This window comes from Arachis hypogaea, chromosome 8 (genome assembly GCF_003086295.3).
Source record: "Arachis hypogaea cultivar Tifrunner chromosome 8, arahy.Tifrunner.gnm2.J5K5, whole genome shotgun sequence".
Lineage (NCBI taxonomy): Eukaryota > Viridiplantae > Streptophyta > Magnoliopsida > Fabales > Fabaceae > Arachis > Arachis hypogaea.
In genome coordinates this window covers 44,353,092-44,422,430 of record NC_092043.1, presented here as the reverse complement: position 1 = coordinate 44,422,430, position 69,339 = coordinate 44,353,092, and the positions used below count along the sequence as shown (strand labels likewise).

At 32.5% G+C, this 69,339-nt stretch overlaps 6 protein-coding genes across 21 annotated transcripts in view; 5 read left to right on the top strand and 1 right to left on the bottom strand.

Annotated features, from left to right (window-relative positions):
• The first annotated feature begins 11,828 nt into the window (after positions 1 to 11,828).
• LOC140174865 (uncharacterized) lies at positions 11,829 to 19,920 on the top strand. Of its 9 annotated transcripts, XR_011864888.1 has the most exons (5): positions 11,829 to 13,112; positions 13,272 to 13,373; positions 14,381 to 14,454; positions 15,842 to 19,458; positions 19,541 to 19,821. XR_011864888.1 is itself a non-coding variant. In XM_072201450.1 (3 exons), the coding sequence occupies exons 1-2, from the start codon at positions 12,011 to 12,013 to the stop codon at positions 13,352 to 13,354; spliced, it is 1,185 nt and encodes a 394-aa protein (XP_072057551.1). In that variant the 5' UTR covers positions 11,829 to 12,010; the 3' UTR covers positions 13,355 to 13,373; positions 14,381 to 14,553. The 9 variants fall into 9 exon arrangements, 2 of the variants coding, with proteins under 2 accessions (XP_072057551.1, XP_072057550.1); XR_011864892.1 differs by having other exon boundaries at positions 18,881 to 19,920; XR_011864890.1 differs by having other exon boundaries at positions 15,845 to 19,821.
• On the top strand, positions 16,006 to 19,821 carry LOC140174866 (uncharacterized mitochondrial protein AtMg00310-like). Its single transcript, XM_072201451.1, has 2 exons — positions 16,006 to 16,191; positions 16,628 to 19,821. The coding sequence occupies exon 2, from the start codon at positions 17,029 to 17,031 to the stop codon at positions 17,692 to 17,694; it is 666 nt and encodes a 221-aa protein (XP_072057552.1). The 5' UTR covers positions 16,006 to 16,191; positions 16,628 to 17,028; the 3' UTR covers positions 17,695 to 19,821.
• A 5,380-nt stretch (positions 19,921 to 25,300) lies between the features above and the next one.
• On the top strand, positions 25,301 to 34,080 carry LOC112707680 (uncharacterized). 2 transcript variants are annotated; one of them, XM_025759558.3, is made up of 12 exons: positions 25,301 to 25,710; positions 26,422 to 26,531; positions 27,048 to 27,117; positions 28,542 to 28,689; positions 28,789 to 28,926; positions 29,728 to 29,867; positions 31,649 to 31,696; positions 32,468 to 32,578; positions 32,660 to 32,841; positions 32,952 to 33,073; positions 33,466 to 33,542; positions 33,624 to 34,080. In XM_025759558.3, exons 1-12 carry the CDS (start codon positions 25,456 to 25,458, stop codon positions 33,744 to 33,746), a joined length of 1,524 nt encoding a protein of 507 aa, XP_025615343.1. In that variant the 5' UTR covers positions 25,301 to 25,455; the 3' UTR covers positions 33,747 to 34,080. The 2 variants fall into 2 exon arrangements, 1 of the variants encoding a protein (XP_025615343.1); XR_003156118.3 differs by having other exon boundaries at positions 25,302 to 25,710; positions 32,938 to 33,073.
• A 4,367-nt stretch (positions 34,081 to 38,447) lies between these two features.
• Positions 38,448 to 46,286, bottom strand: LOC112707679 (uncharacterized). Of its 3 annotated transcripts, none has more exons than XM_025759555.3 (19): positions 46,106 to 46,286; positions 45,537 to 45,687; positions 45,395 to 45,455; positions 45,085 to 45,121; positions 44,520 to 44,650; positions 44,288 to 44,383; positions 44,076 to 44,184; positions 43,731 to 43,864; positions 42,878 to 43,017; positions 42,064 to 42,114; positions 41,897 to 41,979; positions 41,748 to 41,802; positions 41,564 to 41,669; positions 40,709 to 41,216; positions 40,416 to 40,623; positions 40,256 to 40,326; positions 39,597 to 39,765; positions 39,377 to 39,509; positions 38,448 to 39,297 (listed from the first exon to the last, which is right to left on the bottom strand). In XM_025759555.3, the coding sequence occupies exons 2-19, from the start codon at positions 45,633 to 45,635 to the stop codon at positions 38,618 to 38,620; spliced, it is 2,871 nt and encodes a 956-aa protein (XP_025615340.1). In that variant the 5' UTR covers positions 45,636 to 45,687; positions 46,106 to 46,286; the 3' UTR covers positions 38,448 to 38,617. The 3 variants fall into 3 exon arrangements, with proteins under 3 accessions (XP_025615340.1, XP_025615342.1, XP_072057549.1); XM_025759557.3 differs by having other exon boundaries at positions 45,537 to 45,645; positions 46,106 to 46,281; XM_072201448.1 differs by having other exon boundaries at positions 45,537 to 45,645; positions 46,084 to 46,233.
• Positions 46,287 to 57,643: 11,357 nt separating this feature from the next.
• On the top strand, positions 57,644 to 58,277 carry LOC112705408 (nudix hydrolase 15, mitochondrial-like). Its single transcript, XM_025756240.1, has 3 exons — positions 57,644 to 57,664; positions 57,791 to 58,043; positions 58,144 to 58,277. The coding sequence occupies exons 1-3, from the start codon at positions 57,644 to 57,646 to the stop codon at positions 58,275 to 58,277; spliced, it is 408 nt and encodes a 135-aa protein (XP_025612025.1).
• A 5,572-nt stretch (positions 58,278 to 63,849) lies between these two features.
• The window catches only part of LOC112707678 (protein CHROMATIN REMODELING 35), a 7,802-nt gene continuing 2,312 nt past the window's right edge, over positions 63,850 to 69,339 (top strand). For 3 of the 5 annotated variants that reach the window (XM_025759553.2, XM_072201446.1, XM_072201445.1), the window contains exons 1-5: positions 63,850 to 64,045; positions 64,168 to 64,234; positions 66,057 to 66,526; positions 67,040 to 67,234; positions 68,505 to 68,654. In XM_025759553.2, coding sequence (XP_025615338.1) covers positions 64,186 to 64,234; positions 66,057 to 66,526; positions 67,040 to 67,234; positions 68,505 to 68,654 — 864 coding nt within the window. In that variant the 5' untranslated portion in view covers positions 63,850 to 64,045; positions 64,168 to 64,185. Of the gene's footprint in view, positions 64,048 to 64,167; positions 64,235 to 66,056; positions 66,527 to 67,039; positions 67,235 to 68,504; positions 68,655 to 69,339 lie in introns of all 5 variants that reach the window. The other 2 variants (XM_072201447.1, XR_003156117.2) reach the window with 2 other exon arrangements.

Below are 69,339 nucleotides of genomic sequence, written 5' to 3'. Positions count from 1 at the left end.
ATCACCCGACCATGGCAGACAACGGGGCCCGTCAACTCACACAAGCCGAGCTTATGACCCAAATGGCTGAGCTCCAAGCAGAGGTCAAAAGGCTAGCCGAACTGACGCAACAAAATCAAGCCAACAAACGGGACGAAAGCAACCCCAAAAGCTCGCCCGTGGCCGGGACTGACCTATTGATCACCAACCCCCCGAAAGAAAGACTAACCTTGGACAACCCATTTTCCGAGGAGATTACCAACTACCAAATGCCAAAACATTTTACACTACCTTCCTCGCTCGAGCCATATAAGGGGATTGGTGACCCCCGGGCTCACATTAAGAAATTCCAGTCTATGATGTTCTTTAACGGACCTAAAAACGAACCTATTCTTTTCAGGGCTTTTCCAACGTACCTTGACGGCGCGGCACTCCTCTGGTTCTCAAAGCTGCCTGAAGGATCGATCTCCTCTTTTGAAGAATTGGCGAGATCCTTCATAGATTATTTTGCTGCCGCCCGCATCTACGTGCACGGATCAGATTACCTCGGCACCATCCGCCAAGGCCCACAAGAAAGCCTGAAGGACTACCTAACCAGATTCGCGGACGCGACGATGGAAATACCTGACCTGGATCCTGCTGTCCATCTCCACGCCATAAAGGCCGGCCTCAAACCAGGGAAGTTCAGAGAAACAATCGCTGTTACGAAGCCGAAAACCTTGGAGGAATTCCGAGAAAGAGCCGCGGGGCAGATGGAAATTGAAGAACTCCGAGAGGCCGAGAACAAAGACAGAAGGCAGCCCCGAAAAGAAGAAAGCCGACCAATTAGATCGGGGGACGATAGAGGCGTCAGAAAAACGTTTAAACTTACACCGAAGTTTGACAACTACACCAGATTCAACACTAAAAGAGAAAGGATCATAAAGGAGATACTCAACGCCAAAATCATCAAACCCCCTGTCAGAGCCGGAAGTTACCAAGACCAACGGTTCGTGGACAGAACCAAACATTGCGCCTTCCACCAGAAATACGGCCATACCACCGATGAGTGCATTATAGCCAAGGACTTGCTGGAAAGACTAGCCCGACAAGGACTCCTGGACAAATACATTGAGGGTACAAGACATAAGGGAGCGAAAACGAACTCGGACGAGCAACAACCTCCGAGAAACAAGGAAAGCGACAAATGGCCAAATAACAACCCCCCAAAAGGAATCATCAACTGCATCTCAGGAGGATTCGCATGTGGCGGAGAAACAGCGTCGGCACGGAAAAGAAGCTACCGCACCATGCTGGCAATCGAACAAACAACCCCACAGAGCCATACAGAAGTCGACAACCTCGAAATCACCTTCAATCAATCAGACGTGAACTCGGCCGCACCAAATGCAGACGACCCCGTGGTAATTTCCATCCAAACAGGAGATCTATTGGTAAGAAAAGTCCTTCTAGACCCGGGGAGTAGCGCAGACGTCCTCTTCTATTCTACCTTTTTAAAAATGAGCTTGTCTGAAAAACTAATATAACCTTCATCCGGGGAACTCGTGGGATTCTCCGGAGAAAGGGTACCAATTAAAGGATACATATGGTTAAAAACGACGATGGGTCAGCACCCACTATCTAGAACATTCGATATACAGTATCTGATAATGGACTGCAGCAGCCCTTACAATATTATTCTCGGGAGACCAGCTCTGAACATGTTCAGAGCGGTAATATCAACCTTTCATCTGTGTGTTAAGTTTCAGGCACAGGACGGCAGAATAGCAACGATTCATTCAGATCGCCAACAAGCTCGGCAATGTTACAACTCCAGCCTAAAAAGGTCGGACACGAAACAAAAGCAGCACGAAGTCAAAACAGTACAAACTCGGAAGGAGGCCCTGTCCCACGCCGAACTCGACCCCCGAGAACACACACAAGAAAGACCTCAACCGACGGATGAGCTTCAGAAAATCCAACTGACATCAAAGTCAGAACAGGTAACATACATTGGTCAAGCGCTACAGGAACAAGAAAGGTCAGACCTCATAAAACTGCTACGAAACAACTCTGACCTATTCGCCTGGACCCCAGCAGACATGCCAGGAATAAGTCCCGATGTCATTTGCCATAAACTCGCCACTAACCCAACGAGCCGACCTATAGCCCAGAAGAAAAGAAAGCTAGGAGCAGAGAAATCCAAGGCAGCCCTGGAAGAAACAGATAAGCTCCTTCAGGCCAATTTCATCAGAGAAATCCGCTTCACCACGTGGCTCTCAAACGTGGTAATGGTAAGAAAAAGCTCAGGTAAATGGCGCATGTGCGTCGACTTTACAGATTTAAACAAAGCATGTCCTAAAGACGCCTACCCCCTACCTAGCATTGACAAGCTCGTAGACAACGCCTCAGGCTTCAAAAGCCTGAGCTTTATGGATGCCTACTCTGGGTATAATCAAATACTCATGCATCCTGGAGACCAAAGCAAAACAACATTCATCACAGAACATGGAAACTTTTGTTATCGAGTAATGCCTTTTGGCTTGAAGAATGCAGGTGCAACCTATCAGCGCTTAATGGACAAGGTCTTCCACCATCAAATAGGGCACAACATGGAAATCTATGTGGACGACATGGTCGCCAAAACCACAGAGGGAATGTCACACTGTGAAGACCTCAACGAGATATTCAGACAAATCCGGGCATATAATATGAGACTGAACCCGGAAAAGTGCGCTTTTGGAGTAAGAGGAGGAAAATTCCTCGGATTCATGCTTACCTCGCGAGGTATCGAGGCAAATCCCGAGAAGTGCTCGGCGGTACTCAATATGTCAAGCCCTACAACAATAAAACAAGCGCAGCAATTAGCAGGAAGAATAGCAGCATTATCTCGGTTCATACCCGCAGCATCAAACAAAGCATATCACCTTTTTCAAACAATATCGAAGAACAAAAAATTCCATTGGACAGAAGAAGGCGAGAAAGCTTTTTCCGAGCTTAAGACAATCCTATCATCACCTCCAGTGCTACAAAAGCCAGAGATCGGTAAACCTTTATATTTATATTTATCTGTTTCAAGTTTTTCTATAAGTTCGGCTCTTGTGATCGAAGCAGGAAAGATACAACGACCAGTATACTTCGTGAGTAGAGTCATGCAACCAACGGAGCAACGATACCCGAAGATAGAACAACTCGCCCTGGCATTGATAACCACGGCAAGAAGATTAAGACACTATTTCCAGAGCCATACAATCATAGTAAGGACAAACCAACCATTAAGGCAGATATTGACAAAGCCAGAACTGGCCGGACGCCTCACCAGATGGTCCATCGAACTTTCAGAATTCGACGTCCAGTTCCAACCCAGGTCGGCACTAAAATCACAAGTGTTGGCCGATTTTATCTCGGGAATGACAACCGAAAAACGAGACAAGTCTTGGGAACTACATGTTGACGGAGCGTCAAGCCGAGAAGGGAGTGGGGCAGGAATAATCCTCAAAGAGGGAGATGAGGTGATAGCCGAGCAAGCACTCCAATTCCACTTCCCAGCGAGCAACAATCAGGCCGAATATGAAGCCCTCATCGCAGGACTCAAGCTCGCCCTCAACTCCCAAGTACAGAGCCTGACCACATATTGCGACTCCCTCCTCGTAGTCCAACAAATCCGAGGAGAATTCCAGGTAAAAGATCCGCTGCTCGAGCAATACTGGCTCTTAGCAAAGGATCTCATTTCAAAATTTAATTCATTTAACATACTGCATGTTAAAAGAGAACAAAATGTAAGAGCAGATATACTATCCAAACTCGCAGCCACTAGAGCAAACACACAAACATCTGCATTAACACAGCTCTCACTCGAAAAACCAAGCACCGAGCTATTACATGTGATAAATGTTAACCACCTCCATGATTGGAGAACCCCTTTTCTTGAATATATTAGTACAGGTGCCATACCAAGACATGAGCTCAAGCCACAACACTTCAGGCGAAAGGCCAGTCTTTACACGAACATAGGAGGAAAACTCTATAGACGAGGATTCTCACAACCGCTGCTGAGATGTCTAAACGACGATGAAGCAAAAGAAGTAATGGACGAGGTCCACGAGGGAGTCTGCGGAAACCACATCGGAGGACGAGCACTGGCAGCTAAGATCATCCGAACAGGGTATTACTGGCCGACCCTAAAGAGGGACTGTATCACAAAGGTCAAAACGTGTGAGAACTGTCAGAAACATGCAGCTATATCTACCAGGCCAGCCGAGCTATTACACACCATGGAGGTAAGCTGGCCATTCCATAGATGGGGGCTCGACATACTCGGCCCATTTCCAACAGCACCAGGACAGGTAAAATTTCTTTTAGTAGCAGTAGACTATTTCTCAAAATGGATAGAGGCACAACCATTAGCCAGGATAACCGCCGAAAAGGTACGATCATTCATATGGAAAAGCATTATTTGCCGATTTGGAATTCCTAGGGAAATCATATCTGACAATGGTAGACAATTCACAGACAATAAGCTCCGCTCATTTTTAAAAAATTTTAATATAAAACATCACTTTAGCTCGGTCGAACACCCACAGACTAATGGGCAGGCCGAGGCCGCTAACAGGGTTATATTGCAGGCATTAAAGAAAAAGCTAAACGATGCTAAGGGAGAATGGGCGGAACTGATCCCGGAAGTGTTATGGGGCTACAACACAACAATTCAAACCACAACGGGAGAAACACCTTTCAAGCTCGTCTATGGGTCCGAGGCATTGATTCCCATTGAGATCGGCATCCCCACCTCAAGAGCCGACCTATACGACGAGCAACACAACCTGCAGGCACGCAACGTCGAGCTTGACCTAGCCGAGGAATCCCGGGAGCTAGCAGCCATAAGGCAAAGAGCAGCGAAGCAAATAGCAGAAAAGAAACATAACAAAGGAGTATCGCCTAGAACATTCACAATAGGAGACTTGGTGCTCAGAAAAACGGAAGAGGCCAGACGGCCCCCAACGCATGGGAAGCTCGCCGCCAACTGGGAAGGTCCGTTCCGAGTAATAAAGGTACTCGGCATGGGGGCTTATCAATTGCAAACACTACAAGGCAACCCAATTGCCGGGACCTGGAACATCTCCTCCTTGAAAATGTACCAATCTTGATCTGTACAAATAGCGGATGAAGGTACTCTTTTTCCCCCTTAGAGCTTTTTTCCCAAGAAGGGGTTTTTGCCTAAGGAGGGTTTTAACGAGGCCTGACGCACAATATATTCCAACGGTGTTCAAAGTATATCCAAATATTCTCGATTCTACAATACACAACTATGAATTATAAAATATATCCGTTAAAATAACCATGCAAGTTCCAAAACAAAAGCCGACCTAAAACACGGTCGGAACCAACAAGTACAGTTCAAACTAACTAAACATTCCATTTACAAAACACGTTCATTCGCTTACAAATATAACTACGGAGGGGGAGGAACAGTCTCACCATGCTCCTCCGCCGACCCATCCACAACCAATTTCCCATTTATAACCACCTTCGTCATATCTAATAAATCGATATCAAATTCAGGAGCCAGCAAAGAGATCTGACTCACAGCCCGTTCAAAGCCATAGGAGAACATCTCCATACCATTCTCCTCCAACTCGAGAACACGAGCTGTGAGTCTCCCTTTTGCAACGTCATTGTCTTTCACTTCATCTTGCAATTGCCGAATCTGATCCCTCAGCCGAGTCACCTCCTCTTCCAACTCTTTCACTTTAGCAAGGGCATCATTTTTCTCCTTCAGTGACTTCTCTAAAGCTTCTATTTTTGACCTGTACGACTTCTCCATAGTCTCGGCCTTATCCACATCTTTTTGCTGTTCGGCACCAATCAACTCGCCGGCACGACCAACACACATCAAGCGAGAACCAACAATCTGTAAGCATCACAACTAAGTAAGCATTTTTTAAAAAGAGAAAGCAAAGAAGATCCCAAATAAGCACAACACAAACCTGAATAAACTTGCAAAGTCCCTCCATACCAATCCGACGAGTCATAAGCATGTCTCCAGGATACTGAGAAGCTCGGTCAGATAGCTCAGCAAAGTTATAGTTCTCACTCCACAAGGAATGAGAATTCGACCCCGCAATAAAGCCGTGAAGCTTTTTCTGCCGATCAAAAGCAGAATCACCACCATGAACTTCTTGATCAGCCTCAGAAATGACTTCCAAGAAAACATCATCCCTTTTCCTTTTAAATGATGAGGCCGGCCGACTAACGGAGGAAAGAGCCTGGTCACCCCCTCCCTTAGGCTCAGCAGGCCCAACGCCTTTCTCCTTTTTCTTGTTCAAAAAAGATTGCAACTTCGAAGGATCTAAGAGAGGTACTCGCCCACCTACGAAGAAGTCAGCAAACGTCAGAAGGGTAAAACAAGTAGCAACATCGACAAAGAACAGATAAAAACGTTACCTATGTAAGCCCTCAAACCCTCGATATCACCGGAATCATATAAACGCAACAGATCAGAAATAGACAAACACTCCCCAACAGCGACGCTCTCAACTAATAAATCCAAAACAAAATCCTCCTCCTCATTCCTCTCACACGCCTCAAGAATCTGATTTGGCTCGGCACACCAAAAAAGGGGGAATCTTTCACAAAGCTCATCATCTAGATAAAATGGGTACTCTGACTCAACAGACCGGACTTTGACGAATAGAGACTTGAAATTCTTAAAAGAAGATTTGTAGAGGAGGAAGACAGAACGACCAGGAAAGCTACTAAGGCAGACCCACAACCCCTTTCGAGTAGCTTTCGCTTGAAAAAGTGAGAAAAACAAATTCAGAGAACAGGGGAAGGAAAGATAATCCATTAAAACTTCGAAAGCACGAAGGAATGCCCACGAGTTAGGGTGTAGCTGAGACGGAGCACAGTTCAGTTGGGTAAGAACGACACACTCGAAAAACGAAAATGGAAATCTCAACCCAAGCTCAACCAAACAAGGGGTGTACATGTAAAAATACAACCAATCCCCCCTCCTCTCATAAACCCTATCGTCACTAGAACATGGAAGAAGCTCAACAGTAACTCCAGAACCACTCTTTGCAAAGTTCAATCGTTTCAGGTCAGAAAGGGAGTCGACACTAACGAAAGAAGATGAACGAGTCCTAACATCTTCATTAACCCAATGGTAAGGATCACCCTCCCTAACCTCAACAGCTTGAAGCTTCTCTTTCAATTTTCCCCCCGCCATGAATCCACAAAAACGCAGTAACAGTAAAAAGCAAAGAAAGAAAACTGACCTTTCGAAGATAGGGCAGCAAAAGCGTAAGTTCCAAAAGATGTGGTTATTGCAAAGCCCACTAGTTTAGTGGGCAACATTAAAAACATAACCGCAAGAAACGTGGGAAACCGAAACAGGAGTTAATGTGCAATAAAAATTGACACAGCTTACTAAACAGGACCGGTTACCAAAATACCATCCAAGCCCACTATGCATTTTCAAATCTTACAAAGTACAACATACAAAAAATTCAAATTTTCAAATTCATATTTTCAAAAGCTCAGCTAATGTTCCTAACACAACACCATCCGAGCTTGGGGGCTATGACGTGTTCCCCGATATCTCGGCCTTAGAGTTAGCACCAGCTAGGCAACATATGCTCGCCCCAAGAGATCAGCCCGGAATAACCGAATTAACACTCCCCTGCTAAGTCATCAGCTTGATTAGCGATAATCTTCGGCCACGCCCATTATCTTCGGCCTCTTATGCATAACAACAGAATCCACTCCTTAAGCAAGATCACACCTCTGGTCAAAGATACTAACAACGGCCTTTACCAGATACATCGGAACAGACCGCATCTCTACACAGAACGCACTTATAAGAACCAACCAACGCAACCCACAAGGACAGGTCACAAAAACTTCACTCCAGTTTTAATCACTCCTCATCTCTTAATTCACACACTTACTTGAGCGTCGGAGTCCTTTTTGCAGGTGCTCCCGCCGCCGTGTTTCAAGGTACCGAGGTCATCCACAACGCTGTTCCCTGGCGACTTATAGCTCGGACCAGGAACCTTGCAGTCACTCTAGACCACGCATACCTCGGTTCATCTAGGACGGAACAGTATGTATATCATTCACCACATGTCATACAATGATTCATACATATATTTTTATTGGCTAATTGGCTTATGTCATTCATTACATGCATGTTTCAATTCATTCTTACACTTATCGGCTCCTTTCACAGTTGAGTTCCACTCCACTAAGAGTGAGCGTGAAATTTCAAATTTTGAATTCAAAATCAAAATTGAAAAGGGATTTACGTTATTTTTTTTCATTCTCTTCTTCTTCAGTTCCTCCTCTTCTGTTTTTCTTTTTCTTCAGATCTCTTTATCACCGGATGACTTTTCTGTCATTTGGTAATGTCGTACCAAGATCATGGTAGTCACCGATGTGGTGGTGGTGGATACAGAGGAGGAAGTGGTGAAAGAGAGTAGATCGATAGAAAGAACTGAGCGGTTGCCACAGAAAGCACATGCAGCGAGACTAGGTAAGAGGAGAGCATAGCAGCTGCGACGACAAGAACAGAGCGGTTAGATCTATTTATTTCCTGTCACGGTGAAAGGGACAACAGCAATGGTGGTAGGGTTACGGCAGTCGAAGAGGTTGCAGCGGCAACTATGGTAGTCGAGGAGTCTAAGGCAACGGTGGGCTCAGTGGTCATAGTGGAGTTCGTGGTAATAGTTGACATGGTAGTTGGTGGATAAGGTGGAGGATGTGATGACGTGCATGTACAGCCATGGTGGGCTGAATCAAGGATTGCAACCAGGGAGGAGGCAGATGCCAAGGTAGGTACGGCGGCGTTTGTGGCGACGAAAGCTGCTACAACTATGGGAATTTTCTGGACATTTTGCAACAAACTGTCCAACAAGTCCAACAAGCCCTCTGAGAAAACAAAGGTATAAGATTTTAATATTTCTGCACATAGCTTTTTTTTTATTTTTTAATATTATCTTTTTTTTTATTTAAATTGTGTCTTCATAGCAGGCAGCAGCACCAAATCACTCTCAAGAGGCACGCTCCTACCTCGGGTGATTTCTTCTTTTTCTTTTTTTTTTTCCGATGACAGATTGATGATGGTTTACGATGAAGAGTTGTTTATGTTCCTTACTATTTGATCTGATGTATATATTTGTAATGTTGTTGTTATTGGCGTCTTGATCTGGTGTGGAGCGGTTGATGCAGAAAACCCAGAACCACACTATTATTGCTACGATTCTAATTCCAAAACCACACTATTATTGTCAGGATTCTAATTGCTCTTTGGCAAAAGGTTTTAATCTAATTCCCTCTCATCTTCAATTTTGCATCCAATAAAATCATATGAGAATTTTTAAGTAATGAAGCATGAATTTTTCAACATAGAAAATGAATACCACATTGGAATCTTTGATCTGTTTATCTTCCAGCTTCATTTAAAGTTCCAAAATTTTTTATCCGATGGAATGCAATTTTTTTGTTTAAAGCTACATTATTTATATTCATTAATTAGCTTTGCACAAAGAATAATTGTATGTGATTATTTTGTGTGTGTTTGAATTACAGTTTGTAAACGAGAGTTTGCATAAAATTGATGAGCAATGCTAGGGGCCAGCAACATTTGCGATTAGTAGCCATCAACTAGCCATCAATGATGATTTGATGGTGTGAGATTGGTGTGAAATTTCATCCAATGGTTAAACTTTCTCTGCTGGTTACATGCTGGCCAAAATGCAATAAAATTGCTGGCCTCCTAGACTTTTCCAAAATTGATTTTACAAACTTGATTTTGATAAAATAAATGTTGTTTGGTAATTTTTGTATCAAAATTGATTATAGTAAAATAAATGTTGTTTGGTTTATACTATTCAAAATTACTTTTAGATAAAAAATTTCTAAAATAGATCTCAATTTAAATAATTTTTTTATATAATCCTATCATTTTAATTTAGATATTTAAATAGATTTTATTAGTTAATTTAATAATAAAATTAATATTTACTTACTAAAATAAAAATAACATATAAAAAATAGATAAAATATATTTTTAAATATTAACTAAGAATGTACTTTAGTATTTTGTTTATATCGTACTCTTATTCTAGTACTTTCAATAATCTTATTCTTAATATTAATTTGAAATCCAACATTTATGATTTTATTATTATCTATGATTAATTTTTTATTTAATTTATTTTTTAATGGAAGTATAATCTATATTATAAAAAATTATACTAAAACATAGTATATGAGAATTACAATTATAAAAGAGAGTACTAAAAATAATAAAAAATTAAATATTTACTTTATAGTAATCAAAACAAATCTGAAAATTCTTGATGATCTTTCTATATAGTATACTTTTAGTATTTTTTTTAGTATGATATAATTTTTTACTATTATTATTATTATTATTATTATTATTATTATTTTTATTATTATTATTATTATTATTATTATTATTATTATTATTATTATTTATAGTTAAATTTTTGTTCAATTTACAAACTAGCTAGCAGTTGGATTACCCAGTTTCTATATCAGTAGAATTTATCTGACAAAATGGACTCAATAATACTGACGATGACTTCGACAGTCTTATTGCATTACTCGCTCTAATTGCTTGATCTCTCTTTATTCAATTCACTAAATAGTATCCCCGAGGCATATTCTACTCTATAGTGGTCCACCTCCTCCTGCTATATTTGTTCTTACATTTCTTTCAAGTTGGTTTCTCGTTGCCATTTTTTTCTGAAATGAAAAATACATCCAAAGATATCAGTAAGATACACCCATATATATGAGTCATATACACCATAGATATCAGTAAGATACACCCATAGATATGATTCAGATACACCCATATATATCAGTCATATATCACTCAAACATGCATCAATATACAATGTTAAGCAACATTACAAGGTCAAGCAATATACACCAATGGACAAGCAAATATAAGCAACTGCTGACTATTACAGTATATCAGTTCAGGAATATACACCCAACATTTTATGCCATATACACCCAACAAATTACTCCATATACACCCACCAAACTACGGAATATACCCCCAAAAATTAGTTACCAGAAGAAGTAGAACAACAAGAACAGTAACACCTAGAAGAACTAAGAAGAACAGTGTAACATAGAACAAAGAATAACAGTAAAACCTAGAACAAGTAGAACATCATAAACTGTAAAATGAGACGTAGAGTAAGAAGAACAGTAAAACGTAAAACAACGTAGAAGAACAGTAAAACTTAGTTCGAAATCTGGAAAATATACAGGAATGGTAATGTAACGTACCTTGAGTATTATAGCTTTGTTTTCTCTTGAGATTCTTGATCGAGAGTTCTATGTTGTGTTGATGGAATTTTCGAATCTTAGCGACGAATTGTATATCTTAAGTTTCGAATGTTGCTCGAAAATGAAAGGGTTGTGTTTTCTCTGAATGGATTTGAGAAGTGGAAGAAGTGGAAGAGTCTGCCGTTAAGGGGCGGTTTACGCGAAGAGAAGTGTAACCGTTTGAGTGGGAATTCGTGAATGTTACGCTCCATTCAATATAATTAGTGTGCGTATGGAATATTTGTGGGTTGGGGGCTTGTAACACTTGTAAGACCTTATTGCTTGTATGTGTAGCAGGCCCAATGTGAATATATATTATATGTGGAAAAAAATTTACCGCTTATTAACATAAAATTTGCCATTTAAGTGAGCGAATTTTATAAAAATATTAAAGTTCATTATTACAGTGGACGGCCTTGTTTCAAAGTCCAAAAAAATGTGTTCTAAAACTTATGGATAAAATTATTTGTTTTGAAAAATAAATATATTTTTTTAATTTATTTCGAACAAGATTTATCTTGAATTTTTGTTTTTCGCGGACCAAAGGATTGGCTGGGTGAGAAAAAGCGGGGTTTGCATACGATCTTCAATAACCGAAACCCTAGCCTACGTCTGCCTTCTATCTCCCAGCCTTCTACATAACAAACAAATAAATCCTTTCTTCTCTGTGTTCATATTGTTGATGATGGAGTCGGCGGAAACAGGAGAATGCCTGTGGATGGTGACAAACGACTACATCTTTGGCATCCGCGTTGAGAAGTTAGAAAAATTGGGGAAGAATGAGGATAGGGATTGGAAATCCCATCTTGAGCAGGCTCCGTTTGATTTCTGTTTGAATCTTCCAGAGTCCAGCATGTTGGATTACTTTATCTTCGACTCGAAATTTTTCTTAGTCGGTAAGCAAACCGAATCTGGCACCAAGATCTACCAAATCTCCTATGTCGGCGGCAACACGTTGGGCACATCTGAGGCAGTAGAGACGGGCGCAATCCCTCCGCTACCGACCGAAGACTTCATTTTCCTTGCAAACATTAAAGATGACGTTTACTTGTTGGAGCATGGTGCGGTACCACAGTTAGGAAGAAAGACGGGGTTATGGGTTTTATGTCCCAATCCCCGTCACCCGAGCTGGCATTCCGCTCCCGCTCCTCCAACCGAAGTCAACTCTGATGATTATAGTTTGCCTGTTGGTTTTGTGCTAAATGATAAATTCTTTTTGCATCCCCTGTCCGCACCAGGAATTGCATATCTCTACGATCCCCAACTTAAAGCATGGATTAAACTGGAGCGCACATTTTTTGTTCCTGGTTATGATCTTTTCGTGCGTGTGCGGTCCCTTGGGGATGTAGGCGATGGCAGTGTGGTGCTGACATGGAAACTGAAGGCTCTTCCCGTACGTGGTGTGAAATATGACATACAGGCTTTGCTGGTGGATAATAAAGATTATTGCATTCTTCGCCATCAAGGCCTTGATGAGTTGTGTGAGGCGATCCAACCATCCTTCTTTGATGATTTTTCCTCTGAGCTCAACTTGGTTGACCTTGGCAACAGCAAAGTATGTGTTACCATCTCTGGTCTCGCAGAAGGCATTCCATCCTTTTGCATTTTAGTAGTTGAATTAGGGTTGGTACAAGAGGAGCAAAGGTTCTTATCTGTGCGTGTACTCGTGAATCGAGTCTTCGATACGAGGCCTTATTTCTTAGATGACCGCGTTCAAGTGCTCTACACCTCCTTTCTTTTCTCCCTCAGAAAGGGAATGCCTCGCAAACATCCATATTCCAAAGGTATAATGTTGCTTTTGTCAGCATGCTTCTTGTTATTCTGTAAGAGTTACCATTAAATTATATCCATCAAAAACATTGTTAGGGATTTGGTGAATAAATTTTCTTTATTTTTTAAAAGACTTGTTATTCTTAAGACTTGAGAACAAAATTACGTTACAGATTGCATCTCTCCAAGGAAAGAGCCCAAGCTAGCTGGTGGGACGAATCCAAGCAACCCAACAACAGCATTCGAACAAGAATGACTAACTTCAACCTGTTCATGTATGCTTTGTTTTATTGTTGTTCCCTCTGCTATGATTACTTGATTTTCATTGGCGATCAGATTTTGAATACTGATGTGTTTATTCCGCTATTAAATAAAGTTAGACATGTTAGTAGGATTTCAATGTTCATATATCATTTTGTACTTTTTTAGGTTATAATCTTTTTCATTCACAAAATTGAGAAAATATCAAGTTTTAGTCAAAGAGAATAGATGAATCAATAAGAGCATATGAGTCAAGAGGAATAAGTGATGTATCTATTTAACTCGTGGCTTATTTCTCTTGCTCTTTCTTTCACTCTTCTTTCTTTTTGATATTTTAATAATTTACTTTTCTGAATTTTATATTTTTACTTTTTTTTTAAGTTAAGAATTTTCACATAAGGTGTTTGGAATTTGAGATAGATTTTACCTTTGTTGATGTCTTGATCTTTTCATAATTTTATTGTGGCATTTATAAAATGATATATGATCGTTTCTGTATAATTTTTAAATTTCATAAATTATTGGTACCATGTTGATTATAATTTATATAGCCTTTATTGATAGAGAAAAATATACAATTCCAAATTTCCAACGCAGTTGACACTTTTGCTCTTTTTAAGCCTTTGATAGTCTTTTTCTTTGTAAAAACTTTGAGCTTTTTTTTCCTTGGTTTTAGAATTTCTTTTGGTTAAATTGCTATTAGTTATTGAATCATTATTTCAAAGCCAAGGTTACAGTAGGGGCCTGTTGACACTTAAAGGGTGAATGCTAAGATATGGTAGGGTCTTGTGGGGAAGGAGATGTTGATGTTGTCTAATTATCTTAGAATTCATTTAGTTTATTCAACAAATTATGCTCTTTTTCATTTGTTTTTTGGTGATTTGTTTCTCTGGCTTATTTAATTATATATGTTATGAGATTTATTGTTTGTGTTATTTCTAAATCTAGATGAATGAATGATAGTTAACGGAGATCACATCAAAATTTGAATTTGAGAGAGGAGGTTATTTTTGGTCTGCAGATTAAGTGTTATATGAAGCAGTTGTTGTCGATTCTCGGACATTGTCATTCTAGGGGTGTGATGTAACAAATAAGGTAAGGTAATTAAAAAAATATTCGAACAAAAAGCTATTCTTTATATACTCTTAAAAAAAATATTCCTTAAATTTTATAAATTCTTTCGGATAAAATAAATCATGCATTGAAGAGAAACTAAGTCTAAAACCATACAAAATGATTTGTATATATATTGATATATTATATTACTATATAAAAAATATTTTGAGTACTCTGATGTTTTAAACGTTTTAATAATTTTAATTATTGATTTTAATTATATATTATATATATTATAGTTGAGATTAATAATTAAAATTACTATAATACTTGAAATACTTTTTATGATATATAATAAAATGATTATCAAAAAGAAGAAAGAAACACAAAACTAAGAATATATTGAATTGGGACGTGAATAATGTATAAAAAAGGAATAAAATAAACAATATAAATTTATTATATAATAGTGATGATATTATAGAATAATGATAACAATATATGTTATATAGTATATAGGATAACATGATGATCAAATAAGATATAGATTGAATTGAAATGATACATGCGAAGAAATTGCTGTAAGAGTGTTGCGGTTTCTTCTTTGTTCAGCTTCTTCAGAAATCGCTGTAGGATATAGCGGTTGCACGCTTTTCAATATAAACTGCTGTCTAACGGTTTACGGTTTACGTGCAATCCCTAATCCGTTATATCTCTCCCGCGTTTCTATAGAATTATAAAAGTTGCGTTTTCATTATTCATATGTTGTATTATAGTAATATTGTTTTTCAAATAATTTATTTCGATAACTTGTCTTATTTTTTTACACATTAATTGATTGAATAATTGTATAAAAGAACGAATGTGGTTGTACCAAAAAAATAAATTCTCTGGGCCATGTAAAACCCTCCTCTTAAGAGTCCAATAAAAATATCAAGACTCTTTGACCAAAGTAAAGAAAGCAAAAAACAAATGATAAAATTAGTAAAATGAGAGGTTATTATACTTGAATTTGTAGAAAAAATAAAATAAAATGATAAGATAAGTGATTAATAATCACTAAATTTGTAATTTTTATCATATATACATTTTATTATTTTAATTTAAGAGTGATTAATCTCTTATTTTATTACTTTATTAACTCTCATAATTTAAAAGATCTTTAGCTAGTACTTATATGTTTAGGGCGCAACTAAATTTTTACTATTCGAATTATATTATTGAATAAAATTGCTAAATATTAGTGAATATTCACATAAAATTATAGATAAAAATCACTAAATAATCAGACATATTTTATTAAATCACTTAACATAATAAGTGTAAATATCACACGTGTTCTCGGACTAATATTAGTGAATATTCACATAAAATTATAGATAAAAATCACTAAATAATCAGACATATTTCAACTCATCAATTGCAGTAGTGGCGGAAGACTACTTTCGGGACATTTTCTCCTCAACTGCCCAGACTGACCCGGATCCCCTGTTCTCGGACTTTGAGCCTAAGGTTACAGCTTCCATGAACCGTAGGTTACAAAGACCAGTCACTATTGAGTAAGTTAAGCGAGCCACTTTTAGTATTCACCCGCAAAGTGCCCCGGGAGAAGACGGTATGACTGCAAAGTTCTTTCAATTCTTTTGGAATATAGTGGGTGCAGATGTTTTTCGAACAGTTCGCAGTTTCTTTCAAGGGGGAAAAATTTTAAAAAGCTTCAACCATACACATATCTGTCTCATCCCAAAAGTGCCGGATGCTACTACAATGACACAGGTTAGACCCATCAGTTTGTCTACAGTCATTTACAAAATTATTTCTAAAGTTTTCGTCCATAGACTATAGGATTGCATGAATAAACTAATTAGTCCTACCCAAAGTGCCTTTATCAAGGGCAGCTTAATTTCAGACAATATCTTGATTGCTCATGAATGTATGCACTATCTAAAGAATAAAAAGTCAGGTCTGCAGCATGAAATGGCAGTCAAGTTAGATATGAGTAAAACCTATGATAGAGTAGAGTGGCATTTTCTATGGTTCATTTTAGCTAAGTTCGGATTTGGTGAAAGGTGGATAAACTGGATTCATGAATTAGTAACTACCGTTTCTTATTCTGTTGTTGTGGAAGGACAACCTTTTGGTTATTTCAAACCAACTAGAGGCATCCGCCAAGGTGACCCTCTATCCCCCTATCTTTTTCTTTTCTGTGCAGAAGGTCTTTCCTTCTTACTACACAAAGCGGAATTAAGCGGTAGAATTCAAGGAATTCAGGTGTGCAGAAGAAGTCCCACTATTAGCCATCTCCTTTTTGCTGATGATTCTATTCTATTCTCTAAGGCAACAGAATATGGTTGTGAACAAATTCTAAATACCCTGGGTGAATACGAGAGGGTTAGTGGACAACAAGTGAATCTCAACAAATCCTCGATATTCTTTAGCAACAATACCCCAAATCATATCTGGCTCCAGGTGGCAGCCAAGCTACATATTGAACATATCAGTGCACAGGACAAATATTTGGGCCTCCCTTCTTTAGTTAACAAATCTAAAAAAGCTACATTCGGTTTGATTAAGGAAAAGGTTCAGAAAAAGGTTCAAGGATGGCAGAAGAATATGGTGTCAAACGCAGGAAGAAATGTTTTACTCAAGGCTGTTGGGGAAGCTGTTCCAATCTATACACTCTCCTGTTTCAGACTGCCAGACACACTCATTAATAAAATTCACAGAATTCTTACTCAGTACTGGTGGGGTCAAAAAAGAACAGAACGGAGAATGGTTTGGATTGGCTGGGATACAATGTCCAGACCTAAGAAGGAGGGGGGACTAGGCCTGAAAGATTTGAGGGCTCAGAACCTCGCTTTATTAGGAAAACAGTACTGGAGGATTGCTACTCAGCCTAATTCTATCCTAGCAAGAACACTGAAAGGTAAATACTTTAAGTACAGCAATGCGATGAGTGCAGAGTTAGGAGGCTTACCTTCTTGGGGCTGGCGCAGCATCTTAGAGGGCCGAACAGTTGTTGAAAAAGGCTTGAATTGGAGGGTTGGATCTGGTAGTTCCATCCGAGTATTTAGCGACCCTTGGTTACCTCCACCGTATCCGTTCCGTATCCCTTTGTCACAACCTATTACCCCGAAGAATCCGGTCTTCTGGGTAAAAGATCTTATGTTGCCTGATAGAAATTGGAACCACAACCTGATTGCCAACAGTTTTTCCCCTGAAATTCAAAGCAGAATCTACTCAATTCAACTTGTAGATGGAGAAGATGTGCTTCAATGAAGCCTCAACAAATCTAAAAAGTATGACACAGCCTCAGGTTATAACATTGCTTACCTATTTTTTCACCCTCCACTAGAGCACTGCCCTGACCACATGAAGCAAAAGCATATTTCGCAGCACTTGGGGAAGCTGAAAGTCACTTCCAGTGTGAAGATGTTCCTCTGGAAATGCCTCCATGGTCGAATTCCAGTGCTAGAATTCATCCATCGCAGATTTCCAAGTACAAGTTCTCTTTGCCCTTATTGTCACACACAATCAGAGTCAATCACCCACTGCCTAATTACATGCAACAAAGCCCAAGACATTTGGAGTAGAAGCCAGATTTACCTGCACCTTCCACATCCTACCGGTGACCAGTTCTTTGAATGGTGGCAAGAATTGAAGACAAAGCTTGAGCGGAAACATGATGGAGAGAGGTTGATGGGTTTTGTGGCAAGTATCTGTTGGAACATATGGAAGGCAAGAAACCTTTGGGTCTTTGAGCACACAAACCAAACGCCAGAAGAGACGCTTCAAATGTCGGTAACCCTGGCGCAACAGTTCACCTCTCTAGCCTAAACTCACCGTCTTAGGTTTTTGTTTTTTTTCCCAATTCTCCTTTCTAAGTTTAGTTCAGTTTTGTTCACTTTGCCTTTAGTGAGTTTTTTTATTTGGGAAACCCCCACTTTTCTATCTCATGTCCTGCATTTGGACATTTGTACCACTTTTATGATGCAATAAAAGTCTTTTTTAACTTTGAAAAAAAAAATCACACGTGTTATATTTATGTGAAAACATTTTATGTCAATTACTCTCATAAATCTAATACTATCTAATACTATCTAATCTAATACTATTCTTCTAATAGAGGGTTTTAAATTAGTGGAATTTCACCTTGTCAATCCTTTTAGCTATGAAAGTACTGTTCATGATATGTATATCATTCACCACATGCCATACAATGATTCATACGTACATTTTCATTGGCTAATTGGCTTATGTCATCCATTACATGCCATGTTTCAATTCATTCGTATACTTATTGGCTCCTTTCACAGTTGAGTTCCACTAAGAGTGAGTTCCACTAAGAGTGAGCGTGAAATTTCAAATTTTGAATTCAAAATCAAAATTGAAAAGGGATTTACGTTATTTTTTTCTCATTCTCTTCTTCTTCAGTTCCTCCTCTTCTGTTTTTCTTCTTTTTCAGATCTCTTTATCACCGGATAACTTTTCTGTCATTTGGTGATGTCGTGCCAAGATCATGGTAGTCACCGATGTGGTGGTGGTGGATATGGAGGAGGAAGCGGTGAAAGAGAGTAGATCGATGGAAAGAACTGAGCGGTTGCCACAGAAAGCACATGCAGCGTGACGAGGCAAGAGGAGAGCATAGCAGCTGTGGCGACAAGAACAGAGCGGTTAGATCTATTTATTTCCTGTCACGGTGAAAGGGACAACAGCAATGGTAGTAGGGTTACGGCAGTCGAAGAGGTTGTGGCGGCAACTATGGTAGTCGAGGAGGCTAAGGCAACGGTGGGCTCAGTGGTCACAGTGGAGTTCGTGGTAATAGTTGACATGGTGATGGTGGATAAGGTGGAGGATGTGATGACGGTCGTACATGTACAGCCATGGTGGGCTGGATCAAGGAAAGCAACCAGGGAGGAGGCAGATGCCAAGGTAGGTACGGCAGCGTTTGTGGCGGCGGAAGCTGCTACAACTATGGGAATTTTCTGGACATTTTGCAACAAACTATCCAACAAGCCCAACAAGCCCTCTGAGAAAATAAAGGTATAAGATTTTAATATTCCTGCACATAGTTTTTTTTATTTTTTAATATTATTTTTTTTTTATTTAAACTTTGTCTTCATAGCTGGCAGCAGCACCAAATCACTCTCAAGAGGCACGCTCCCACCTCGGGTGATTTCTTCTTTTTCCTTTTTTCTTTTTCCAATGACAGATTGATGATGGTTTACGATGAAGAGTTGTGTATGTTCCTTATTATTTGATCTGATGTTATTTGTAATGTTGTTGTTATTGGCGTCTTTATCTGGTGTGGAGCCGTTGATGCAAAACCCAGAACCACACTATTATTGCCAGGATTCTAATTGCTCTTCGGCAAAAAGTTTTAATCTAATTCCCTCTCATCTTCAATTTTGCATCCAATAAGATCAGATGAGAATTTTTAAGTAATGGAGCATGAATTTTTTAACATAGAAAATGAATACCACATTGGAATCTTTGATCTGTTTATCTTCCAGCTTCATTTAAAGTTCCAAATTGTTTTATCTGATGGAATGCAATTTTTTTGTTTAAAGCTACATTATTTATATTCATTAATTAGCTTTGCACATAGAATAATTGTATGTGATTATTTTGTGTGTGTTTGGATTACAGTTTGTAAATGAGAGTTTGCATAAAATTGATTTTGCAAACTTGATTTTGATAAAAAATAAGTTTGTGTTAAAGTGATTTATGTTTGGTAATTTTTGTGTCAAAATTGATTATAGTAAAATAAATGTTGTTTGGCTTATACTATTCAAAATCACTTTTAGATAAAAAATTACTAAAATAGACTTCAATTAAATAATTTTTTTATATAATTCTATCATTTTAATTTAGATATTTAAATAGATCTTATTAGTTAATTTAATAATAAAATTAATATTTACTTACTAAAATAAAAATAACATATAAAAAATAGATAAAATATATTTTTAAATATTAACTTAGAATGTACTTTAGTATTTTTTTATATCGTACTCTTATTCTAGTAATTTCAATAATCTTATTCTTAATATTAATTCGAAATCCAACATTTATGATTTTATTATTATCTATGATTAATTTTTTATTTAATTTAATTTTTAATGGAAGCATAATCTATATTATAAAATATTATACTAAAATATAGTATATGAGAATTACAATTATAAAAGAGAGTACTAAGAATAATAAAAAATTAAATATTTACTTTATAGTAATTGAAACAAATCTGAAAATTTTTGATGATCTTTTTATATAGTATACTTTTAGTATTTTTAGTATTTTTTTAGTATGCTATAATTTTTTACTATTATTATTATTTACAGTTAAATTTTTGTTTAATTTACTTTACCTAATAGAATCAATAAATCACATTATAAAAAGATAATAACAAACATAATATACAAAAATCACAATTATAAAAATGTATAATATCAAGCAAACAGTTGAAAAAAATAAAAAATAGAAAAATAGAGCTCATATAAATAGAAATAACAAGAATTTTATAAATAATATAATAATATACATGAAAGATAAAATTGGTAAAAGATAAATGAATAGTTAGTATTTATGACTAAAAGCCCGCTAGGAAAATGCAGAAGTTAAAAATAGTTGCTTCTTGTAAACGTTGGTTTTGGTAGTAAATAAAAAAAAAAGTTTCTCAAACCAAACATTGAAGCTTTCTAAACGTATCTTTTTCTCTTCCAAGGAATTTCCAAACACACCCTTTGTTGGATTTCTGCTCTAGTATTTCATGAAAGCAAGCATCAAAAAGCGCTCATAGCCTAATGTATAAGGTGTCTGACTTCTAATAAGGCAATTGTGAGTTTGAGTTCCCATTGGACGTCTGATTTTTTTTGGTAAATTGGACGTGTGATTTTTATTTGTTCTTTTTCTTGTTGGGCCAAAAAGTCTTTAATAGGCCTTACATCGATGAAAAAGATATTTGTATGAAGTCTACAAAGTTCTTTTTTTTTTTGCCTTGTTAATTAATATAATAAAAGAGTAGATATAGTATATTTAGTATTTAACCCTATCGTTTTTCTTATATCATGTAAAAATAAGAATTAATCTCTACATACAAACTTTTTTACTATACAAGTTATGCAAGTCTTGAAAATTTCTAATCCCTAAAACGGGCCTCTTATGGCACGTATGTTTCACGCACCTCCTTAACAGATTTTCCAATCAATCAACGCGCGAATCCATAACTTCCTTTTTCAAAAAAATTTCATTTTCTTTTTTGGATTCCTTCTGCGTTTTCTTACGTTCTCTCTTCGATCTCTTTCGTGCATTTCTCTCTCCCTTTTCCTTCACTGTTTACGTAAGTTGTTCTCTCTATTCTTTTTCTTTGTTTCTTCGTTTTTCATTATTTCTGAAATCAAGTTCTAAAAATCGTTTTGAAGATAATGGATGATTCAACTTCATATTATCATCTGAACCACAGCGAAGTGGATTTTGAATTTGAATTCAATGAAGTTCCTGAGATGTGGTTTAATTCCAATTAATAATTGAATCTGAATTTGAATCCAGTTAGTAGTTTATGATTGTGTAGCTGAATAATGGGCTAACCTTGATACCTTGTCTGTAAAATTTGCTGTTCATTGTTCCTTATTTAAATTGAATCTAATATACTAGCTCTGATGAAGTTTTTGCATTTTATATCAAGGATGTAAATCAAGAATATTTTGGTGTATTTCAGGAAAGTTTGGGTGTATTTACAATTTAAGACTTTTCATCTCATTAAGGGTGAATTGTCTTATTATTTTGGTTGAATTGTTTTAGTTTCTATTTATTGATATTTCATGAATCTGATTTTTATTATTTTTTTATAATAGTTTTATTGTTGTATTTGCATTATATAGTTTATGCTTATTTTAATATGGTGTATTTTGCAGCAAATCTATAGTGTTGATGAGTAGTTTGTATCCAAGGTTGGGATGACTTTTAACACCCTTGAAGATGCTGCAAAATTCTACAAGGATTATGCGAAGGCTGCAGGTTTTTCTACAAGAGTTCGGAGCACAAATAAAAAGAAAAATGAAATTAAGAATCAATTGATTACATGTAGCATAGAGGAAAAATGGAAATTGAAAATATCTCCGACTGAGAAGAAATCCCTCAGCTGGATTTGAAGAAGGAAAATCGAAAAAATCTTTATTGTTTTGAGTCCAATCAAGTGGTTGAGGTGTGATTCAATTCAGAAGAAAAAAATATAGCATTAGAGGAAATATTTATCTGTCTTTGCAGCAAATTTGGGTGTAACACGAGGATATTTGGGTGTAAGACAAAGATATTTGGGTGTATTTATAAGAATTTTGGGTGTATTTTTATTCTGATAAGTTATTTATAACTTAAAACTCTTCATGTTCCTCTTTCTCATCTTTGCTTCTTTTTTTCATCCTCATCACTATTTTTTTCTTCTTTTTTTTTATTCATCTTTTCTTTTTTGCTTTACCTTCTCAAGTTTTTTCTTATTTTACTCTCTTAACAAGAATAAAAACAAAAAAATTAAACAAAGAATTAGAAGAAACATATAATGTTGTAAAATTACTTGGAAGAGGATGAACTTACATTTATTTAACTAAAAGAAAGAAAGAAATAAGGAAAAGAAAAAGAAGAAAAAAATGCAGTATTAGAAAAAATATTTTTCTTACAAAAATGTTATTTGTACACTAAAATCAGTCACCAATGTATTTGTGTATAAATACATGTGTGTTTTAATTTATTTTCAATGTATATTTGTATTCCAGTATGTATTTTATACTGGTAACTGACTTTGGTGGCTGGTTTTAGTGTAGATGTAGCATAACTCATTTTTGTATTTACAGCAAATTTGGATGTAAAACGAAAATATTTGGTTGTAATACGAAGATATTTAGGTGTAAAATGAATATATTTGGGTGTATTTTAATTCTGATAAGTTCTGCATAATTCAGAACTCTTCTTCTTCATCCTCCTCATCTTCTGCTGCTTCTTTTTTTCATCATTATCACCATAGTCTTCTACTTTTTTTTCTTATTCATCTTTTTCTTTTTTTACCTTCTCAAGTTTCTTTTTGTTTTACTCTCTTAACAAGAATAAAAAAATCAAATAAAGAAGAAGAAAAAACACATAATGGTACAAAATTACTTGGAAGATGATGAACTTACATTCATTTAACTAAAAGAAAGAAAGAAATAAGGAAAAGAAGAAGAAGAAAAAAAATACAGTATTAGTGAAAATATTTTTCTGTAAAAAAATATTATTTGTACACTAAAATCAGCCACTAAAATCAATCACTAAAATTAGCCACCAATGTATTTATGTATAAATACATGTGTGCTTAATTTATTTTTAATATATATTTGTATTCCAGTATACTTTGGTGGCTGATTTTAGTGTACACGTAGCATAACTCATTTCTATATTTGCAGCAAATTTGGGTGTAAAACGAAGATATTTGAGTATATTTTTATTCTGATAAGTTCTGCATAATTCAGAACTCTTCATCTTTCTCCCCCTCCTCTTCTGCTGTTTCTTCTTCTTCATCTTCTTATTTCATATTCTCATAATTTTTTTGAGATGAAAAAATCAAACAAAAAAGAAAAAATATATATTGTTACAAAATCAAAAGAAAAAGAGGAGACACATGACGATGAAGATGAAACACGCGGAAAAAAAGGAGAAAAAACACAAAAAAAGGGAAAAGAAGAAGGAAAAAGAGGAAGAGGAGAAAAAACGCGGAAAAAAATGACAGTTATGATTTTCATCGAGGAAGAAGAAGAGTCGTTCATAATAGTGAAGGAGCGCTTTGGAAACGTGATACGCGTGTTAACACGATTTTGTAGATGAGCGTAGTTTTTGTTGGATTTGGCTCAACTTGTAAGATTTGTAAGTTAAAAAACTTGTATGTATAGCATAACTGTTAGATAAATATAAATGATCTATCTTTCAAAAAAAAAATTACATTTTATCGCGTAACAATTACATAAGTGTCTATCCACTATTGAAATGGTTAAGTGATTACGTGTATACACACATTTTGATGTAAAGATTATTTTTATTAGATTTTAAATTAATTTATATAAATTTATAAACTAAAAAGATTTGCGTGTATAATAGACTTATTATTATTATTATTATTATTATTATTATTATTATTATTATTATTTTTTGAGAGTCATTTTGATAAAAACATTTAAAATATTTTTTAATATTTTTTAATAATTAAAGTTTAATACATAATCGATTAAATCGTATTATTTTTATCAAAATTAGGTCAAACAAATTAATTTGATCGAAAAATGATAAATCAAATTTTAAATCGGTCTAAATTAATATTACTTTTTTATAAAAAATGACTATAATACTTCTATTATAGAAAATAATTAAAATACTCTTATTATATATATTAATTTTGAGAATTCTAAATTCTAACATTTTTCTTCTTTGTTATCATAGAGTTAAAATTTATAATTTTTAAAATTAATATATATATATTTTTAAAATTAATATATATATATATATATATAATAGAGATATTTTAATTATTTTTATAATAAAAATATTATAATTATTTTTTATAAAAAATATTAATTTATAGACACTCTACCGCTGAGTTATACCCCTTTCTTTGCCCCTATCGAGAAATAGAACTAACTAATCCTAAGGCAAAGGGTCGAGAAACTCAACGCCACTACCAATTCAAAATTTAATTTATTAAAATTTTGAATAAATTAATTTATCCGATCTAATTTTAATAAAATTAACACCAAATTAATTAATTATATGTATTAAATTTTAATTTAAAAAAAATATTTATAAAAAAAATATTTTTGACATCTTTATTTATTATTATTATTATTATTATTATTATTATTATTATTATTATTATTATTCCTCGCTTTCTCCCACGATCACCGGCTAGTACGGTTTCCATTTATTTATCTTCTTCTCTTTCTCTCTCTCATTCCAAAACGGTCAACCACGCCGGAGAATCGAGCTCGGCCACCGCTCTCCGATGAAGGATTCATAGGAACGATGGCGGAGCAGAGCAGCGCCGCCATGAACGACCGCGAACCAGAGCTCAAACAGAACGAACACCAAAACAGCAACAGCAACAACAAAATCGAAACCAACAACGCCGACGGCGGCAACAAGAAGAAGAGCAGCTCAGATCCAGACTTGTTCTGCTGCTTGTTGCAACCCGCAACCGCCGAAGGCGATCCCGAATACATCGGCATCCGCCGCCTCCTCCTTCACCGGAAGGCCAAGGCCGGACTTCTCAGCCGCAGAGTACGTTCCATTTTGAAAATTTGCGCTTCATCGATTCATAGTTTCAAATTTATCGCACACATCTGAAAATTCACATCGTTACAGTGTTCGCTGCTTCTAAATTCTCTATGCGATTTCTTTGTTAATCTCATTCTATTCTGTTTTTCCATTTGGTTTCTTTGGAACTTCATGTTTGCTCAGATCAATCGTGCTAGATTTGAATTTTGGTTTAAAATCATATATATATGATTTTTCCTCTTGGAGTTGGTGCTGTTACTTTTGGAGTTTTGGAATGATTTTGCAGTTCGGTCATTGATTCGCGTGTTGTTACAGTGCTCTTAGCTATGTTATCTTCGTAAAAGTTTTCTGTTTGTTCCTTGTATGACAGTAAGCAATAGATTTGAGAGAAAATTGTAAAGCAAGGTAGAAGTACCGTGAAAAGTATGATAGAATCTGGTCATGTGTGGAAACTACCTTTTCGATGACTAAAGATAGAGGAAAAAGAAAACAACCTATTGGTGGAAAAAAAAAAAGAAAAAAAAGAGAGGAATAAAAAATGATTTACATATGATTCACAATAGGATGAATGCCACCTAATCGATTACAATTTGGTTGCTTTTCCACGAATTTTCTACTCAGTTTTGTTTGTAGGCTGTCTTTTATGCTCTTCTCAATTGTGTTGTTTTGGATGAAGTTCAGCACATTTTTGACGTTGGAATATTTGTGTTAAAGGATTGGAGATGCAATGGAAAAACTTATGTGGCATACAGGAATTATATATCTAGGCCCAAGAACTGGGAAAGTTCACGTGTCCCAAGTCTGCAGAGTACTCCAGGAAACAGGTTTTGGAATTTTTTACTTGAAGTTATGAGCATAGATGTTTGATGTTGAACTCCATGATTTTCAACTCATCAAAAGGGTGACAAAATTTGAAGACCTAAAGATAGGCATGGTTGTAAATGGAGTTTCAGTTCAAATGATCCGGATATATAGTTAGATACATTAATATCTCAGACATTATTCATATGTATTAAAATATCTCAGACTTTTTGGCTGAAAGAACCGGGAGCTCTTTTAATCTGGTGTATTTTTCTTCACCAATCCTTTTCTATTATTTTCTAGGTTAAAAATGATATCACATCTTATAATAAAATGTTGTTATAAGACCTTTCTCTTTCCCAATTCAATTGCCATCCTTCTGTTTTGATATTCATATGTACTTCTTTGTGGTTAATTCTTTACTTTTAGTCAAATATGACCAAATATTTTGCCAATGCAGCTTTCTCATATATTGTGCTAGCTTAAATTTGTTTCGGTACAATTCTGACATCAGGATAATTTACTGGTTGATGCATCAGTGGTCGATGGATGCCATCTCCAAATCCCTTCTCCCGCTGGTCTGAGGCAGACAGCTGGACTTCTAGTCGGGTATGTTTAGTTCCCTATAGATGTTGTGATAAACTTGCATTGAGTGTGCTGTCATTGAGGAAAGATTGTAGTTGCGAAGCACCCCTGAGGATGTAGGATACCTAGGCTTATTTTGTTATTTGTTCTTTTAGAAAGGGAATGTCAAAAGAAATCCTTAAGCAATTGAATTAGGTATATTAGGAAAAATTACTAGATAAGTTCTTGGTCTGGACCGTAAGGCTCTGTTTACTGAAACTTCTCAGGATGCATGCTTGTTTATCTAACTATCCTAGACTTCACAATAATTGGAGCTTCTCAAAGGTCTTATATTCTTTTCCTTTTATATATTCTTTTTAAATATCTTTTTTTAAAGGGAAAAAAAAGAATCTAATATTTAGTTTGCTGTATCTTTAAGCAGCTTTTTTGTTTGGAAGAATCCTTTCCGTTTTAATTCTTAAAAGGCTAAAGTATATAGCTTCAAACTTTCAAAAAGTTCAACCAAACATGCTAGCGAAAGGATGAAAAGTAAATATTAAAATCACACAAATGATTTTATATCTAATATGTGCTAGTTTGGATTGGCTTTTTTGAGTGAAAAAAAACTTTTCTTAAAAAATAAAGTACTTTTATTCAATTTAAAACCTATTTGGATACGTCTTTTAAAAAAAGTACTTTTATTTAAAAAAGCAAATTATTTGCTTTTTCTAAAAGCTAAGAATACTTTGCTTTTAAAAAAAGCAGAAGCAAAAGACGTTTTTCATACTTGAAAACTCTTTTTAAAAAGCCTATCCAAATGTAAAATAATTTTGTCTGTTAAAAAAGATCTTTTTTAAAAAGATGAAAAAAATAAGTACTTTTTTCAAATGCCAATCCAAACTGACCCTCCTCTCATGCAAGAGTCCTCTGGATTTGAAGGATAGATAATATTTTGATCTATCCTATCTTGCATGGGAATATAACTTTTCATCAGAAGAATGAGGTTACAGAGATCCAATTGTGCCCCACTGAATTGGCGGGAGTGATATCATATTGTGAACCATCTTTTCCACAAATTCTAATAATTAAGTGAAAGCACATGAATAGATTTTGTATGTAACATTAGCAAGTTCAATGCTTCTCTAGCCGAAATTACAATGGGCAAAAGTTGAAGTATCTCCCAACCGTCTTTTCTAGATTTTGGAAAACCTTACCGGACCTTGTGTTTCAGGTTTCAAATTATTAAAGGAAACTATGGTAATGCAATAGGATAGCGACATGTATATTAGATAGTTACAGTTAATGAATATAAAAGAAACGTGTTTTTGCTTGAAACATGCAGTGTTCAGTTTTTTAAATTGGAGGAGGTTCGTTAAATTTTTCTATAAAACTTCAAATGGTGGTTTAATTTTCTTGATCTTTAACGTTTTGACATGTCATGACAAAATCATGTGTTCGTTTAATTCTAGGATGTGCAAACTCCAAATCCAGCATCCAATAATAGAGCAAGTTTTGGTTCAAGTGCAAGTGATTCTGATCGTCCACGGCATCGGGGGGTTGAGCCTGGCTATTCTTTTATTGGCATGCATTGCATCTTTGATCAGTGCAAAGCCGCTGGTAATATCTGGAGCTCTTGGTTTTCTTTCCATTATGCCACTGATTTATATCTAGTCCACTTGGTTTGGGAGGAATAATGCCTAAATCCTTCATGTGTAGTTACTGTGATAAAGTTTGGACACATGAGTTCTGATCTACTAGCTTATGGAGCATCAGATGGAACCTTGACTGTTTGCAGTGTTTCTGAGACACCTACGGTCATCAAACAGTTAAATGGGCACTCTAAAGATGTTACAGGTTGGATAGACTGGTATTTTTTTTTAGTCTTTTATTTCATCTTGTATCACATGTATTATTATAAGTTCACTAAGGCAATATCATCAATGTATTATTTTTAATGTGGATTATGCTTGAAAAAATTGTGTTTTGCATATTTCGTATTGTAGAGGAAAGTTGTGACATTTCAGGAAAAATAGCTTTGCTACTGGTTAACCGATTTTCAACATGTGATTCAGCCAAAGTTTTATTACTTAGACGACAAGATCTAATATGCTATTATTGATTGCCTTGCCTTTTTTCTCTCCCTCTGTTTTCTATATTATAGAGAAGTTTTCATCCTCTTTAAGATCTGTAACTAAATTTATTTTCTATCAACTATGATTTTACAAAGAAAGAATTTTGACAAATATAAACCTGTCATTAATCATCAACTAGTTCACCTATAGACTATGATAGGCTATCCTACAATTTTAGGCCAAGTTCATACCTTAATGGTTACTTTGCTTTTATAATAGAGTTTGCTGCAATTTATCTATATTAAGGATAAAAAAATACTATGTGCACACCAAAAATCAGCCACCAAATTAGTCACCATATAGTTGTGTATAAATACATGTGTTGTTTAACTCATTTTCAATGTATAGTTTGTATTTCAACATGTATTTATATGGGTGGCTGATTTTGTGATTGATTTTTGATGTACATGTAGCGTGATTATTAGAAGGTCAATGCCAAATAATTGTTATTTTTCACTGTTATGTTTACCTTAGTTTGTTCCTTTACAATCAATGCTTTCTCTTTTTGATGGTTTATTTACAGATTTTGATTTTACATCAAACAACCAGTATGTTGCATCATCTTCATTGGATAAAACTGTGAGAGTATGGGAGATAGGAAAAGGCATTTGCATACGGGTGATATATGGAGTTTCTTCGCAATTGTGCATCCGTTTTCACCCTGTGAGTACAAGATATTGCATATATATGAGTGTATCTTAACCTTGTTTCCGAGTTGATAGCTTGATAGCATTGTTATCTTTGATATTGATAGCTGGATAGCAAAATACTTATCCTAGATTTTAAAATCTTCGATATTCCTTAAGTTTTTCTTGGATTTTATAATTAGGTAAAAAACTAAGGGTGTGTTTGCGAGTTGCAAGAGAAAGGAAAGGGGGAAGTGATTAATATTTTTAAGCCCTTTTTTGTTTCACAAATATAAAATATGTAATGAATAGGGATTTGGAGGGCTTATTATATATGTTTACAATTTTATCCGTTATTAAATATTAGAAATAATAAAAGTAAATGGTAATAAATTCTAAAATAATAATATATTAAGGATAAAAAGGTAAATTAAATTTAATACCTCCAAAACCCTCGACCTCCAAAAACAAAACCCATGAACGAGATGTAACCTTCCAAAGCCTTTTCCTCCTCTCCAAAACCAAATTTATGATCACACCCACCCCAAGGGTCCACAGATATTATTCTATTTTATTTCTATCTTACTTTTAGATCGATTTTTTTTTTATCTTTTTAAGTTTCAGTTTGTTTAGCTGTTCCATTGAACATTGAATGAAAATCAATGTACTTTTCATTGTAAACGAAATATTATCTAACACCAAAGAAATCCTAAAATTCTATGCCAAGTATCTATGACTTTGTATGTGTTGTATTCAAGGTTCTGAAAACCGGACCGGACCGGCCGGTCGAACTGGTTCAACCGGGAACCGGCGATGCAAGCGGTCCGGTCCTCCCCCCATAACCGCTCAAAAGAAAATCGGTAGAAAACCGTCGAACCGGTCGAGACCTAAAATTTTATACAACTAAAATTTTATAACCCCCCAAGTTACTAGCATGGATGTTGAATCCTAAAATAATACAACTTGTATTAGATCCTCAGTCTCTTCTGTCTTTCTTCTCCTCGTACCCTATACTAATGAAAGAGGTGATAAAATTGACTTGTAGACTAAAGACTAGATATTTCATGGGTGGTTTTGAATCCCTCACAGTTTGAGGAAGTCAAGCCCTTAAGCTTTGATTTACTTATGTCTGTGTGTTTCTTTTTTTCTTTTTCTTTTGATTTTCCCTTTTCCTGGTAGTTGCATAGATTGACTTTCTTAAAATTTTTATTTTGAAGAGAATGATAAGGCAATAGCCAGTTTGTTTCATTGAGTTTGGTAAAGAATTGGGACTACCTCCTAATATATGTTGGGTTATTTGTAAGTTTCTTTTTCTTGTTTTGTCGAAAAGTAGTTGCTGTTGGGGGTTGGTGGCGTGAGTGGGGTTGGTGGCGTGAGTAGGATTTATTTATTTTTTCTTAAACTTTGTCCTCCATCACATCCATCGACCACAATGATATTTCCCTATGATCAATAGTGTCTACACTGTCTTTGACCATCACCAAAGCTTCTCAACCTGGTTTGATAAAGTCTAAACCGGTTCACAACCAATTCCATGAGTTTTAATCTGATTCTGAACCTGTTCAAATGTTTTTCAACTAGTCTGGTTAAAAATCTAAATCATATTAAATCAGATTGTTTCTTACAGTAACTCAAACCATGGTCGCTCCTAGTGAATTTCAAAATATTTCAATTGGTTAATCTTTCCAACGATATGTTCTCTGCAACTTTCTGTATTTAATATGCTTGCATAATTTTGATTTTTATATGGGTAATAAATTTATTCTTTCCATATATCTTTGTTTGTGATTGAAGTCTGTTTCTCTCTATATGGTGCAGGTAAATAACAATTTCCTATCAGTTGGCAATTCACACAGGGAAATCAATGTAAATATGCTGCCTGTTTCTCTTTTTACTCTTTCAAAACAAAAAGGAAGCATCATATATGGCAGATCCTTTTCTGAAATGTCATGAATTGCATCATGTTCTTTCTTCACATAGTATAGTGAAGAATTTATAGTTTGGATCCAAGGTTATTCGTGGAAAGATTTGGAGAGACTGGGGTGGAATGGGGAGTAATGGCATAAGATAGAAAGGGAACAGAAATGAGTTACCCGATTTGTGTTTGGATAATTTGAGTAAAGCAATTGGAAGGGTAATGTGGCTTACAAATTGTCATATTGTTAAATTTCAGTATAGCCTATGTAAATGTTTTCGCTATAATCCTCATATTATGAGGGAGAACCCATTCATAGTGTAAATGACTCTCAGCAGATCCCAATCACTCCAAAACTCCCAAATACAACTATGCTTTGTTCTATCAACAATGTCAATACCCTGCCATATAAGTCCCAGATAAGTAGAATTATTCCCTTTGTCACTTCCCCATGTAAGTGAGAAGAAATAATCTTTTCTTTTTTTTCTTTTTTGTGGAATTGGAAAAGAAGCAAGGAGAGTCATTTATTCTCATGAACATGTAAATTCATGATACGGTCAATATTCTTGCCATTAGCTACTCGTGACTTGTGGATACTCTATTACCTTGAATAATTTCTCCTCTAAAATTCTGTGCTACTATATATTTTCACTTACCACATGTTAACTGTCATCGTAACATTGTTTCAATTCACTTTTCTTTAACTTTATATTTTGTACTAGGTGTTCAATTTTAGCACTGGAAGGATAATTAATTCATCAGTATTTGACAGTGAAGTTACCGCTATGGACATTAATCATACAGGAAACCTCATATTTTGTGGGGATGCACAGGTGTGCCTCTAATATACATGCATATGTATATCCTTCTTCAGTTTTATCTGATTTTCTTTACTTACTGGATTGTGTATGCAGGGATGTATATACTCAGTAAATATGAACTCCCACACAGGTGTGTTATCCCGCGCTCATCGTTACCGAAGTAGCAGCAGACACAAATCTCCTGTAACAACAGTGCAGTATCGGAGTTTTTCTTTACTGGCTGGAGGACCCGTATTGTTGACCTGTACTCAGGACGGAAACCTGTCTTTCTTCAGGTTTATAAAGAACTGCCGTTACTCCTCAGTGCATTTTTTTGTTTTTTAGTGAAACTCTTATTCTTTATTTATTTATTTTTCTTTGGATCACTGAAGTTGTTATGTTGTAGTGTGGCTTTGGAGACACAAGGTTATTTAACTATACGATGCTCACTCAAGTTAGCCCCACGTACACACAAAATTCAAGCTTCTTTCTGCCCCCTTCTTTCCTTAGAAAAAGGGGAGTTCATAGGTATATCATTGTCACTGCTTTCTCTTTTTCTCCACTACCTCTTTGCATAGTTTAAATTTAAATTATGTTGCTCTTGTAAATTTGACCCAAAATCTGGCTTTGTTGGCACTTGCACCCATATCTCAATAATTAAGCTTTGTTGACACTGCTATACAATATATAATGCTCTATTGAGACTTGATAGGCCTTAGAGACCAATTTTCTGCAAACACGTTAGGGCCTAGTTGGTTTTTCTTTTTCACTTTTGATATTTTCTTTTAACAAAATTTTGAAAACGAAAGATACTAAAATGAAAACAAAAACCAAAAGGCCATAGTTTTCCCGAGTGTCTTGTATTACATAGCAATATTTAAGTTACTATCTTTTTAATATTATCCTGTTGTCATGTGAAGTTGCTGGAAGTGAAGACTCAAATGTCTACTTCTATGATTTAACTCGGCCAAAGCATACTTGTGTAAACAAGCTGCAGGTTAGTTTTCTATTTTAGTGGACTCTTCAACGTGATGAAAAATCAAGAAGCTCAATATAACTTGGAATTTATATTATATAGGGTCATCGGTTTCCTGTCCTCGGAATTGCTTGGAACCATGGAGAAAACTTTTTGGCTACATCTGATTTTTATGGCATAGTAATTGTTTGGAAGAGAGCAAAAACGCATGAAAACAATACATAGCAATAGAAGTTTAAAGAATATAGTTGAAGGCTTGTGAAGTTAGTTTTCTATACCTTGCTTTGCGTCTTCTTTTTTTTTTTTAATCCTTGGTATCTCGTGTTATTTACTCATTATTATTATTTTTTAAATTTTTGTATCGATGAAATTAACCAACTGATAGTGCGTAGCTTATCAAGAAAAAGCATATCCCGAAAGTGTATTCCTTCTTTTTTTTAGGAAGATAATGTATTAGTGAAACAAGATTTGGGATTTTGTATTGTAAACATTGCATCGACGTTGTGCCCCATGTAATTTAGACAATTTAAAGAATAAGATATTTGGAGCTAGAGATAAAGATGCAAATGTGAGTTATGATGAATTAATGTGATTAATACTATATACGAAAGTGGTGGTTAAGTAATTTGTAATGATATCAATTCGTTTTTGTAAATTCTGAGTAGCTTCTCTTGATATCATCTTATTATTAACAAAAATACTATTTGTATATCAAAATCAATCACTAAAATCAGCTAACAATGTATTTGTATATAAATATATGTGATTTAATTTATTTTAAACGTGTATTTATATTTCAACATGTATTTTATATTAGTAGCTAATTTTAGTGTACATCTATAGATAAAATGGAATGAATTTTTGTTAAATGTTTTTTGTTTTTAAGCTGGATTAAAATTTAAAACTTTTATCTGGAGGGAAAATGTTACTCATTTTTTTAATTTCGTCCTTTATTTAGTCTTTTAATCTAATAATATTATTTAATTAATTTCATAATAGAGTTACTTTTTATTTTTTAGGTAAACACTTTATTAAATAGATTTAATTTAAATCTCATTAATTAAAAATCTCTAATTCTTTTTTTAAAGTAAATGCAGTTAATTTTTTTATCTTTCATTTTCTCTCTCTTTCTCTCTCTCTCAATGTACACGTGCTTCATTCCTGAAAAGAAAAGGAAATAATCAAAATATTAAGAACTCAATAAGTGGTGGCCATAAATTAATATATTCAAATTGATAAAATAAAAAGCTTAACAATATCTATTGAATGCGTTTGTTTCGGGGTTTTTTTAAATAAATAATTTAAATATTTTATTTACAGATGTAGGTAATCAGTTCAGCTACACATTTAAGTATTTTTGGTAATTAAATCTAACTAAATTGATTTAACCTTAACAAAAACTACTTTCATTACACTAACGTGTACACACACGTTTTAATAACGTAACATATATCCTTCTTCGTCTTCGTTTTCGCGTTCTTTCTTCTTCTTTGCGTTCTTCTTTCTTCTTTTTCGCGTTCCTTTTTCTTCTTCGCGTATTTTTTGTCGATCGTCATTTTTTTACTGCTGCGTTTTTTCTTTTCCTCCTTTTAATTGAGGTTCATTTCGATCCAAAAATAAATTCGACGTGTTTTTGTTGATGATGGAGTCTTTTTGATGACTTGTTCAAAATTAAAATAATTTCGGTTCATTTGTGAATTAATTGAGGTTCACTTGATACTGCTGATAAATATTGACCAAATTTTTTATTCCTTAGTAATTTCGGTTCATTTCTTAGTTTAATTAAAGTTTATTTAGGTCTAGAAATAAATTGTATGTATTTTTGTTGATAATTGAGTCTTTTTGACTGCTTGTTCAAAATTGAACTAATTTCGGTTCATTTATATGTTAATTGAGGTTTACCTGATGCTGCTAACAAGTATTGACCAAATTTTTTATTTCTTAAATAATTTCGGTTCATTTATTAGTTTATTTGAGATTCATTTGGATTTAGAAATAAATTCGATGTGTTTTTGTTGATACTTGAGTCTTTTGTACTGCTTGTTCAAAATTGAATTAATTGAATGGAATGGAGTGAAATCTAATGCAATTGAATAAAGTAATAATAAATAATTTCATTCTTCTTTATTAAAAAATTTGGTCAATACTTATCAGTATCATCAAGTGAACCTCAATTAGTACACAAATAAACTGAAATTAGTTCAGATTTGAACAAACAGTCAAAAAGACTCGATCATTAATAAAAACACATCGAGATCATTTCTGAATCTAAATGAACCTCAATTAAACTAAGAAATGAACCGAAATTACTTAGAGAATAAAAAATTTGATCAATACTTATCAGTAGTATCAAGTGAATCTTAATTAACACACAAATGAATTGAAATAAACTAAAAAATAAACTGAAATTATTTAATGATAGCATCAGAAAAAATCAAAACCAATAAAAATGTTTGCAAAATATTGGTGTTATGGGTGATGCCGATAACGAAAGAAAAATATAACGAAAAAAGAAAAGAAGAAGAAGACACAATATTGGAGAAGTGTGCGCAAATTTAAAAGAAGAAAAAGAAAAGAGAAAAATTTGTCGTTTATGTTAAAAGTGGGAAGTTGTTTATGTTTAAAAATCAATTACGTAGCGTGTAGATATAAAAAAAAGGAAAGTATAAGGAGCCAATGGCTTAAGTGTACAATGCGTACAATGGAGGTTTAGGAAGTATTAGAGATATAATCATTAGTGTTACATTGTCCTATCAAGTTATGCTTTTGGGATGAGTGATTTCATGATATAATATTAGAGTTCTAAATCCGAAAGGTTAGGGGTTTGATCCTTGGTGAACCCCAAAATTAACTTAAGTTTTTGGGATGAGTGGTTTTATAATATGAGATATTTATTTATCTTGGTATCCGGATGGTTATTCTGAATAGTATCGGTGATGTTCATTTTATTCATGGATCAAAGATTTAGCCTATTGTACACATTGTACACTTAGGTCATTAACTCTCTAACACTACTAAAAAAAAATTATAACAATTTGATTAGACTTTATTAATAATATCACCTGGATGCATTATTGTTTTACATGATTTTAGCCATTACTTCATAACTAAAACATATAATGATCCTTATGATTATATGTTTCGATGTAATATGTTAAACTTAAAACTACATAGTTTTATTAGTTATAATCTTAAGCTAGGCTTAGATTTATAGGGTTTTGTTATACCAGTTTCTCTTTCGTAAAAGAATTTCCTTTGATATTTGATTACTAAACAACGAAATTTCGCTGCTTAAAGAGAAGAAATGATCAAGTAGATTTTAAAATTGAGAAGTCCCTCCCCCATTAATTCATAAGCCCCCTAATCTAAATACATTAAAGTTCCACTTTCAAGTGATTGAATCAATTAAATTTAATAAAGTCTTTTTGTATTTATGCGCTTCTTTTACATGCTTTTTTTTTAAATTTATACAGGTATATTCTTCTTCACCTTTAATATTATGTTTTTTTTTCCTTCTTTTTCATTATTTTTTAAATTTGTTACCATCGTCACCAATACCACCACCATCACCTCCTCCTCCTCTTCTTTTTTCTTTTCTTTTTAGAATTTTTTCTCTTTTTTTTTCATCCTTCTCCTCCATCATCGTCATCGTTATTGTCATTGTCGTCTTCTTATAATACGTATCATCATTGTCGTTATTATCAAATTTTTGTCATATTGATAATATTGTCTAATCCAAAATTGATTTGGATGTGTTTTTGTTCAAAATTGACTTGATCTGCGCTTGTTTTGAAACGAGTTTGTTTGTGTATCGTCATCATTAAGTAATTTCAGTTCATTCAGAATTTAATTTTCGATTCTTTTTTTATGTAATTTTGATTCACTTCTGAATAAATTAAGGTGCATTCGGTCTCGTTGTTATGTATAATTCAAAATTTTTCCTCCTTATCTTCTATTGCTTCTTCTTTTTCCTTTTTATCTTCTTATTTCATTTTGTTATAATTCTTTATAATGCTGCAAAATCACCAAGGAAAGGAGGAGGAGAAGAAAAAAATGTAGCAACAGCAACAACAACAAAAGAATGACGATGGAGAGAAAACTCGCGAAGAAGAAAGAACGCGAAAAAGGAGGAGGAGGAGAAAGAGGAGGAAGAACATGAAGAAGAAGAAGACGACCACGATGACAACGTAAAACTCCACGTGAACGTAAATGACTTGGTTGGAAGAATGGCGTGTGTGCGTATAATGACGCTCTTTAAATGAGAGTGGTTTTTGTTGGTGCTGAGTCTACTTAGTTGAACTTAGATGACAATAATGCTTATATGTGTAGCAAATCTGCATATAAAATACGTTGCAAGTAAAAACTAAATTCTGTGTGTTTTTTAAGATAGTGTTTGTTTCTAGAAATTAGAACTTAAATTAGGAGATTACATCAACTTAATATTATATTTGATAATCTCTCAAAACATACATTTTAGTTCTTTTCGTATCTCCAAAAAAGAATTAAAATTTCTAGAGATAAAAATAAAAATTTTAACTGTTTTTTTTTTAAATTAAAAATATTTTAGTAAATATTCTTATTTTATCTTTATATTTATTTTAAATCAAACAAAATACTACGATATAACTCAATCTTATACACTTTACACTAAATATAATACAAAAACTTAATTTAATATTAATCTCTCCATTTCTATCTTCTAATTTCTGTCTTTTAGTCTCTCTTCTAAATACAGCCTAAATATCCAAATCCAGTTCAGCGTCACGTTCGCACTGCGATTGCTGAATAGAGGTATAATTGCATGCCTACTCCCTAATATATCAACACACTAGCAACCATCCGTACTACACATCAAATCCCTTATCACCATCCTAAACATTTTGTTCACTCTTAAAATCTTTGCTTAACCCCAAATACAAACTATGATGGCAATAAACAGTACGCAGCAAAATTTATATCAGATGATAATAAAACAATCGCAAGGGGACGTATAAAGTTACATCATCACATCTCTACCAGGTAGTGAAAAAAAAAATTAGGAAAAAAGGGAAAACAAAAATACTTTTTGCAAGTAAAATTTCTTAGCATGGTGATATTTATACATCAAACCACTTTCTAAGCTGTTTGGATGGTTTTTTGTCACCGTCATTCCCTTCGGAACGTTTGTGTGAGAACTTCGATCTATATTGTTCTATAAGCATGTCAAGCTTGTCTACCGCGTCTTTTCCAACTGATTGTTTATTCTTTTTTGGACGTTTCTTAGAAACCTTTTGGTCTCCTTGTTCGTTTTGCATCTTCCTTTTTCTTGATCCAACATCTACCTTGTTTCCTGATGTTGCTTTCTTGGTGTCAATGGAAGGGTTTTGACCTTCAAGTTGTGCACGACCACGGCTCCGGCCATCTTGGTTTTTCTTTGGTTTCATGGCCAAGGCATCCAAATTCTCTTTCTCTGGTAATTCTTCAGCCTTTCTACTTTTTTTGCCTTTCTGTTTCTTGAATTTGTGTCCTTCTGGGGTGTTTCCATTTGCCACTGTAACACCTGATTCACCATTTCTATCCAAATCATTCATTGGTTTGCCACTCTCCCGAGTTTTCCGTTTCCTGTCCTTCACATGTGTGTCAACTTCGTTTTTGCTGGATACGCCATTTTCACTAGCTTCGATGTCATCACGAGAGGCTTGCTTTTGGAATTGTAGCCTTGTCTTCCGGAGTTTCAGTGTTTGAACATTATCAAGAGCGAACTCCACAATTGGCCGGTGTTCAGGACCAAAAGTTTCTGTAATCAATGAAACATCAGTTTAAAGAGAAGCGAGAGTAATGTTCCCCATATCTAACAATGAAATGAAGGATGTTACCAGGATTATTGTTTAGAACTCTCAGAGCCACAAGGGCATGTTGATGCTCTGAAAATTCAACAAACGCAACTCCACGTGAAAAATGTTCATGGACAACCTTTCCTCCTTTCTTAGCATCTTTCAAGAACTTTATCTGCACAGTAAGTGTTCGTAAAAATTGAATTCATAAAATTGTGTAGAACCTATTTGATGACTCCAAATCAAAACATATTTAACCAACCTGCCGAATCACAGGTTTTTGCTTGGTAGCTCTAGAGATGACTGCATCAATGCAAACTTTCTTTAGTTCTTTTTCAGACATTGACTTCGGTACATTGTAGATGATAAGTCTTGTTCTTGAAACATGAAAATTTGGTGACTGAAGCTTTGTCTTCTTTTTCTTTTCTAACCTAAAAAATTTCAACAAATAATGTTAGATCACAAAAACCAAGAGAAATTATACTTAGAGAATATTTACCACTGGCAAATATGGAAGATGAAAGGACCCAAAATACGGAAATCAAGATAGTATATAAGATATGTTGTTATTTAATTTTCAAGAGACTGGATTTCTCTTGCCCACTTGTTTTGATGTCAAATAGATGAGCAAATATGACAAGGGAAACAGTTTATAAAAGTTCAGATGAGAGCAAACGCTGCAAGGACCAACCAGGGATTGTTCCATTATCAAGTGAACATGAAAGAAAACCACTCTTGAACAAAGTAACATAAACATGAACATATTAAATAGGACATAAGTACCACATGCAATAGCCATAACCTTATTGCAAATGTGGGATAAAAGACAAGCTCAATCACAGCACACAAAAATTAGAACCAAATCATAGATGTTAGTTAAAATTACAATGGCACTTGCACTTGAAACCAAAAACTACTCACTGTTGGCGTTTTAACATATCACTGGCCGAAACCCCTTCAGCTGCTGGAGTTCCCTCCAGAATGAGTCCTTCCTATCATATAATGTAGATTGTAGCAGCAAAAAATGTTAGTACAATTGCACATCAGTTGCTATAGTGCTGGTACACAGGAGAACACAAACCTTTGCCAGGTAAAGATTGCGATGATCATTAACCTCATTCTTTGCCTTCTCGAGTTCCTTGCTATGGGCTGATTTCTTATCCAGAGCCTTCAAAACTTTCAATGGTCTACCTTTCAGCAGAATACCTGAAGCAGCATTTGATGCTTTAATTGCATCATTAGCTGCTTCTGTGGTTTTAAACTTTAGAAAACCAGTTCCTCTTGGACGTCTGCACAGCAAAAACGGGATGATAAATAATGTTTGGAGTGATATAGAGATGCAAAAAAATAAATAAATAAAGAACCAGAGCATACTTGGTGACTTGGTGTAAAACTGGAACAAAGTATTCTACTTCCCCAAATCCAGAGAACCGTTCCTTCACTTCCTCATTATCACAATCAAAAGGAAGATTATTTATGAAAACTGTTCGCTGCAAATCAACATCTTCTGTTTGCTTAGGATTTGATAAATTGCTTATGTTGGAAATTTCAGGATTAGAAACACCTGAAACTTTTTCTGACTCATTATTTCCTTTATTATCTACATCTTCGTCTGACTCTGACTCTGGCTCTTCATTTTCTTTGAGCAACATAGAATCATTCTGCGCTGATGCTCTTTTTGTGGAGGATGCAATCAAGTTGTTAAGAACCTTTCTAGTAATGTCTACTTCCATATCAAAATCAACTTCAGGAGGAACACCTTCCTTCTCCATGGGACTAGGGTTCTCTTCATCACTATCATCGTCATCACTAGAGTTATCATCACCAATGTGCTCAACATCGTCTTCAGTGGCACTACTATCTCCATCTTTTGTCTCTTGTTCTAAATAGGTATAAAAAGAAGTTTCTTACCCAAGCCATGAATTATCTCATTTGTATTCAACTATATGAAGAATGTTTTTCAAAGTGAATCACAAATTTACGTCACATACTAATCTTAGGAAGTAAAAACAGGAGACAATTAGCCGCAAATATAATTTCTGATCTTATAAACGATATTACTTTCCTTCACAATAATATCCAATTGTAATCTACCTCCAGGAAATAAGCAAGTTGGGGTAAAGAACACACCTTTCCACAGCATTATTTTATTTGACCTACTCACTTCAAATACACATACACATAATAATTGCTGGTGGGAGTATCACTTCAACCAATTATAAAGCTTACCTTTTTCAGTGGCATTTGAATCACTACTAAATATCTTTTTTGGAACAGCCCAATCAACAGCTATGAGCCGTTTTGCGAATTTCGATCCATTAAACTTTTGAATGGCCTGAATCAAAAGCAAAAGCTTCAGGTTATTTTAGAACACAAACGGTACTCAATGTAAAACTTTAGCAACAGATCATACATTTTCCGCATCTTGCTTGCAGGTGAATTTCACAAATCCAAAACCCTTGGATAGCCTAAAATAGGAAAGGGAAAGAAAACCAGCTTGAAAAGACATTATATATTTATGCAATATTAAAAACAGTTTAAGTCTGGCAAGTAAGAATATACCCTGTATCTGACTTGTGTGGAATAAATACGTCCCACACATACCCTGCAGAGGAAAACACATCCCTTATTTCCTTTTCACCAGCCTGCATCATGTTTAATCAACTAGTCAAAAGTCAATATTGCCAGATAATAATGATTTTCATGTCTTCTAATCATAAGCACCAAACCTTGAAAGGAAGGTTTCTGACGATAAGCTTCCATTTCTGAGTCTTGGAACCCTGGCCCACATACAATTAAGAAACCAGTAGTTATAGGGAATCCTACAGAGAAGTTAACTACATCTACATGGTCAACTGAAGATCAATACAAGAGAGCATGAAACAAAGCATCGATCTTCTGTCACTTAACAGATTATTCGATGATTCTGACAAGAACCACATTATATATTCTAGAAAACCAATACAACTAGTCACTAAGCCCAGCAGAAAGCTTTCTTCATGTATATAGTCTTTCAGCCCAAATGTTGGGCATGGTAGACAAAACCAACTCTAATTTCAACAGATTGTCGCATAGTAGACACATGGTATTGGATAAAATGAGAGAATGAAATACATCAGAGTAATTGTTCTACAAAAGTACAAATATAAACTGGATAAAGAACAAAAACCAAACTAAAAGAACTAAAATCTATCAAGGCTTTGAGGCATCACATATCACAAAGTCCCAGTATGTAATTATAATATGAACATAATTAATATGTTGTGAACAGAGCACAAAGAAACTTATAGTTGATGGTTTATTTCATAACAGAAATTTGAGGAGAATAGTATTTTCATCTTCAGAAGTCAGAAGATGAATAACACATTCAATATGATACCATGGAATCTAATTTTTATGACATTGGAAAAGGCTACATTTTATGAAAGCAAAACAATAAAGCCTGTCTAGCGGATAATAATCATTTTGACACATATAAAACAGATACTTATCTGTAATAAAATGATATTATACTTTGTGGGTTATATGACACATGCACTTTACCTCTCCACCCAGTTGCCGTGCCCAAACAGTTCCCCCTTTGATCTCCTTTTTATGTAATGCCATAACAGCAGCTCGAGCTGACTTTACACTTGTAAAGAGTACAGCTGAAGCATCCAAAGCACAGCCATCTTGCAGGAGACCTGGAAAAATTGTGTAATGACCACTAACATCCCAAGCAACAAACAATAACTTCAAATAATTGATAAAACATATTTAGATCCTAGCTGAAAAACCAACTCTTTGGGAATGGACAAACAAGCTTCGATGTCCTTGTCAGTACTTGTTAAAATCCATGATTAACCAGGTAAATAATAGAGTAAGATAGTGACTCGACAGATGAGAGGAAGGATATATAACATTTATGTGATGTGTCTTAGCTCTTAAATGAGGGGAATACTAGCATCTATTTATAACAATAGTAAAACCCTACCACTACTAATGGTATAACGAATAAATTTTAATGCTAATCCTAAGAAGTCATATTTGATACTCTTTGATATGGTATGATCCTACCTGATTTCTAACAGTACTCAAATTAAATGTTTGCCTAGTGCAAAGGAGCTTAATAGTAGAATAATAAGATTTAAACTCCCTTAGAACTTAGAATGGTATAGACAGGAGCAAATCTTGCACATTAATCTGTTTCACACCTTAATAATGTGATGAATTTACATAAAATAGAAAAAAAATGGAAAGTCCTGACTCAAAAATAACATGAACACAGCCCCGTAAAGTATCAATGTTACATTTTCTAATATAACTGTGGTTTACGACAGTTTAAATAAACCAAGTGCGGAGAAAACTCATCTGCACTATACATCCTATGGGCTAAAAAGCTCAAATGTGCAGTTACCTTGCAGTTCAATATCTTTCCTTGGAAGGGGGTACTTAATAGAACACACAGTGCCAATCTCTTTGGCTTGACGGTGAACATCTTCAGCCATATCAAAATTTATGAGACTACCAAATATAACAGTTCTGGCGACCCTGCCAAACACAATACAAGGACCAGCATTTTAGGAATATACATCCACAAATAAAAAAAAAAACAACCATAAGTCCGGATCAGATTATCTCATACCAACTAAATCGCAATTCTCAACCATGTAACATTCAGTTTGTAGGGATTATCATTCACCTCCAAACTGGAGTGCATAATTAGCTTATGCACAATACATAAAAGTAGAAGAGTAAGTACCTCTGCTTTTCTGAGCCACCTCCATCATCTGCTATATCACTACAAAGAGTTGCTTTTCTCATTTCCATGGGCCTCTTTGAGCTTCTTTGTTTATTTGAAACTTGTACCTCTAAAAGACAATAAAAATAATACTACATAAACAAGTAAATAAAATTGCAAGCAACTAAGAAAAACAATTCCATGTGTAGTAAAACCATAAACATATTCTCCACCTTCTGCCTTTGAAATTGAAACAGCTTTTTCTTCTCCAGAATCTTTGCTGTCTTTATCATCATTTTTCGACTTTGGGTCATCTTCTGTCTGACCAACTATTGGGTGACACAATAGAGAGAGAAAATAAGCCAGAGAAATAAAAATATGATTACATTGTGTGCTCATATTTCAAAATGCATATCATTCAAAACTATCACAGAACAGTGAATCAGAATTAAAGTGTGAATCAACCTTGAATTGGTTTCGATTGTCGTTCTTCACGGGAAGGACGTGGCATTGCATGCTTCACTGCAATTTTCCGGCCGCCAACAGATGAACCATTCTTCAGTTCAATAGCACGGCTAGCATCTTCCTCGACAGCACTGCAGATGGCAACATTTAGGACTAAACTAGAGAAACCTTTGGTACTAGACTAGAGAAAACTAAGAAACAAATTCAATTTCTAATATGTATGACACACCGGAAAAAGGAGGAGTCTGCCTATGTACATAAAAACAGTGTCAACTGATAAGTTATAGTTATTGATTAATTTACCAATTAAAATTTAATAACAGTATAACACCATGGTTATACAGCACAGGCACCATACAAACACATACAGCGTGTTTGTATATATCTGTGTCTCAAAAAATACTGCAATGAGATATTATGGAATCCTTATTTTCCAAATGCAAAAACTTTTAGTTGTATCTGTCTATTTGAGCTAAGGCTCTTCTTATCAGATTTCACACTTAACGAGCAGATGACGGTGACAATTAAGACAAGCATTAAATAGTTAAAAGGCTAAAACACTTACAATTGAACATAACCAAAGCCACGATGTTGGGTTGACCCTGTGGATAATTGATCAAAAATAGCATCACAAGTCAGTGTTTCTAGAACAAGTGTACAACTCAGCTTGGGTCACATGCAGCAGAATTTCTTATTCTTGCTTGCTAATTCCATCCATTGAAACAGGTATTAAGCAGAAACTGACATATTTTATCCACCCAATTTTATAAACACAAAATTAAGTAAACTTCCCCACAAAAGTATAGAAACAGCCAGTTCTAAATCCTAATGTTATACACAGGTAAACAATAGAAGGTAGATGCGCTGCTCCTTACCCTTCTGAGTGACCATGAAGCAACGCCTGACAGGTCCAATCTCACTGAATGTCTCCTCAAGCTGATATTTAAGAAAAATTTAGCAAAGTCACAAAGATATTTGTATTCCACAAGTGGAATACATATGAACAAGACTAAATACCTGGGAGTTGGAAAAAGAGTATGGCAGGTTGGATACAAAAAGAGTCGAGGAACAATGTTCTTTGCCACTATGTTCCTTCAGTTTACTTTTCTTCCCCATCTCAGCAAACCTTGAACGAAGAAAATACAATCTCAACACAAAACTCTTCTATCTGAAAGCAGTAACCGATGCATTGGGGATTCATCAATAAACAGCTTGGCGACTTAGAAATTCAAAAAAAAAAAAAACTACCCTCACTTAGGGTGCATTTGGTTCAGCTTTTTTCCACTGGAAAAATGAGTTTTCACATATTTGTATAAATTTTTATAAAATAAACAAAAATTCAAAATATATTTTCAACATTTTTGAAAAAAAGCTAAACAGAAGCAGCTTTTTAATTAAATTGATTTTTCATCTCCTTTTTCCAACTAAATGAAACACCATCAAATTATAAAAGCACTCTTTGAATAATCAAAACCAAACACAGCCTTAAACGGCAAGGTACGTAGCAGAGAGAGAGAGAGAGAGAGAGAGAGAGAGAGAGAGAGAGAGAGAGAGAGAGAGAGACTCTTGAGTATGGAGGCAGTTACCAAAGAGTGAAAGGTGAGAGGAAAAGCGCAAAGGCGTTTGATGCTAATGTAAGAGCACCTGCCAGAGTGAGCGAGGCGGAATCAGAGAAGAGAGAAAGCGAAGAAAGTTTGACAGTTAGAAACGTTTTAGGGGTTATTCATCCAAACATGGTTTTAGGGGTTTTTTTTTTGGACGCGGTCTCAGGGGTTCCTCTAGAATTTTTTTTTTTTAATGGTTTTTGGTTTTCTCTCTCTCTCTCTTCGGGCAAAATGTTATCTTTTTTTGGTGAACATAGCAAAATATTATCTTTTACTTTCTTTTTTCTGCACTTTTGTTGGGCCTAGCCCGAAAGAAATTATATGATTTCAAATATAAAAAAATTACAGACACCCGTTCAAAACATATAAAAATAAAAAATGCAGACAAAAAACCAAATTCAGTTGGTCTAATAGTTAATTTATTAGTCAATTTAAACAAGTGTTAAAATTTAAATTCTGTCTTACAACCTATGAATTAGCAGTAAATTTTTAAATAGAGTTAAATTAATCGCTAATCTATCGAATTAAAAAATATTATGAAAAAAGAATCCAAACCAAAAAAAGACACATAAATAAATAAAAGAATTCAGACCAAAAAAATATATTATATTTTTACTGAGTTGTATTTTTTTATTAGTACTATTATTTTATACTGCATTTTTCTTCATTGCTTTATAAATATTTTACGTATAATAACTCTTTAAATTGGCACTGTGTAATTAAATATATTTTTTTGTAAAATTTTAAGAATTGTTAATGATATAACTGAAACTAGAATAACAAAATAATATAAATATAAGACTTGAAAAATACATGTTTTAAAAAAAATTACAAATGCACATGCATGAAAGTTAGATCGGTGGAAAAAGAAATCTATATACAATTAAAAGTGATTGATAAGATGAGAAGTTAAAAAAGTATATATATACTATAAGAAAAATATTGTTCTGAGTAGGGATGAAATTGGTCGAGCTACTCGACGTAACTCATAGCTCGGCTTGTTTTATTAAATAGGTTAGGTTTGGATTTTTTAAAAAGTCTATTAGTTAAAAATATCAAGTTACAAGCTTTAAAAGAAGCCTACGAAATTTGTTAGATTGGCTCGTCAAAATATTTTTTAAAAAAAATAAATTATTCTTAATTTCACTTATATTAAATACAAAATAAAACAAAAAAATAATCAATAATCAAGACTAATTAAGATTGTAAATTTTTTGTTAAAAGAAAAGTTTGTGCGTTATAAATATAGTTATTATACGTAACTAATGATTAATATATAAATAAACTATCCTTTATAATTTATGAATTATAAATTTTAGAATGCATTTAATGTCAATTTTTTTTTCAATTGTATTGTTCTGAGCTTTAATTCATGAAATAGGCTTTTAAAATAGGTTCGTTGGCTTGTCGGATTTTAAACAGACTAGGCTCAAACCTGAAAAAATGTCTATAAGAGACTTGGGCCATCTATTTATAACATTGGACAGGCTTGTCAAAGCCAAAGTTTGACTCAACTCGACCCATTTTCACCCCCTATACGTGAGGTCTAAACACTCTTTGGAGTGGGTTCTGACCTAGATGCCAATATGGTAGTTGGTCCGATATCCTCACCTGGACAATGAAAATTACTTGCAAAGAATTCTAATGTTTAAGTTAGCAAGAGATTTAGCAGGTTTAAATGAGATTGGATTACAAAAAGTACCTGTGTGATGAGATATTTATAGAGTAGAAGTGTAGGACTTAGTCATTTTTTGGAGATAAATCATGAAAATCATAGGTGGTTACTCCCTTATAGTGTGAAAAATAACCCTCATATTCTAGATGGTTACTGAAATAGTAGAGAGAGCATTTAACTTTTTCCAAATTGGATTGGGTTTAGGTTTCAAGACCTGCATCTAACCTAGTCCAACCTTGGTAAACTAGTCCTTCTGTAATGGTCTTGGAGTAATTGGGCCGATCTTGGCAGATCCAATTTTGTATGTAGCTTATATGTCAAAAATAAAGTGGGTTGGATTATAATGCGTAGATCTAGGTATAAATAGTATCCCTACCTGAGTTTTGATCTCTAGTCGGAGTTCGGGTAACAAGTCGGTCAAATAGGAAAATGGATCCTCTCAATTTTTTTAACAATTGAGGGAGTAAAGTGTGATATCTCACCATTAATTTTTATAAGTGGGACCAAGAGAAAACTTTACACCCTCAATTTTTTTAACAATTGAGATGATCCATTCCCGTCAAATAGTAGATCATTTGATAAAGTCGCATTGTCAGAGTTGAGGTCAGGCTAATACTCGATATGATTTTGAAGAGACGTGTGTCACTTTAATATCTCCCGTGTCTTTTTAGTTTTTATCCATTATTGTGCCAGTTTAAAAATATTTAAAATAATATTGAATTGACCTTAATATCCCTACTCTTAGTAGCCTATAAATAGTATTTCTTTTTTATTTCATCTTTTTTTTTTTGCTCGAATTCTCTCCCAATTTCACCCATTTTCTTCTTATTCTACTTTTGTCTTTTTTTCACTATGCATTTTTTTGCCTGTTTTCTTCACCCTTTTTTGTCTTCATATTGTAAAGTTGGCATTTTCTCTTTTATTTTTTCTACTTCTACATTTTTTGTGTTCCTTGGTGGGATTTAATCTCATCTTGTGCTTCCTTATGGTGGGGAATACTTCCTTAAGGTTGGACGTTAAAAAGGAAGCTTTCATTATCTTTTCTAGCATGTCATCTACATATACTTTCATAAAATTTTTTAAGAAAGGTTGAAAAACCTTATTCATTAAGTACTGAAAGGTGGCTCCTGTGTTTTTCACCCCAAAAGGCATAGTCCCATAGCCATAGTTTGCCTTGGGAGTAATAAACGATGTATTCTCCTCACCAGGGCCTTACACTAGAATTTGATTATATCTCGAGTAAGCGTTCATGAAGGTCAGATATTGATATCTAGATGTCGAATCCACTAAAGCGTCGATACTCGGAAGTAGGTATAGATCTTTGGGGTAGGATTTGTTGAGATCCGTGTAATCTAAGCACATTCAAAGAAAGAGAAATATCTTTTGTTAAACCTCTAAAAAAATCTGTTCTTAACAACTTAGGTCATTGGAAGGGTTTTTTTCACTAGACATTCAAAGGTGTTCTTTAAAATTGAAAGAACTAACACTAAGAGTTATCTTAAACTACATTCTTCAATTTTTTCATGTATGAGTATTGCAAAGTTTCCAAAACTCTTATTAAACTTCTTTACACATGCTCTAGTGATGGGACTTTCCAGAAGTGTAAAATATCTATTTTATACTCTTTTTTTTAGATATCCAAATTATCCTTTCAAGCATATATCACATAATAAAACTTTGTATGAAAGAAAAATTTGATGAGATAATATAATCATGGATAATTGGATCTAAGAATGTTTGTATAATGATTCAAAATCCGAAAATCTTTATATCACACCAAACCAAAATGTTAAGTGCTCTTTTTTCACTCATTGTAGATGGATCAATAGGGATCACAAACTAAGACATAATCATCTTTTTAAAGATTGCTTTGTAGAAGAACCGATGTATTATGTTGAGATTTTTCAACAAAGTTTTGAACGAAAAAATATGTATTTTTTCGGATTGTTGATGCCCTTTCATTTGTCTATCTATATTTCCAACAGAGGTCGATGGTACTCGAAAAAAAAAGCTTATCATTGTTGCAAAAATGAAATACTGCGATGCAAATGTTAGCATATGGAATAGTAGCTGATGTTGTTGATGCTTATGTAAGCATAGGCGAAACCACCACAATTGAATGTTTGAAAAAAAGTGTTGAAGGTGTGATACTATTTAGTGGAAGTTATTTATTTTGAATGGACATTAGTCAATTCAATATCAAAATCACAAGGAGAGAAACACAAGTTATTTGCACAATATCTAGAAGGGCAATGCAAATATGTGAAGCGAGTACTCAGAGTATTGTAAGCATACTTCACAATCATAGTGGTCTAACGCACTTTTAGGAGAGGAAGAACGTAAACATAATGAGAGCATCTATTATATTGCATAATATGATTGTTAAAAATAAAAGATGTGTTTATGTAGAAAATTTTGTTTAAACTTAAAGTATGATAACGTGAAAAATGACTTATAACAACCATAATTGGGAGAGAAAGATTTTACATTATACCATCAAATTCTCTAAAAAAATGCTTAATTTTAAGATAGACAGAAGTATCAATAATTGAAAAAAGACTCTATTAACACACGTGTGACAATTTCACAATATGCAATGTGGCTAATTTTTTTGGTTATAGAAGTAAAAGTAGTAATATACTTTAATATTGTAATTTTTCATATTTTTTAAAATTGTAAATAGTACACAAATTGAAGGGTCTGATTTTTGTATCTCAAATTTTTTAATTTTTTTAACATAAATCGGACGGTCCAATTTCTATACCTATAAAACGGTCTAATTTCTGTATTTCTAATAAATCAAACGGTCCAATTTTTATTTCTCTAACTAAACGGTTTTACATTTGAGAATAACACCCTAACAATTCACATTTTAAAAAAATACCATTACCCTCCAATATTAAAAATAAAAAATTCTACCAATATAGGTAGATTAGATAAATAACATAGAAAATAAAAAATTAAATGTAATATGTGGTAGAAAAATATAATCATGATACGTATATAAAAAAATAACCATCTTATAAAATATATATTGAAATATAAGATATATATTAAAATGAATTATTTTTTCTATTTTTATTTTATTATTTTTTTAAGATTTAATTACTCTATTGATCTTTATAGTTTTGCAAAATTTTTAATTAGGTCTCTATATTTTTTTCTTTTTAATTGGGTCTCTGTATTATTTTTTTTTAACTAGGTCTTTGGCAGTAATTAACTTAATTGTATAGGAACCTAACTAAAAAAAATTAGTACAGAGACTCAAATAAAAAGAAAAAAAAAGTGTAAGGACCTAATTAAAAAAATTAATACAAAGACTCAATTAAAAAGAGAAAAAGTATAGGAACTCAACACAAATTTTATAAAATTATAGAAAATTAAACTTTTGTTTAATTCTAGTACACTAATTAATTTTTATTAAAAATTCAAATAATAAGAATAGAAATACAAAATTAACTTTGTATCACTATTCACTATAAATATTTTTCTCTCTCCATTAATAACTACTCTATATCCTTCTCACTTTTACGTTACCAAATACTCCACTAACATCCATTTTCTTTTCACTACTTGATCTTCTCAATATTCTGCCTCTTTTTGATGACTACTCTTATATACATTAGAGGCATTGAAAAAATCATCTTCATTGTAGAAGATTGACTCATTAAAATAATATTGACAGGTTAAAATAAAAATAAAGATAAAATATAGACTAAAATTGGTTTAATAAATTATAGATATTATAAATATGTAAAACGGTATAATAAGAAATTTTTAACAGAGTATTTTTTTAAATTAAAAAATGATAAATAACTTGTAACAAATGAAAAAAGTAGAAAGTAACTGATATTTTTAAAAATGAAGGAGTAATATTATATATTTATAAATATAGACAAAATTAGTGACTGATTTTTATATATATAACATAAAAAAATAAAACAACAAAAAATAAAGATTGAATTGGAAATATCAAAAATACCCACAAAATTGAATAACCGCAAGCATTATCTAAGACAAGGGGTTTAATGAGATACGTAATATTTTCACGGGACGGAACGAAACCCGCCTCTGTAAACAAAAAGGGAATAAAAGTCAGATGGAGATTCATCAAATTCTCAAAAAGTGTGAAATTTTTAAAATATCTTCATTTGTGTTTGGATTGTGTTTTAATATGATAATTTTTGCTTAATAGTATTGAATTATATTATAACTGTGTTAATTTTCTTAAATGTTTTTTTAAAAATTGATTATTAGTCCGCTAGAGTAAATATCAGAGTTTAAATTTAGTCTTGTGCATGCGACAATCTATTGAATAATAATAAATTTTTAAATGGAGTTTCGATTTACAACAAATTAATCATTAGTTTGTTAAATTGAAAAATATCATCAAAAATAAAAAATATAAATATCTATAGGCATTTTAATATAGAGAGAATTTAATAAAAACTCATATAAAAAATAAGACAAAGACAAGAAACATTTTTTTTTTAAATAGAGATTGGAACGAAAACATTCTTTATAACCAATGACGAATCCAAAAGTCTTATAAAAAAGGGGTTAGAAATAAAAAATTGAAAGTACTATATTAAAACCGAAAGTTTTAATAAAAAAATTGTATTTTTTAATATTATTTTAAGCTAAAATTAATTTTAAAAAAATCATTTATACCAAAATTTTTTTCATAAAATTCTGTTTTTTATCTGTATTATAAAAAATATAATATAAATAATATAAATTTATTTCTCTAATACTTTTAATACATGTATTTAAAATAAATTAATAATATAATATATAAGATATATTCATATTAATAAATAATTCATTTAATATATTTTTATTTTAATATCATAAAAAATAAAATTTAATTTAATTTATTTTTATGTATATATTTTCTTATTACATTTAATTAAGAATTATTATAAAAATTAAAGTATTTTTATATAATAATAGATAAAAGAATTACCAAAAAAATTGAATGAACAAAAGAAAATAAATTTAAAATGTATGAAATGAAATTTGAATTCTTGTTTTGGAGTATAAAATATCTCACTTTAATTATTGAACTAGAAAATATATTGTTAAAATTTGTAGATATTAAATATAATTATGTTGGTTTCTCTAAATTCGTCTCTGCCTATGACATTCACTGTCATCTCCAGATGGAATATAATTATAAAAGTAGAAAAATGAGTGAACTACAAAAAATATTTTCGAATTATTTAAACGCTGACAAAAATACACTTAAATTTTATTATTGATAATATTCAATAATAAATATATATTTTCAAAAAATGCCTTAAAAATCGAATTTTGATATAATTTTTAGCATGATTATAAAAATAAGATATTATTATACATAAAAATTGGTAATTTTTTATTAAGTATATATTTTTTTATAATTTTTTTGTTAACTAGTAATACTTTAAAAAAATTATAAAATAATATATACTTAAAAAATCACCAAATTTTAAGAATAATAATATCTCATTTTTCTAATCATGTTTGTAAAAAATTATATCAAAATTTAATCTCTAATATATTTTTTGAAAAATACATATTTAATGTTAATTTTTTTGTAAAATTATCTAATATTAAATATGTATTAAAAATACATTAGAGATTAAATTTTGATATAATTTTTTGAAAATATAATTAAAAAAATAAAATATTATTATTTTTAAAATTTAATAATTTTTTACTGAATATATTTTTTTGTAATTTTTTTCTTAATAATTAATAATATTTTTAAACAATCACATCGAAATTTAATTTTTAAAATATTTTTTAAAAATATATATTTATTATTAAATATTATTATTATATTTTAAAATTATTTAAAAATATTTTTATTAATAATAAAATTTAAATATATTTTTATCAGTATTTAAATAATTCAAAAATTATTTTGGTGGTTAACCCCAAAAAAATGGAATGATTTGAATGATATATCATTTTGGAGAATTCTGTAATACTGACAGCAAAAACTTCATGTCATGCTATCCCGCGGTGTGCCATATGTACGGTTTTTATGTTCACACATCATGTCATGATATCCCTACGTGGCATGCTGAAAGATGAATGCGTGTATGATAAACATGTGCGGTGTGCCATATGTATGGTATTTATGTTCACACATCATGTCATGATATCTCTACGTGGCATGCTGAAAGATGAATGCGTGTATCGGTGTATGGTAACCATGTGCGGTGTGCCATATGTATGGTTTTTATGTTCACACATCATGTCATGATATCCCTACGTGGCATGCTGAAAGATGAATGCGTGTATGGTAAACATGTGCCACAGGTATGATATTTATGTTCACTTCATACTGACAATAAATGTCAAATATCTAATTTTCATTTTCTGCCATCGAGATTAATTACGTATAATTAGATTGTTAGAACAACTCCAATGCTAAGAAATAGAGTTCTTCTTCTGACATATAGGGACTCAATTATCATTGGAGTGAAAAGAAAAGGAAGGCTCTTCACGTGGATCAAAGTTGAGAGTCCCTCTAAACAGGAACTTACAACAACCAATAAAATCATATCATGTGGTAAATTAATAAAAAATATAAAAAATATATTAAATATATATTAAATAATTAAATTATAATTAATTTATTAATAATTATAATAATTTATTATATTAAATACTTATATATCTATTTAATTAATTATTTAATAATTAGTTGTATTAAATTATAATTAATATAAATAATTATGTTAAATCAATATCAAATATTATTTATATTGTTATATTAAATCATAATTAATTAAATTTATTTTACATAGAAAATAAATTTAATTTTTACGTATTATAAAATAATTTTTAGTTAGATTATTTATTTTTATTTATAAAATTTAAAATACTAATCAAATTTAAGTTATTTATTTTAATATTTTATAATATTAAATTATTTTAAATTTATAAATTTAAATAATATTATTATAAAAAATAATAATTATATTAATTTTAATTACTTTAATTAATTAATTAAGTGGGACCACAATAGGAACTAAAGTTAGTTCCTTCTAATGGAGAAAAGAGAGATTCTTTAAATTTCTATTTACTGGTAATGATGCAAAAGCTGGTATGGAGTTATTTTTTGTGACAGGTGCGCCATAAATAGGGACTAGAATGAGTTCTCTACTGGAAATTGTCTTATGTAACGAATGAGTGTGGGTCGTAAATTCGCAATTCGTCAACGATAAATTTTTAAATATAGTTTAATATTATAACAAATTAATCTTTAACTTGTCAAAGTAACGAATACGATGAGAAACAAAAAAAAAATTAAATTTTGTGAAAGCAAAAAGATGTTCAATAATTCATTGTTAACTTTTATTTTCAATGTTCTTTATATCTTAGGTAAAATTCCATTCTTGCATATTACGTGAAATCCCATTTTGCATATTAGTATTAAAAATGTACAGCAAAAAAAATACAAATAGCATTTATGAGATTACAAATGTTATTTACTTATCCGTTCAATCTAATTTTCAAGCTAAAATTATTAACAACAAATTTATAATTACACAATAAATTTCATAGATTATAAAGTGTTCTAAAATATTTGATATAATTATTTATATTTATTTTACTTTTATTTATAGTTTTACATTTTTTATAACCTTATAAATTAATATAATTATTACTTTTAAATTTAGACTAAATTTTTTATTGAATAAAAAAGTAATTGAAAAAAACAAAAACCCAAGAACTCAAGATATCCGACAATGACGTTGACAGAAGCCGGCGATTAGAATGACAAGCCATTACAAATTAGTGAATTAAACAACTATAGCAAAATTCAGAATCCAAAATTGAATTACATATAGGCATACAGCAACCAATACAAGTTTACAACAATTACAGCAAAATTTAGAATCCAAGATTGAATTACATAAGCAATAGAAGAACTGAATTAACTAAATAAAGAACTCTGCATCAATTCATATAATTAACCAAATAAAAAAATTAACTGAATTTAAATTAGTAAAAGAATTCTGCATCAATTCTTATAATTAACCAAATAAAAAACTCTGCATCAATTCATATAGTTAGTTAATAAAATAAAAAAGTAATTGAAACTCACTACGACATAGAGGCAGAACATATGCAGAGAAGGCATCTAGGTCACAACGGCAGAACAGATGCCATCGATGTTGACAGAGAAGCTTTCGACGACCATACGAACAAACGATGTTGACCAGGAAGATTCGGAGTTCAGACGACCAACCGACGACGCCGCTGATAGCAGCTTCGATTCGCGACGGTGATTTCCTTCTGCCCGTTGGAGATCCTTTTGCCCGATGATAGCAGCTCTGAGCCGGCGTCGATTGTGGTTGACTAGTAAGGACGGTGGCCTTCGATGGACTTCAATGAAGATTGGAACTTGGAGGCGAAAATTAGGGTTCATGTGTGGTTGTGTGGTGGTTGGTGAGTGTAATGGGGTGAGGTTTTCGCAAGAGCATAAGGGGTTGGGGTCACCAGGTATTGAGTTGAGTGGGTTCATTAAGGTTTTTTTTTTTTTTGCGCCAAAACGACACCATTCGAGCCAATAGCAAAAAACATATCCTTTTAAAAACCTAACCGGTTCGGTCAGTTCACCGGTCAACTAACAATTTGACCAATTTTTCATCAATTTTTTGCAAGCCGATTTTGGGGTCAACCAGATCGATTAGATGACTGGTTTCTGGTTAATCTGATTGAACCAACTAGTTCGGTCCCGTTTTTAGAACCTTGATTCTCACACTGTCATATAAGAATGTCATTTTTATATAATACATTCCCTGTATGTGTGTGTATATATAACATTTTTAAAAAAATAAAGCAACAAAATAGAAAAAAGATGGAATTAGGAATGACAAATACATCTGTAAAATTAGGTAACCGTAGATATTACCTACGATAAAAGATTTAACAAGACCAAAAAAATATTTTTACGAGATGAAACGGGACCTACCTCCGCAAATAAAAGGGGACAAGGGTAGATGTACTTGTTTGATGGGGACCCATCAAATTTTTGCGAAGGGTGAAATTTCTAAAATATCTTCATTTGTGTATACATTGTGTTTTAATATGATAAATTTAGCTTAACTGTATTGAATTATATTATAATTGTGTTAATTTTTTAAAATGTTTTAAAGATTGATATCCATTTATAGCTCTTTGGTATGTTTAAGCAAGTATCAGAGTTCAAAATTCGTCTTGTGCATGCAACAACTCATTGAATAATGACAAATCCTTAAATGGAGTTTCGATCTGCGACGAATTAGTCATTGGTCTATTGAATTGGAGAATACCACGAAAAATAAAAAAAATATGAATATCTACAGATATCCACCTCTCCAATAAAAAATATATAAAAATCCATAAAAAAATGAGACAAGGACAAAAAACATTTTCCTAAATAGAGCTCGAGAAGAAAATCTACTGATGATATCTATTCTCATCCCTAAATGGAACATAATTATAGAAGTGAAAAGATTGAATGATTTCAAGGAACTTTCTTCAGTGGAGAAGGAATAATCTGGATCTTGAAGTACCAGGTTGTAAACTCAAATAATAAAAAATACATGGGTTGATTCACAAATAAAACAGAGTAACGGTTGGTAGGAATTTGGAAAAAGTTTAGAATTTCTTATTACAAGAAAGCACCAAAATCCATTAATAGGTATGGTCAAGTTGGGTTGGGATCATTGGCAAGCTTCGTTTGGAACCCATAGAAGGAGACAGCGCTTCACGGTAGAAGAGATCGAGTGATTGAACGGCGCGAAAGTATAGATCGGGATCTGGCCGACTTAAGGTTCCCCATAAGGAAGGCAATTGACTACATGGGGCAACCAAGAATGCAAGTACGTTGTGTCCATGACGTTGAGTTATTTACGATTTGATAATGTCGATGACATTGAGTTATTTATGATTTTTTATTGTGCGGTTTATGTTGATGTGGCCCATTGCTTCAAGCTTTGACGCAACAGCTCCAATTCTACAAGCCACCATCTTTTGCGGAGGATGTTGAGGAACAGAGCAATAAAGAAGAGTGTGGGAGCGGTAAGGTTGTTTTCCAAGTGGGATTTCCTGATTTGGCCACAGTAGTGGCTCAGAACCTTGAAAAGTTTAGACTAAAGAGAGTTGATGTTTTGATCTGCCTCTTTAAAGGGGATGTCGATGATCTTAGGGTTATATTCACTAAGCGCTCTTTTAAGTTCTCCTTTCACTCCAATAGGTCCTGTATTTTTTGGGAGTGTTGTTTGTTTGCATGTCAATTATTTGGGAAATTGTCTCAAATAGATTAATTTTGAATTTTTGTTATGGTGATAATATGGTATAGTAGAGGAAGAAAATAAGGATGATGGGGACATTGCAAAGAGAGAGGCAAAGGAGGAAATTGGGTTGAACCCTGAATTTGTCAATGTTTCCAGTGTTCTTGAACCATTCTTGTCTAATGTGTGCTATTTTATTTGATACTTGGATAATGTAATAGATAGATCCCTGGCTTTCTTGTGTTTTTAAAGCAAAACGGTGTATTCTCCAGTTGTGTGTGATTAGGAGTTTAGCGGTAGAATTCGGACACTTTTAAGAAAATATTGATTTTTGGTTTTCACAAGTCACTTATGGTGAAATTCAAGGTTCTTGATTTATTTTGATTATGCAACTAGATGATTTTTGGTAAAATAGTAATTATTAATTAATGTTGGTTCGTCCGTACGAGGGTAGTCGAGCTATAACAATTCCAAGCGGGGTGTCGTTAAGGAGGGAGAGCTATACGTCGGCCAGGACTGGACACCGCGGCGGAAATATCTGCAAAAAATATTCCGATACTCAAGTCAATAATGAGTCTTAGTGAATATGTCAAGCGAATATAAATCTGAGAATAGAACCTGATCTTTAGCCGAGGATATGTACTCGGCTTTATAGGTGATGTTTTGCTCATTTGTTGCGGATAAGTCCGAGATCCTAGGTTGGTTATCGTATTTCGTTTTGGGTGATAAGATTTTGCTGACCACATTTCTTATTTTCAAATACGTGGGTCCGACTTTATTGTTTTTGTTCCGAGTTTTATAGGTGGCTGAGGTACATATTACGTATCAAATGTTAATGTGATTATTGTCTTATATCATAACTACTTCATAAGATATTAATATCTGTATAACTCTAATGGGTGGTCAATGGGTTAATAATGAGATACATCTCCTTTGTTATGATTGAGGGTTTATGATTCAGTTCTAGTTCACTCGTTATTTTTGGAAATAGAAATCTATGAATGATATGCTAGAGGATCCTCATTTCTATACATATTTCATTTTACTAGTTAGTATAGTCACTAGCTGTTGTTTAATTTAATTTGTAACTTCATTGGTTAGAGGCACACACTCATCTTTGTACACGACCACATTGAGGTGGAAGTCATCTACATCAGATTTAGTGACAGACGAGACGGTAACTTCGGTGTTATTTTCGAAGGCTGGGCAGACTTTGCTAGCCTGTGCAAATTCAAGCCCGAAGGTGTTGAGGTGTTTGATGTCATCTCAATTGAGCGAGTCACAATCTACAGGTCCAATATCGCGACGAAGCTAGAAGTTCCTTTTCTTATTAATCAGACTAGTATTTTGTGGATTATGTTGGTATATAACTTTTTAAAAATTCCGTTAATTGATGTATTCATTCTGCTCAAACAAGATACTATGGTTTTTGATACACTATTACTATTAAGGATGTGCTTGGCAAACACGTGGAAAAGGATAGAAGTGTGTTTAAGTTCATTGAACACTGTTTTTTAATGTTTGACAACTTTTCACGTGATTTTGTATCCTAAAAGCGCGTTCATTTGAAGTAAGAAATGATAGCTTTTGCGTTCATCTGCGTTCATTTCACGTGCGTTTAGATTTGTTGCTGGTCATTATTGGTTTTAATAATTTTCTATAATTTTTTTATCATTTTTAATAATTTATTTTCTATTTTAATTTTTTATTTTTTAATTAAATTTTTATTATAAGTTTGTTATAATATGAATTATTGATTTTATTAAAAATGATGAAGTAAATAAAAAACTGATCACACATAACAATAAAGTCATAAGTAATAAAATGTTATCGTCTAAAATAATACAAATAAAAGAATATTGAGAATATTAAAATAATTATACAATTTTTTTGTTTGATATTGTAAAATTTATCATTGTAATTCTTGCGCATTGTTCATTATTCTAATTTTTTATAATATGTATTATTGTTCCTATTAAAAATGATAAATTAAATAAAAAATCAATTATAAATAATAATAAAAATATAATTAATAAAAAGTTAGAACTTACAACAATAATAAAATTAAGATTACTGAGAATATTTATAAAAAGTATTAAAATATATTATTTTATATGTTATTTTTAATTTAATAAATAAATATTAATTTTTATTATAAAAAATACTTAAAAAATTACAATAATAAAAAATTATAACATACTAAAATAAAATACTATAAAAAATACTATATAAAAAATACTAAAAGAAGTATAAAAAAGGATTAAATATATTTAAAAAAATAATATCATAATTTAATATTATACTCTTTTAATAATTAACTAATTATCTATCTAAGAGTGATTTTAACTAATATTAACTAGACAATATTCATTTTATCAAAATCAATTTTAATATAAAATTACTAAACATAAATTATATTGACATAAACTCACTACTACTTAAAATCAATTCTACAAAAAAAAACTATCACTCAAACTCTTTGACAAACCTCAATCCAAACAAATATTAAACAAACACTAAATCACTTATGCAGGTGCTTTATTTACTAACAATATTAATGGCTTCTATTACAATCTCGTTCCAACTTTTCTCCTCATTCTCAATTCCATCTTCAACCTTCTTGTTTAATTACACTAATTAATATTTGTTTACTTTAATAGTGATCTCTATTATTAATTTTCTGTAAAGTCATCTCTCTTAAATTTGGTGTAAATTTAAATTATAATAAATTAAAAAAGACTTACAAATATTTTACATACACCAAGTTTCAAATTATTATAATTCTTGAAATTACTTGGAATTTATTATAAATTCTTTTTCGTCAGCTTTCAAGTTTTTTCATGAAGTTGTATAGGAGGATATGGATTTCATTAAAATATAAAGTAGTATTTGATAATTAAAATACGGAGTAGTTTTTCGCTAGACTATGAATAATTATTCAGGCTATTTATTGGAATATTAATTTGTATTACAGTATTTTTTTGGGTGGGATATGGGTGCAGCTTGTGTCGCAAAGTTAAAAAAAAATTAATTCGTCTAAAAAAAATTGATCATTAAATATTTGGTCTAATCAAACCAACTTAAATCAGTGTACAAATATATTAAACTTTGAGTCAAAACTAATATTTTTAACAATTACTGTATAAATATTATCCCAACCCTTTATTTGACATTTTGTTTCATGATTGTTCAACGTTTTAAAAAATAAAAATATTTTTTTCACAGAAAACATTCTCTAATTTCAATGATATCTTATTTTATAAAATTCTGTGATGTTGACTGCAAAAATCATCGTGTCATGCTATCTCTACAAGCATATTGGAAGATCTCCGCTTATATGGCAAATATGTGCTGCAGATAAGACATTTATTCTCAAATTGTGTGACAGAGAACTAAAAGTTTCATTCTCTGTTTTCTGCCAATGAGGCTAATTACGAATATTCAGATTGTTACGTAATCAATGAATATGGACAGCATATATGAATTTAGGACATAAACCTTTTTATCATTGAAACGTTGATTGGATAAACATATAAATAGATTATGTGAAAATAGAAATTATGTTAAATAATCCATTGTTAAATTTTGTGATTTTTTAAAAATAAATTAAAAAGTATTATTTCTAATAATAATTTTTTAACTTTAAATATAAGGATATATTTTTTAAAATTTTTGGCAAATTTATTGCATCTTCTAGCTAACTTCACTTTAAATTCTCAAAAATAAATAATTGGCTGACTCAAATTTTTAAACTTCACAACAATGAATAATGACAACTATTATCATTATTTTCAGAATATATACATGTATACAAGAATACACAGAAATAAATCGTATTTTTTAGGAGAAATAATAATTTTTTTAATTTATAATAAAAAAAATTCTTGTTAAACAATAAATATAGTATATACCCATGTACCTATATTTTTTGAAACTATGATAGTGGTTGCTATTGTCACCCGTAATATTGAAGAAGCCATGATTGTCTGTGTATTTTTTGTGTACTCCTCTGTACTCTTGGGCTGTATTTGTTTTTGAGAACAAGATAAATTAAGACACTAATAACAAGACACAAAAGATAGAAATACAAAATTTTATATTTTTGTATTTTATTTGGTGATAAACTAGAATAAATTATAAAAATCTAATTTATTCTCATTTTTTTCATTCAAAAAAATTGAGAAAAAATATAATAATAAAAAATATAATTATAAAAAATTAAGAAATATAAAATAAAAATAAGCCGTGTCTTTTGTTGTCTTTCCTGTCGGAATAGACACAAAATATACTAATTCAGTATCTTTTGATATAATGTTTCTGTCCATATCTCAAACATGATTTTATATTTTTGTATTCTATATGTTAGTGTTCTGTCTTTATAAACAAAAGCAACCTTAGAAATGATGATAATAGTTTAAGAAGGGAGAATTTGGAGTGCGAACAACTCGTTCTAAAAAACGCTAGAAATTAAAATTAAAAAAAAATTGTTTCAAAAAAATGTTTTTTTTATTTATTTAAAAAATCCTCTCTTTTTAATATTCTTTATATGTTAGGTAAAATTTCATTCTTGCAAATTAGGTGAAATCTCATTTCACATATTACACATTATTAATAAATGTACAAAACAAGAAAATATAAAAATAGCATTTGATCTATTAAAAATATATGTTATCCATTCAATCTAATTTTCAAGCTAAAATTGTTAAAAATAAATTTATAATTACACAATAAGTTTTGTAAATTTCAAAAATATTTGATATGATTATTTATATTTATTTATAATTCTATATTTTTTTTATAAATTTATAAATTAATATAATTATTATTTTTAATATATATTTTTTCATAAATTTTGATAAAAATAAATAAATAATATTTGAGAAAATTCTACTTCCTTCTCCTGCGAGATGCTAAAATGACACTCATTTTTCCTGTATTTTATAAATGTACATTCTCCTCTTTAATTCATTTTAAACTTTTTGTATTAACTAATGTTAACTTTATCTATTTTTTTAAGAAAAAATAATTTTTTTAAAAAAAAATATTCGTTAACAAAATTTTATTTTTTATTATTAAATTTTACTTACTAAAATAATCTTTAATTAATTATTTTTTTATTGATTAAATTATATTTTTAAAAAATTAATAATTATATATATTTTTAAAATACTTTTTAATAATTTTTTAATTATTAAATTATAATTTTACCAAAATTTTCGTTAACAATTTTTTTTATATTTTATTATTAATTTTTTGATATCTATATATATTATTTTAATATTAAATAAAAAATTTTAATAAGATATTATATCAATATATAATAATTATTATATACATTAACAACAGTAAGATTTTTTTATTTAATGTTAAAATAATAAATATTGATATAAAAAATTAATAATAAAATATAAAAATAATTGTTAACAAAAATTTTAGTAAAATTATAATTTAATAATTAAAAAATTATTGAATGATCTTAGAAAAATATTATTTAATTATTAATTTTTTTAAAAGTATTTTGATAAAAATACAATTTAATTAATAAAAAATAATTTATTAAAGAATATTTTAGTAAGCAAAATTTTATGATAAAAAATAAAATTTTTGTTAATAATTATATTTTAAAAAATAATTTATTTTTTTAAAGAAATAGATAAAATTAATATTAATTAACATAGGAAATTTAAAATAAATTAAAGGAAAAAATTTTTAAATGTTAAAAAAAGAAAGAATGTACATCTATAAAATAAAAAGGAGAGAAGTGTCAATTTAGTATCTGACATGGGGAGAGGAGCCGAATTTTCTCGTAATATTTAGTCCCCTCCACTACCCACCGAGTGGCGAGTGCCCGGCCAAAAAGGCCTTCAAGTTTCAACTCAACACTCACACAATTGTACTCTCTCTCTTTCTCACACCCACATTTCGTCGTAATTTCCCGATGCTCTTTCTTCCTCTCTCACAGTGATTCAGGTGTATGTCACCTGCATACTCTTCTTTCCAATGATCAGAAAATTTTTCCTATTTTTTTAGTTGAAGAAAAGCTCAAATAGTTTCTTAATTTTGATCATTTCCCCCTATGTTTGATCATTCAGGGTTTTTGATTTTGATCAATGGGTTCAACGGTGGATACACTCCCAGCTAAACGTCCGGCTCCAACTGGTATTCTTCATTTCCTTGTCAACCGTTTTTCTTTTTTCGTGTAATCTGCCTTGAATGTTGATTGCCAGGTAGAGTCAAATGTATGTTTTGTTGTGTTTTCAGTTGCATTTTGTTTTTGATGTTCTTCTTTAGTTAACCGTTTTTTGTGGAATATTAAATTCCTCTGTTGAATTCGTGAGTATAGAACTTTTTTGAGTAAAGTATGGTTCTTGTCTACAACTGGGGAAGTCCTATTTGTGTCCCTAACGTTTAAATCGCCCTATTTGTATCCTCATCGTTTATAAAAGTGATTCAATGTTATCTTACTATCAATTATATTAACAAATTAGATTATATTTTTCAATTATTTTCATTTGGATGTATTCATTTTCAATTAGGTCTCACTTGGATGGGTTCGATTTTAATATTATACCCACTATTTGTGTTTAGATTCAATTATGCCCCTAGAAAAGTGAATTATGTAAATATTGTAGGAATTAATTTCAACTTTTGATGAGCTATTTTTTGGAGTGGATCATCGATTCTATCCAGACATTTGTATTCTAACTTCAAGAAGATATTTTTAAAACTCAAACTAAAGCGTTCAAGATATGTAATTGACGGCAGGATAATATTGAATCACTTTTACAAACGTTAGGGATACAAATAGGATGATTTAAAGGTTAGGGACACAAATAGGATTTACCCCAAACGTTGGGGACAAAAACGATACTTTACTCAACTTTTTTTTTTGTTTTCTGTCAATTTATTTTGGATTTTTCCAATTTTTATGGATATATATTGTGAATTGTGAATTTGCTGTTGGTATATAAGGTTCTATAAGTCAGTTTATGCTTAATAGTTGCCTCGGTAGTGGTGAAAAGTGGAAACCTTCAAAGATAAGTACTTCTGATTCTGAGAGTGAATTGAGGGCTAAGTGTGTAGAAACTAGAAGTGAGGGTCAATAGTAGTTTTGGTTTCTTCACTGTGGTTGGTTGAGATTTCTCTGGTATGATGATGGGTGGATGCTTGTGCTTTCGATTGGGCTTTAAGTGGACAAGCTAGTCCACATTTTCTTTGTTGTTTGAAAAATGTAAACTGGTGAGTTTTCTAACATTAACACTTATAAATTTTTCGGTTTGGTTAGGTGCCGAATGGTGTTTAATCAACAATGATCATTGGAGTTTAAGTCTTTTATCTCATGTGGGTTGCATTTGGAAGGGAGACTGGATTGAGAGACAGAGACTAAACTAAGTTTTTGTATTGTGTTTGGTGAAAAATGTACTGAATTGAATTATGTTTTAATATTATGTTTAGTTTAAGATAAATATGGAGATTAAAGGATAGATTTGGAATTTGAAAAGTTAAATGAGAGTATTTTTGAAAAGAAATGTTATTAAAGTTTCAGTATTCATCCTCAAAAGTTTCTGTCTCCTGTGTCTCCACTTTCTTGAGGTACTGAAGGGACTGAAATTTTGTGTCTTGTGACTGAAATTTTAGTTCCAGTTTCTTGCCACCAAACACAATACTGAGTCACAGTTTCCCAGTCTCAGTCTCAGCCTCTAGAAACAAGCGATACCCTGATGTATATGCCCATTTTGTCAGTTGGCATTGCATCATATTCAGTATATATTGCTTGGAAGAAAAAAATATTTATGTAGTTTACCCTTAGTATAGTTTTTCTAATCTCTCCCATTAGTGATTTCATAATTTTCTGTGTTTATATGTATATTGCAAGCTGGTCAATTTTTATTTATTTATTTATTTGAGAAAAAGAATAATGCATTAATGGGTGTTACTAGTGCATGAGTTTTGACTTGATATATTCATTTTTGGAAACCAGAATATTCTTCTGAGGGACACAAAAGACTGAAATTGTCATCTGATGGCTCCCCATACTCAAATGTTGTGGATTACAGTGACCCATTTGCAATATCTGCTGTTCTGAACCGGCTTGACAGTGGGGAATTTGGAAGTGTCACGAAGGACATAGAGGCCCTCAGAGTGCAGAAAATGCAAATGTTGGGACCATACTTTGCAAAATACCCTTCCCTGATCAATCAATTATTGAAAGTGGCAACTAACCATACTGAAGAAACTGTCAAATTGGAATTTGAACCAGTTACTAGTGCACATCAGGGTCTGATAAAGTTGGAGGGTGGGCAAATTAAGAAGAATGTTCCTGCAGCCCCAACATCTATCGTAATTATTGATTCAGATGATGAGGATGATAATGATAAAAATTCTGATCCTCGATTTCATCAAGTAGTGTTACCTGCACCAGTAAGACCATCTCCTGCGCTGCAGATGAATGTAAGTGTTTCCTTTGCTTTTGTAATTCTTTGTATATTGCTACGTTGAGAATTGAGATAATAAGTATTGGCATGCTGGAGCTTTTAGTAGAAATGTGTTTGTACCCTGTTTACTTCAGTGCTGAGTTGATTGAAGTGGGTTTTCATTAGTTGTGCAACTGATAAAGTTGAAAAATGAAATACAAAAACAATGAGATATCTACATTTGTAAATTTAAATCAGTAGTAGCTTGTACCATCCTATTTGTACCTGTGTTCCCCTTACTCCTACTAAGCACAACTTTAATGTTGAAATATGAATAGTTTGTTATGAGATTTCCATTTATATTTCAGAATAGTTCAAACTCATTCATTTGGGTTAATGGGTTGGGACTATGATAGCTTCCTTTATAAGATTCTGTGTATGCAGATTTACTTTGTAGCTTCTGTTATTTAGCAGATGCTGCTTTTCTAATATGCAAGTTATTTCAGTGACATCCATTGCCATTTTATGTGTCAATAATGCTTCATAACAGGGTCATGCTCCCATTGAATTCGATGAGAAAAGTAAAGTTCCAAAAATTGAGAAAAGTCTGGATGGTCAAGATACGAGTCCCAGAGACAAAGGTATCTATGTTGGTATACAGGAGGAAGAAGATGAGGTTGAAGAGAAAGATGATGGCTTAGGTGATATTTGGAGGGAAATGTCAATGGCTATAGAATGTTCGAAGGTGTGATTTATTGATTTTCTTTCTTATTATCTTTGGTTTTTTAGAAATTGAAACTGTATTTGTCCAGTTAGTTTATGGGTACAGTTTCCATGTTTTCTCGCTTGTGGTGCTTCCCTACTAGCTGTCTTAAGCTGGAGATATGGGGAATAAATTGATATTAAAAAATTATGGTCTAATTCTTTCTGAGTAAGGCAGTTGTTTCTTAGCACTTAGCATCATGACTTGTTAATGCACATAATCTAAGAAATTTTCTGAATGTTGTTATTAGCTAACTTAGAAATTATTTGGTTTTATTGTAGAGACAAGAAATGGATAGTGAATGTGATTTCTGTGTATTGAAACCTTATAATTAATGGAACATAACATTAATACTCTGGCACTTCATGCTCGGTGTTATACATGCTTTATTCATCATACACATATGCAAGTCTGCTATGGCATGTATATTTAGAGTATGCTTTTATTTTTACTCCAGAAAATTTTGTCTATATGGTAAAAGGTTGTTTATGTTACGAAACCAAGATTGTTTCATGCACAGTTGTTAAGATGCAATCTTGCAAGACTGCATGATCAGCTATTGATATTGCAAGATTGTTATTATTCTGGGATTGCCAAGGAAGATCATAAAATCATTGGAAACAAAGAAGCAACCTCATTTCTCTATGTTTTTCATAAGAGAAAGGGGTCACATGGCCTCTTTCCCTCATCTTCCCCTAGTCCTTGTGCAACCACGTTCAACGTCAGCTGCTTCAAACTTGTGGTCTGTTCTGTGTTCTTTCATCACCTTAACGTCGATGAAGTCAAAGGATATGGTGACATCAATGATGTAGATGGAGACTGTGGTAGATGATAAATTTGATTATCATGGCCTTGATTTGCTATGTATTCATCATTCTAGTAATTAGGATCTCCTTCATTTGTTTTAATTATGTTTTAAGCTTATGTGTTACAATGATGTATGCAAGTTTTAAGTTGTGTATTTCCACTTGCACTTTTTATCATTTGAATGTAATTTTCAATTTAAAGTAGGATCTTTGATCTGTTTTATAATTACACAGTTTATGTGTTTCTTCCCTGGTTAATTTGTGGTCCCGCTTGCTATTTATTAGAGAATGATGCTACTCTATCATGTACATCAGATTTATTTTTTGGTTCTAAATTATACTAATTATGGATGCCTTTTGGAGTTTCTTCAATACTAATTTTTTCTTGTAATATAGCAGGTCTCTATCTTGCTATTTCACTAATTTGTTAATTGTATTTCTATTAGGATGCTTCTATGAATGTGCTCGATGAAGAAGAGGAAAAGGAGGAAGACTGTGATCATTCTTTTGTTTTAAAAGATGATCTTGGTTATGTTTGTCGTGTATGTGGGGTTATCGAAAGAAGCATTGAGACCATATTTGAGTTTCAGTACAAGGTTTGTCTATTTCTCTACCTGATTTGTTTAATTATTTTTATACATATGGTCATAGACACTCGGTAAATTTATGAAATTGAGAATTTAGGCATGGGACTTGAACTTAGATGTATAGATTGAATACTTTAGCAGTGCATGGCAACATGAAAAGTGAGACACCTAGGAACTCATTTTGTTATAGGGATTCTAGACAAAATATGCTTTTGTGGTTGAATTTGGTGACTTTTTATGTTTGATTCTGATAGGGAACCAATATTAGGAGTATCCATGTATCTCAACTGCTAAGATAATATAGCAGCAGAGGGTAATTTGGTGACTTTTTGTGGTTGAATTTTGTTCTAGGCAAGAATCAGGATTTGGTAAACTGAGAAGGACTGAACACACTACATTTGCTCAGAGCAGTGTTATTTCATACTGTTTTGTTTTCTCTGGCTAACTATTGCCTTGATATTTAGCTCAGTAAATCAAACCATAGTGCAGTGGTTGTCGTGTGCTCTTTCTCTTCCCTATTTCTTTACTCTGTTGCTAGCTATTAGATTCACCTTAGTTTTGTTAGGCACCCTTTACCAAACCAACATCATTTAATAGGAGATAGTCAACTTGTATCATGTGGCTTGCTCAATTGATTTGTAAAACATGACCTCATTCATAATACTAATGATATATGATGAGTTATACTTGGGGG

Excerpts from the sequence above, each read along its gene's own strand:
- LOC112707680 (XM_025759558.3), top strand. The coding sequence starts at position 25,456 with ATGGCGGAGCAGAGCAGCGCCGCCATGAACGACCGCGAACCAGAGCTC. Across the intron at positions 27,118-28,541 it reads ACAGCTGGACTTCTAGTCGG|GATGTGCAAACTCCAAATCC; the intron begins GTATGTTTAGTT and ends GTTTAATTCTAG. Across the intron at positions 29,868-31,648 it reads TGTGCATCCGTTTTCACCCT|GTAAATAACAATTTCCTATC; the intron begins GTGAGTACAAGA and ends TATATGGTGCAG.
- LOC112705408 (XM_025756240.1), top strand. The coding sequence starts at position 57,644 with ATGGGGCAACCAAGAATGCAA. Across the intron at positions 57,665-57,790 it reads TGGGGCAACCAAGAATGCAA|CTCCAATTCTACAAGCCACC; the intron begins GTACGTTGTGTC and ends TTGACGCAACAG. Across the intron at positions 58,044-58,143 it reads CTTTCACTCCAATAGGTCCT|TAGAGGAAGAAAATAAGGAT; the intron begins GTATTTTTTGGG and ends AATATGGTATAG.
- LOC140174866 (XM_072201451.1), top strand. The coding sequence starts at position 17,029 with ATGGTGTCAAACGCAGGAAGAAATGTTTTACTCAAGGCTGTTGGGGAA.
- LOC112707679 (XM_025759555.3), bottom strand. The coding sequence starts at position 45,635 with ATGGGGAAGAAAAGTAAACTGAAGGAACATAGTGGCAAAGAACATTGT. Across the intron at positions 45,456-45,536 it reads ACTCTTTTTCCAACTCCCAG|CTTGAGGAGACATTCAGTGA; the intron begins GTATTTAGTCTT and ends CTTAAATATCAG. Across the intron at positions 43,865-44,075 it reads GGTGGCTCAGAAAAGCAGAG|GGTCGCCAGAACTGTTATAT; the intron begins GTACTTACTCTT and ends TGTGTTTGGCAG.
- LOC140174865 (XM_072201450.1), top strand. The coding sequence starts at position 12,011 with ATGATGGAGTCGGCGGAAACAGGAGAATGCCTGTGGATGGTGACAAAC. Across the intron at positions 13,113-13,271 it reads CAAACATCCATATTCCAAAG|ATTGCATCTCTCCAAGGAAA; the intron begins GTATAATGTTGC and ends ATTACGTTACAG.